A 72,089-nucleotide genomic window follows, 5' to 3' on the forward strand; every position below is an offset into this window, starting at 1 on the left:
ATGTTTGATTCTGTGCTAGCCAAGGTTTGCCATGTTTGATGGTATGCTAGCCAAGGGTTGCCATGTTTGATGGTATGCTAGCCAAGGTTTGCCATGTTTGATGGTATGCTAGCCAAGGTTTGCCATGTTTGATTCTGTGCTAGCCAAGGTTTGCCATGTTTGATGGTATGCTAGCCAAGGTTTGCCATGTTTGATGGTATGCTAGCCAAGGTTTGCCATGTTTGATGGTATGCTAGCCAAGGTTTGCTATGTTTGATGCTATGCTAGACAAGGTTTGCCATGTTTGATGCTATGCTAGATAAGGTTTGCCATGTTTGATGCCATGCTAGCCAAGGGTTGCAAACCTTGATCAACTAGATATCACTGTAAACTGAGAGGTTCACTGTCATCCATCCATGGAGTACAACTTGATCTATTAGTCTATACTACAACTCATTTCTTCCTTTTACACCTCAAAAAGAAAACACAAGTATTTCACATGTCTTTCAATTTATAATTCAGGTATATTTTCGTCAGTCGATTAATGCACATGACTTAAATATGACTTTGTCAACATTGCAACAACTTGGCCCTGTTCTTAAACTCTCTCTCTTGGAGATGGGGATATATCTGAGTGGTTTTGTTTGCCATCATCTTTGCATAGAGATTGGGTAAAATAGCAAGGATCAAAGTTCAAATACAATACCAAAATTACTGAAGTACATAATGCAACCATCCAGGCCTAAAATGGATGAAAGCAAACTTTGCATAACATAATGTACAAGGTAAAGCCAAGTACATTATGGAGTGCAAAGTTTGCTTGAGACCATTATGGGCCGGGAGGGGGTACATTATTGTTATTATTTTATAGTTTTGGCGATGCCAGTGAATTTGTAGATGTAGAAAACATGGGTAACAATGCTGGATAATCGGATACATTATCAGTAATAATCTGAGGGTATGACATCACAAAATTCACTGGTATTGACGAAGCTATAATATAATTTACAAGAAGGAAATGCTTCAAATTGACTGAAATGTTTTGAAGGATGGTAAGTCTATCACCCGTTTTCATGAAGTACTCACAGGTACCCAATCATTACTTTCTCAAATGTTGAATTTTCAACAGGTTTTATTGACGCTAATTCCTGTACAAGTATGGTGCATTGTGACAATATATTGAAAAGTTATTATTATGGTAACTTGTGAATATGTGAAACAGTCCAGGCAACAAATCTGTAGGACACTACAACTGTTGTGGTCAAAATTAATATTGCTGTCATGGGCAAAGTACAATATAAATTCCATAAATTATTTATTCTGAAGAAAAAATTGATTGACATACTTATTGTTGATATACAGCATGATAATTATTTGAAAATTTTCATGTTAAGATATGTCAGATTTCAGACAATGATGATGTTATGGCTTAATTACACAGGTAACGTTCTTACTGTTCCCTAATAAGACTTCATTGATGAACATAGAGGAATCCTAGTACAATTTACTGACAAAAATAAAACAAATAAACAAAACAAAACTTTAAAAAAAATGCTAGTAAACTGAAACAGCAATAACTTGGAAGAATGGAAGTGATGCTGCTTATATTGATTATGTTAAAAGAACAATTGAAAATGTCTGTCTCTATTACTTGATGCCTATGTATTGAACTTGAAGTATCTAATTGTCATCAACAATGTCAAGTTGGTTGACAACAATCCTATCAACATTTCTATGACGTCTTTTGTACTGAGATGGTTTGGCCAATCTAACCTAACTCCTGGTTGTGTACATATCTTGATCTTCAGGTGTAGACTGTCCTAGGTCTTTCTTTGGTTCTGCAATCTTTGATTTGACTTGACTGGGTTTTACATCATCTGTAGATTCTTCAGTCTATCACAAAAAAGAGATAGTGACTGGTATAGTGATTTTGAAAAAAAAATTACGTTGAGTGGAAAGCAGTATTAAAGTAAACCATTGAAAATACATGTAGAGTCATGAATGCTGGTATTACTGTGTACAGAAGATGCTAAATTCAGTCAGCTATAGATCTCCTATACAACCCTACCTTTATTTCAGCTGCAGGCCTTTTTTCTGGTACCTTTGTTTGTGGCTTGGCTCTCATCTTGTCATAGAGATCAGCTGCTTTTAATTTGGATTTTTCATAAGATGTTTGGGCGATATCGACTGCTTGGTAGGGATAGCATAGTGATGCTGTAGCTGTCATCAATCCTCCGGAATAAATTAATTTTCTTGTAAAACCACCTAAAATTATGATAAAACAAGTCTGATTTATGACAACAATATACCACCTGACCCATGTAACTCTACAGTTATTATTCATCCTAAATGATGGCAGCAAGATTCACACAACCAAATCAATTATACAATTTTTATTTCTGCCATTGAGGTAGCTCCATGGTTCTATGATACTGGTCTCTACGAGATATAACTCCTTTATATTCACACACAGTAAATGTCAAGCTAACACCTAATTTCATTGTTCTAGCCATACACATCACACAAAGTGGTCCCTTAAATATTACGCATCACAAATTTATTATATCATGTCCAGTTATAAGCTAGCTAACAGCTCACTCAAAACAGCTAATAGGGGCTAAAATGTCATCCTATGGAACTTACAAACCAAATTTGATTGCTATTTGATCATCAAATTGAAGGAAATTGTGTGAAAGATGAGGAAAAAATTGTGAAAAAGTTAAATATGCAAAAGTTCAGTTATTAACGAAGGCATTCCTACAAAGGTACATATCAAATTTGAAAGCTGTCCAATCAACAGTGTCAGAGGAGATTACATTTGACTTTAATATGAGAAAATCAGTGAAGAAAAGTTTGTAAATTCAAATTTCCTTATTACAGGAACCAATAAAAGTTGAGTCACCCCCAGTGACTTGCACATCAACTATGACAGGTTTCTGAGTAATGATTTCAGTGAGGAGAGCAAAGTTGATGGAGGATAACGGATGACATATACCAGATGCCATGATCAATCTACCTATCTCTATAGCTATGCTTCTCTGACAGTGGAGCTAACAAACACGGTCTTCACTCTGTATATGGCCTTGTTCAAAATATGAACCAATGTTGTTAAGGCACATATAAGACTGTTTCATGGTTATATTACAAGGTGGCATTTATCAACATACTGTGAATCCTACATACAAGTTTTTACAGAAAAGGATATAGGGGTGGACCATTTGATATCCTGGGGGGGGGCTTGGAAGATTGGTGGAGAGCCATTATTTTTTTTCCCACGTGCTTCACCATGAATTATTTTTTTTCTACAGGGCATATGCTGGCAACTTTTTTTTTCACTTTCCTTCTTCGAGATATATTTTTTTTTACCAAATTTCGGTGCAATGTTTGTTTGCTTGGTTTTTCACACCCAGTAACAAGATGCTGTTCTATCGCACACAGACTATATTCAAGAAACTAAATAAAGATATGTAAATACATGTACATTTTTGATTCACTTTACAAAAACATATTTGTAAAATCATGTACATTTAAGCATTTACTTGTCAGTGTTGTCCTTACATTGAAAGTAGCTGGGTAATTTAAGAAAGTAGACGGGTGGACTGCAAGGGAGCGAAGCGACTAAGGGGCGAGTGAGCGTAGCGAACGAGGGGGAGAGCGCGCGAGAGGGGGTGTCCCCCCTCTCGCAAGGCGAAAAATGAAATTTTGGAGTGGAAATGGTTTTCTCTGGTGGCATTTGAGGTGACATTTACAGACTGAAACAGTACTTTTGTTGTGTGTCTTAGACGTGGCTCACATACAACAAAACAAACAAACATGATTTTGTTTTGTTTGTATTATTTATGACACACTTATGGTTTTATTTGCAGTGAAGATGTAACATTTAATCTTAAATCACCCGCTGTCTGCTCATTTTATTGCCCATTTCCCATTCTTCATTACCACATAGTAGTTTCCCCAAAACCATCAAACTCATTTTTGTTAAGAAAAAACATGGTAAGATAATTCACTATAACAGTGTTCGCATTTACGAATAAAACATGAGTATATCGAAAACTCATAACAATGAAAAAATGTGTAGAGAGTCGATCCAATGCGTAATAATATTACGCATTGGATTGAGTCTCTACGCATTTTTTCATTGTTATGAGTTTTCTATACGCAAACGATAATAGTAAAATGTTTGCAGGCTGTCTCTCTTCTTGTGGTATTTTGACAAAATCCATACATTCAGATTTACACATTTCTGGAAAACACTGGTGAGCAATTTCAATTTCAGCATACTTCCTCTAATCAGAAGGTCATGTATACTGTACAATTGTTCATATTCAGTTATTGTTCCTCAAGCTTGAAATGGTTTATGCTTTATAAAACTCCAGAGCTACTGCTTGATTTTTATTGATGCTGCAGTGTGCATCGAACAATTGCCAAGATTTTTTTTTCTGAGTCGCAATGGTCCATAATTGTTTTTCCATCAGCCACTTAAAGCCAGATTTTTTTTTCCGAGCAACTCCACCTGGCATCTTTTTTTTCCCCCCAAATCTTCCAAGCCCCCCAGGATATCAAATGGTCCACCCCTAAAAGCTTTCACAAGGTATAACTGGTTAGAATTCGTGCCCATTCCATAATACATTTTCTAGGTAATCCTTATGAGGATAAAACAAATTTCCAAGAATCCCTAATGAGAATAAATTACATTCCTGGGGAATGAAGCGTAAATAGTACGTGAATCTTTTATGACATTATAACCAGTGGTATGCTTAAACTCTCTCTTGAAAAACAATTCATTCAAAAACAAGCCATTTTAAATGAAACATTTTATAATTTATTACTACAGTCCATGTAATTGTGAACTGTACTCCCACAAAGTTATTAGCACTGACCTTTTGCACCTAAAACAATGCCAACAAGACCAGCCATGGATATTGCAACAAGACGAGGATAGAAGCCTTCTTCCGTCTGAGCATATTCAATGACATCTGTGAAGAAACACAACAACTTGGTTATATTTGGCATTGTAAATGAAACACATGGTAAAACTCTTTTTAATCATAAATCCAGACTAGACATGTTCAAACAAGGTCTTCTCACAAAATAAGAAGAAATCTGAATGAAATTCTTGATGCATGGGTTGTGTCAGAGTAATTTTTACTGGTCTCCTCAAACTAAGATATTTTATGTTTTCAATATCAAAGGTCTATCATGTTTCTAAAATTTATCTTATTTATGTTAGAACATGGCTAGTAACACGACCTCAGCATTATTGTAACCACTTCAAGACAGTTATGGCAAGCTCTGGTATTACTGAGATAACCTTGGATGGTAATATTACAGTTCCACATAATTTGCATCAGACAAACATCAGATACACGTATATTCCATCATTGGTGTGGAAACTATTGATTCCTATTTGGATTTTAACATTTCTTTCCTATCATTAGTACAATAATTGTCAAGTTGGTTTGTTCTTGTATATTAATTTTTGTATGGGCTGAGTTTGTGAGAAATTTCACAGAGCTGAAACTTCTCATTCTGTTAAGGATTGGTTGATAGTTTTGTGTTTTGTCATCTGTGGTATTTTGTGCCGTCAATGTCAATGTCACTTTATTCATCTTGGGGTTGGTAGGGTTTGGTATGTCATTGAAGTGATCAATTTTGCATTGTGATGTTTTGCTTTGTGTAGAGTATGTAACAAGAAACTCATAAATTTATTCACCAATGTAGATTTATTGCAACAATGTCCATATGTATATGTAAGTACAGAAAAAAAATACAAAAAAGTATTTGTGCACTCTGGGGACAGATATTTCATGGTAAGATTGTACTCTGTGAGCATATTGTAAAGCTTGTAAATCTGACTGGGTGAACTTTGCTATTATTTTTTTTACAAAATGGCTCCAGAAAGTAAAAAAATTACAGAACGGCCATCCAGTCGCCATGTTGAATCATATTGTAACACAAGTTGATGTACATGTAAACTGTATACTGGGTGTGCGCTTTGACTCAAATTGTTTCCTATATTGTGAGGATGCTACAATTTTTAAATCAATTGATAATATTGCTTTAAGCTACTTGGTGATTTAGACAAAGAGGCATCTTGGTGTGGTACATATACTTGAAAAATTTTAGATTTAAACTTGCAAGTATATTTTATGGTTATTTTTATGTATAACCAAGGTCCTGTTATTTTAATAGGTAATTGTATATCGGGTTTTAAATTCATAGAGCTCACAAAAGCAAGGATTAGGTGTAATTTTAATTTTTAGCTAAAATTTCTGCTGTTGTATGGCAGGATTTTAGGATGTCGAGTTTAGTTATTACTCTAAATTAACATCATATTTACTGTGACATGATTATTACAAATCAGCAAATGATCTCTATCAAGGACCTCCAAAGAAATATACATGTATTATCAAAATTACCTTTTAATGTGTCAAGTACACTCTTAATTACCTGCTTGGTTTCTAGGCCTCACTTTTAACGTTTTATTATTTTTAAATTCTCCCCAATTCATTCATAAATGAATACTTTTCTTGATGTTGCATGTTGTTTTCCTGGAATTGACCTTTTCCAGTGATTTTAACAATTTCAATGTGGACATTTGCTATGCAATATTTGCTCTGCATTAAGTTTAACTTTTTCCTATAAAGCTAGTTTTTGTATTTTCACTTGTGTATATTTTGTTTCTTAGTCATCTTTTAATTCAATTCATGTACTGAGACTTTAATCCTTTGAGTGCCAAAGTCAATTTTTGTCACGTTTATAAAATACAATGCATAGGATTGTTTTCAGACCCAGACAATTTGTTTTCAGATTTTTCCCAAAATTTTGATATGAAATTGCAGCCAATTAAAAGTTTTATTCCTTTGGTCCAAAATTATCAAAACAATAACAGAAAAAGTCATAAAAATTGGTAAAATGTTGCACTAAAATTTAGTGGGAAAAAGTACAGCACTCGAAGGGTTAAAGGAGCCAGTAAATGGGTTATCCTGGATATATGTAAATAAATGAATAAATAAATAAATAAATAAATAAATAGATAAATAAATAAATACACTAATATGAAGTGAACTAAACACAACACATCTTTTGACAATGATTGAAAGGTAATAACTTACCTTTTGTGATAGTTTCTCCCTTATGGTATACGTCTTTCACTGTATCTATAGTTCCCTAGAATTACAGAGAGACAATGATTTTACAATACCAGTAGATACTAGTAAGGTTTATAACAGTGTTGTGCAAGGGATGGTTGTATGGAACACAAAATTAGCTCTTCAGAAAGTATTGAAATGATGAAAAAAATGAATAAAAGGCTTTTAATATATTAATATAAATATTTGACACTGTCAATATCACCATTGTTTTGCAATCTCCATGTCCATGTAGTTTGAAAAAAGTGCGGAAACTTTAAAGATTTCTGTGTTGCTTATTACCTAAATAATATCACAAGTTTTCTATTACAGTAAGCAATCAGTACTAACCTGCATTGATTTAGTACACTGCCAAACATATTTCCTAGCTGTTGTGATACCATCTTGAACTGCATTTGTTTTATCTATCACATATTCATATTGGATCATTGGTCTTGGATTACCGTACACTGGTAAACTTCTTGGTTTTAAAAGATTAGATTTTTCAATTTCAGCATCATTTGTATCATCTGCTTTTAATATCGGTATAAGTAGAGCTGCAGATGGTACCGTCATGTATCTAACTACTCTTCCCACCTGTAATCAACAATATAATAGTTATAAAGGTTAACAATATAATAAATACAATATAATTAATAGTATATATCTAAAGCAAAGCTTGTTAAGGCTAACTTTCATGTATCACCTCTACATTTGGTAATTTCATGCATCAATGCAGCTACCATTCTACCATCTGCATGGTTGCTCTGAAGATGATCAGTTTTCATTATAGGAATTTGCCACAGCAGTATTCATGCTGAGGATATGATATCATCACAGATTTTAATTTTAAAACGATGAGTATCACGTTAACTTTAGACTATCTGACATGTTGTCGTTCCTTGAGAAACAGCATATTATGAAGGAGCATCATTTCATTTTCTGTGAGAAAGAACAGTTATGGAGGCTACGGTACAGCAAAATAATGGATGTGAATATGAATCTGATGCTAAAATTGACATGATTCTCAGCTGATTCTCTGATTCTCAAATAGGGCTAGTTTGTCAGAGATCATGAATAAATCTTTTGAGTTCTTTTTCAGACTTGTAGAATGTATGTAAACGACCAATTTGGCCAATAACGAACCAATGCTACAAATGTTTTTGAAACAAGAATGAGCATTCACCAGAGACCTTCAACAGAGTGAAGGCTTGGACCCAATGACAAACCAGGTTTCTGATTCAGAAATCTAAAATTACAGTTAATTGTCAGTTTGGAGATGACAGTTAACTCGCACCTTTTCCAACCCACCCACCCAGAACCAACTCGCCCAGAACCAACTCACCCGATACCAACTCGCCTGATACTAACTCGCCCGATACTAACTCACCCATTGTTTGAGATGTACATGTAGTGATTAAATATATCTTGTCAGGCGCTTGTCATTAGGGAAAGACTGCATTAACTTGCATGGTACCTGAAACCCGGTTCCTTGCCTGACCAACTCGGGTGACAAACAGAAGACTTTTAATCCCGTAAGGTGTGAATGTTCCATTGTTATGTTTATCTTATCTAGCTGGTGCCATTGTAGGAAAGGCAGGTAAGTGAAATCGATCCTCTGATAACTAAGTAGGGAAGTAGGGTATTCCTAAGATAATGGAGCTTTCCTGTAATGTCAAAAATTGGCTATGGACACGCGGGATGTTTTTCACCAAATTCACAACATTTTAGTGAAATAAACTGGTCTTCTTCCACTTAAATGAAGAACACATTGTTCTTCCATGTAAAAATTACAAAATAAGTTCAAATACGTCATATATTCAACATTTTGTACACAGTAGCGAAAGTCGTCATACCCACTACTGTATCACCTGAGCCATGTTCTGCACCTGTATTTTGGCCAATTGTCGTTGTTGATTTCAAGTCTCTTGCGTCGTGAATATTAGTGTTTGACAGACCACATACGCACATGGAGACTGTGGTTAGACGTTGTTTGGAGTCAATAATTTGTCATAATTTGTCAAGATGAGGTAGTTATAAAAATCACAAATTGGTTCCTGGTTAGTTGGAATCGGGCAAGTTGGTTTCGTGTGAGTTGGAAAAGGTGCGAGTTAACTGGTCTCTGTCAGTTTGGTATTTGGTCTTGACTGATCAAAGGTTCAAAGAAGAAGGTCAATATCAAGTTCAGCTAGAAATAGATCATGATTGTGATTCTAAGGCAATATATTTAATTTCAAAATTATATTTCAAGAGACCAGCAATACACTACAATGCAGTGATAGAACTCATAGAGTTCCATTTGTAGTACTATCTCCCTTGGACTATATCAAAGTCCCTGAGTCTCTGGCTACACATTTGTTTGGCCTGCTTTAGCGAAAGCCAGTGTAGCCAGCTCAGTGACCACCAGGGGACTGTAACACTTGTATTTTTCAGCATTTTTTTCTGGGAATTTTTGATCAGTTCATGATTCTCCATCCTCCACTATTTTACTTTGAAAGCCATTGGTTCATGCTTCCAAGATCTAATGAACTCAAAGAAGACCTGTTAGCAGAGTTATCCCACTGCTCTCAAAATAGGTAACACTTCACATTGCATAATCACAGTTCACCTATACTATACTCAGTTCACCATACCCTGCACTCCAATGTCTCCAATGTTGTAATGTGTGTGCAGTATTCATGAAAAATGTATAAAATCAAGAAACAGCAAACCCCTATAAGAAGATATGATCATCTGTCATCAAAAGGCAGCATATTGGGCAGAGATCTTGCAGCTGGGAAGCAACTGATGTTGATGTGGTTTTTCATCGTTTGTTCTCCTTTTAAAATTGTGTTATATTCAACTTGTTAAAACTGTCCTTTAACATAAACCGTGAAAATATTTGATTGAAGATCCATGGAGGTCATTTGCTTATGGAGTGATATACAGCTTGATTTGCTGTTGTTTATTCTTCATGAGATCATAGACAAGCAGAAACCTCCTTGTCTGTGATGAGATCCAGTATTGATATCTTACTCACACAATCATCCTATCCGTAGTTTCATGTTTTAACCAATCTGTGTTACACTCACACATTACAGGAAATTCAACTGGCACTCTACAATGCCATTATCTCCCCTAAAACAGGAAGTTCGTGAGACCCAACAGCCAGTGGGGAAAATTGAGAAAAATTCAATACATGCAAGTGTTACAGTAGGGTGACCGGACGATTTTTAAAACTGGAATTTTTTGCCAAAATCTTGATGGCACCTGTTGAAAGTTGGTACAAAGTCCAAATCTGAAAAAATAATTTGGCTAATTAGCATGATCACAATTTGGCAGCCTCTGGAAAATGAGTTTCCAAATTCTTTCCTTGAGAATATTGTAATGAGGAATAATGAGACTGTGACCAAAAATTGGATCAAATATTGTTAAAATGGCTCGAAGATGACTGACTGTACAATAATGAGTCAGGTGAAAGGTGCATTGATATTTCAAAATCATTTCTGTGAAAATATTGTATAGGTTGATAAGTCCAGTGAAAGACAATGGAAGATTGTCCTCACGCTGACCTTTGTGTTTCCAGTATCATGGATACAAGCCATTATTTCTGGTCAGAGACAGGTGCGCACGGGTGAAAAAGCATGTTGTTCAAGTACGGCACTATTGCAAACCTTACTTCCTGCTTTGGGAAAACTGTGGGCGCTAATTTGCGCTGCATGGCTTAGCCTTTTTAGAGCACAAAACAAGTAGAAAATGATCTAAGGTACAATTTGTCCGCGTGGCCATTCCTTCCCTTCTTGGAAAATGATGCCAAAAGTCATAGCTGTTTCAAAGTAAAAATTTCATCAGCAGTTTCTCGGAAGAAAAAAGATCTTTTTAGGAAATTTTTGCACTCATCTTGACTTCCTAGTTTTCACAACATTCACTGTGAAATGCAACTGTTTCTGTTCACGCGATCTCTCATAGCGAGTGGACGACTTCCAAGATGGCGTCCCCTCTGACGTTTGTTGACAAAATGTGTTCCAAGATTTTCACGTCATTACCTTGTTCACAGACATAAATGTGCACGACTGCTGCATACTTAAGGTTAGCTGCAAAATTGTAGCGCTACGGTGAGGCAGTCAGTGATTTTTGGTTTTTGCGACTTCGCTCACCAGTAGCACTACAATGCCGCTGGTCCTGGGGAGTATAAAATAAGCGCATCCCACTGGACTAGGCGTGTTGATGTGAAATGCTACATATTTACTGCATTTGGTCGTACCGATTTATCACTACTGAAGACTAAACACTATACTACACAAACCTTGTTGTTTATGGGGTTTTTAATTTGTTTAAACACGTCGATCGCGTTCCATAAACATCGAGCGTGGGGCATCCGTGTTTCTGGGAGCCACCATTATCGGAAGTTAGTAATGGCTGCTCCCAGAAATGTTTTCGGAAAGCAATCGACGTGTTTGAACAAATTCAAAACCCCATAAACGACAGAGTTAGTGTAGTATAGTGTTTAGTCTTCAGTAGTGATAAATCGGTATGACCAAATGCAGTAACTATGTAGCATTTCACATAAACACGCAGAGTCTAGTGGGATACGCTTATTTTATACTCCCCAGGGCCATCGGCATTGTAGCGCTACTGGTGAGCGAAGTCGTAAAACCCAAAAATCACCGACCGCCTCACCGTAGCACTACAATTTTGCAGTTAACATAAAGGTGAATTTGTACAATTTATCACTACCTGTGTCCCCCTTTAAAGCCGCACTTTTCAATCCCAGGTTCTCGCATTAGTGGAATTCTCCTCCCAGTCAAACACATGGCCAGTATGATGTTTGATTTCTATAACATTAATTACACAAACTGATCTCAACCTTTTGTCACATTTTGCTAATCCTGCAAACAGAGTTTATGCAAGCTTTTGATTGACGGTCGGTTCAAATCGCCAACAGTCATTGATTCCCCACCACAAACGCTCGAATTTCCTAAAAATTGTCTTCCAGTCGCGTTAGACTTTGAATATAACCACGGAGTTCGATCGGCAGCAACTTCACGCTGACCGCTTGGCAGTCTGTCTGTGTTTTTGCAGCCGGGGAAAACTAAAAAGTGGCATTTCCTGGAGCGTGTCCCCGCGTGTTGCCTGTTTGGTGTCCACTTACACGATGAACGCCGCCATACCTTGGCGTCCTTTTAAAGGGAGGCTCCACCTTTAAGCCTTCGATATCGAGCAGTCACTCTCAGAAAACTCGTGTCAGCCCTAGCTGCAAAATTGTAGCTCTACGGTGAGGCGGTCGGTGAGTTTTGGTTTTTGCGACCTCGCTCACCAGTAGAGCTACGATGCCGAAGGCCCTGTAGCATACAAAATAAGCGCGCCACACATGGCGCGGCATTTTCATGTAAAATCCCACATATTTACGGCATTTGGTTGTACCGATTTATCACTGCTGAAGACTAAACACTTTACTACACTAACCTTGTCGTTTATGGGGTTTGGTATTTGCACAGACACGTCGATCGCGTTCCATAAACATTGAGCGTGTTTCTGGGAGCGCCATTACCGGAAGGGTTCCCAGACACTTCGCACCAAAACCAGTTCGCACCTCTCCATCTCGTCCCATACCATTTCGCACCAAAACCACTTCGCACCAAACCCACCTCGTACCAAAACCATTTCGTCCCAAGAGTCACTTCGCCCCAAAACCACCTTGTCCCAAGAGTCACTTCGCCCAAAAACCACTTCGTCCAAAAATCACTTCGTCCCTTATACCATTTCATCCAAATTACGATTCACTGCTTTCCTTACTCTACCGCTGGGCACCAACCTGTAGAGCTGCATAAATAATGCTCACGAATATTTTCCCCGATAAGTGTGATAGTCTACTCTACACAAGTGATCATCAATTTGGTTTTAAAGAAAGTCACTCAACTGATATGTGTGTATTTTTAGTAAAAGAAATAATTGATTTTTATAAGCGTCTTAATACCCCTGTTTTCCTTTGTTTTCTTGATGCGACAAAAGCCTTCGATAAAGTGAACCATTGGACACTATTTCGCAAATTGATTGATAGAAACATTCCGAATTTTGTAGTTCGTATGTTGGTTTATTGGTATAGGCATCAAGAATTTGCTGTAAGATGGGGTTCAGTTTTATCTAAACAGTTTAAAACATGTAATGGTGTGAGACAAGGAGGTATACTTTCTCCACGTCTTTTTTAGTCCCCAAGGACACCGTCCGGGGGGACTTATAGGTTTGGTCATGTCCGTGCGTCCGTCCGTGCGTCCGTGCGTCCGTCCGTTCACGCAGATATCTCAGAGACGCCTGGAGCGATTTCGTTCAAACTTGGTACAAGGATAGTACCATACCTCATACAGATGCACGTCGATTTGTTTTACAATGCGATCAAATTTGGCCGTGGTAGAGGACTTTTTAATTTTCACCTCCATAGACTCCCATGTATAAGGCAGACCATAGACTCCCATGTATAAGGCAGTCCATAGACTCCCATGTATAAGGAAGTCCATAGACTCCCATGTATAAGGCTGTCCATAGACTCCCATGTATAAGGCAGTACATAGACTCCCATGTATAAGGCCAAGAAAAATAAAAATTTAGTTTCTCATCGTATTCATATTGCAAAAAGGATGCAGTGACACAGTTTTTAGTCCCCACAGATAAAGTCCAGGGGGCTCATAGATTGGGTCATGTCAGTCCGTGAGTCCATCCACGTGGGTCCATCCGTTCACGCAGATATCTCAGACACTTTGACAAAATGTCATGTGACCTTAGTGACCTTTGACCTCAAATATACATATTTGTGCATAACTCAGTAACCACAAGTGCTACACTCTTCATATTTGGTATGATGGGACACCTTATGACGCCACATATTGTTACTCATTAATTATGCACATATCTAATTTTGAGTGAGCGAATAGAGCTAGAGGTCTGATTTTTGGTATATAGGGATAACTTAGCAATACAATTATTTTGAAAAAATGTAATGTGACCTCAATGACCTTTGACCTCAAATATACATATTTGTCCAAAACTCAGTAACCACTAGTGCTACACCCTTCATATTTGGTATGATGGGACACCTTATGACGCCACATATTGTACCTCATTAATTATGCACATATCTAATTTTGAGTGAGCGAATAGAGCTAGAGGTCTGATTTTTGGTATATAGGGATAACTTAGCAATACAAATTTTTTGACAAAATGTCACGTGACCTTGGTGACCTTTGACCTCAAATATACATATTTGTCCATAACTCAGTAACCACAAGTGCTACACCCTTCATATATGGTATGATGGGACACCTTATGACGCCACATATTGTTCCTCATTAATTATGTGCATATCTAATTTTGAGCGAGCCAATAGAGCTAGAGGTCTGATTTTTGGTATGTAGGGATAACTTAGCAATACCATTTTTTTGACAAAATGTCACGTGACCTCGGTGACCTTTGACCCCTTTTCCCGATTTAGAACCATAACTTAGACATGCCTCTTGTTTCAAATTGGGAACATGACATAGACCTGTGTGTACATAGATCTGAACATATACACTTTAGTGATACTTCTAATGACCTCATTTCCCTGCCCCTCAAGACTAATACTCCTATTACAAGTGGGGACTATGTCATTGTCAATGACTTGTTCAGTTTATGTTGATAAACTTAGTCAGTTACTTGTAAAGAAAAATATCGGCCGCTTCCTTAGTGGAAAGTGCATGAATCACCTGTTATATGCTGATGATATAGTACTGATTTGTCCAAGTGTAAAGGGTATCAACAACCTCTTGAATATTTGTACTCAATATGCACATGACCATGATATCGTCTTTAATACTTTGAAATCTAAGTGTCTTGCCATTTTGCCTAATATGTTAAATATTTGTAAGATTCCGCATATGTACTTGTATGACAAGGAGCTTTCTTTTGTAGATAAGCATTCTTATCTTGGTGTTATTTTCAACTGCAACGGCGATGATAATGATGATATTAAGCGTCAAATGAGGTTGTTTTATGCCAGAGCTAACATGTTAATTCGTGAGTTTTGGAACTGTTCGTACTCTGTCAAAACGAGACTTTTTATAACATATTGTACTTCTATGTATTGCTCACATCTTTGGAGTAAGTTCACAAATCAGTGTATCAGTAATGTTCGCGTTGCTTATAACAACGGTTTTAGAATTTTGTTTGGTATTGACAGAAGATTAAGTATCTCGAACACTTTTGTTCAGAGCAACATTTTGACTTTTGAAAGTAAACAGCGCACTTTACGCTCGAAATTTTTTATGAGGTTGATGAATAGTGAAAATTATCTTATTAGTGCTGCTATAGCTTATTATGCGTGGTAGCCTATTCTGGAAAAGACTGTTTTCTGATTGCTTTTAAATTTTTCTGTGTCTTATTATTAATTTCCATCATGAATTAGTTTTTTAATAGTTTGTGTCCCATCTTTTTTCTGTACATTTTTGGTGTATGAGCTGGCTCTCGAAATAAATAAATAAATAAATAAATAATCGAGCTGGCGGCCATATTTGAGAAACCGACGCGCTGTGGCTCTGTTGTGTTGCGTTGATATCTGAGTTTAGCGAACGAATTGAAAAACGATAGGTTAAGACCATGGAAACTACAAATGTCAACAAGGACTAATCAGCTTAAGAGAACCAGGGATTGAGGACTGTCCCTTTATTTAAGTTATTCACGTAACACAAATTCACACATACCCGTACACAATACATATTCTTTCTACGTGGAATGAAAATCTAGTAAAACATTCGTTTTCTCCACTATTTGCATATTTACAATATATTTGTCGTTTTCTCTTCAAATCCATATTCCGTCGAAACTAGCATAAACGAGTTTCAAACCATTGATGGGAAAACATGGAAAAATATATCTATGATACAAAGGTGACAACTAATTCCTTCGTTTATCGAGCATAGATGTAAAAAGGAAAAGGATACAGGACAGCTCGATTAGCCCTTTCACACATGCATTGTTCTTTTCGTCTACATACACTGGACTTTCCAGTTGTAGCACGGTTGCTGCGATCAGGAAACACCTTTAACACTCACAAATTTGTATACATCGAAATAGTAGCAAAATTCATATATAAACTTTCAAATTTGTGAAATTACTTGTGTTGAATGCCCTGACAGAGCAAAAGGAAATCGAGGCATAACCGATCAAATTATGACTATTCTCTTGAAGTGATTCGTACATAGTCCCCTGGTTCTAAAAAAACTCTCACTTACAAAGTATCTGGCTGAGGAATCTGGTTTCTTTTTCTTTATTAGGAGGTTAAAGGTGTGAACTCTAAAAAAATATTTGCCCTAAGTGCTGATTGCCTCGCCATTTATATTATCGTAATTTCAAGTTGGGCTCTATTTGCGGGAAGTCGATAATTTGTTTCCGTAGGATTGTGTGCATATACGTTCGTGCTTCATGCCGAGGTTCTTTTTGTACATCCATGTTTACTGTGAGGAGCCAGTTATTGGTTTCTACCTCTATGCTTCAGAAAACTTAGAATAGATCGATCAGTGACATGCGTCTGTGTTACCAGTAAATACTATAGGTGTTAATGATGTCACATTATCGGTTTGTCCATGGCTACTTTTTTTATTGATTAATTGTGGTTAATTGTGGTTTCTCTCATCAGAATACCAGGTTTGACAAGTACAACCAATAGCTTATTCACATGGGACTGGGGTCTCATTAATAGTGTTACTCGTGAGTCCACTCGGCAGCCCGTCTTTTAATCACCGCCATCGGGTCGGTAGGTGCACTTTCGCCTCTCCCAAGAGATATACCTATTCAACTACATAATCGATTGGGTCATTTTGATTAATCGTATGTTGGAGAAATATCACGACGAACGAAATAAAAAAACGGGAACATTTAAGATAGGATCCGGAAGAGAACTCGAATCCTTTAGAAGAAACAGGACACTATAACTGTACACCAAAGAATCGTCTCTTTAGGGTGTCGGCAACAAAGTTATCAATTCTTGTCGCATTCCGAGGATAAGCCTTATTTTTCATAACTGTTTTATCTCCATTATTCATTACATCTTACCTAGAAGCCTGCCACGAGAACAAATGATATCATTATCAGCATGATGAAAGAAGAAGCGACTCTTTCAGTCTTTTACAGCTAGTTGGTTATTGTCCATGACAAACAGTATCGAGCGTATCAAATATGAACAGTAGATACAAAATAAGAGATTGCAAAATTAGAGAAAGTGAGGGTCGATGAAAGCTCACAAGTGCATAAGATGTGTAAGTTTATAACGTCGGATATTCAGATTCCTGGTAGCCTTTTCGTGGTGTAGAAAGATAATAAGCTTGCAATCTCTACCGATTAACATCGACGAATTACGGTGTCTACGTTTACATTTCTTTTTGTATTCTGCGTAGCCGATATTTTTCCAGTTCGAAACTATCGTCTTCTGACCTCGACAAATTGCGGGCATGTTTTTCAGCTATAATACACAAGACACAAATATAACCTCTGAATAATCGAAACTAGTTGTGGAGGGACTGTGCTAGTTTCTGAGTTCGTTCCCCGATTTAACTATCGTCGATCCCGGCATATTTTCCTCAAGCATGCACATTTAATTTTTTATCTGTCATTACCCCATAAATTATATTTTCAATAAGCCAGATGTCGACTAATTACGTTTTTATGAGCATGCATACTATAACTGCTTGGTTTCCTGATATCAGTTGATTCAGAGAAATGCCATCCGACTTCTTCATATTACATTTATTCTGTTATATTATTGTTCATCCGACATTTCTTTGGAAAAATATATTTTAAGTCTGTCATACTGCACCCATGTCACAAATTTCATGACCCAGTATAGTATGCAGAATATCATTTTAGTTGTGTCATTTGTTTGTCACCTTCGCTTGCCAAGTCGTGCTGTTCGGGCAGCCGGACGCTTCCCGAAATCAGGAAGTGGGAGACTACTGCTAATGAGCCGTGCTGGCGGACGATGTTTGTTTGTTCGTCTGTTCAGAGTCAGATGCCCCAGATAAAACACGCTGCCATGATCACATTCTAAGATGTCGGACTAAGCTTATTTCTGATCTTTATCTTATCTCGTTCGTTCTTATATCATATAAATTAAGCATAAACGTTTTCAGAGTCAGTTTATGCGCGTGAATAGTACGTAACGGAAATGCGAAGAATGACAATGAAAAGGTATATAAAGTCATGCAATTCAAAATTATAGAGATACTAGAAGAGGCTTTCTGATCCTTGATACATGTTTTATTGCCCAAGTTACCTTCTCATACAAATACAAAGCCAGTATAAGTTGTGCTCTGTCTGTGTATACGGATGTCAGAAGGTTACCCACGCACGAAAGAACTCTGCGAAAATCAAAGCTATAGACGTAACTGACTGATCAGCACCATGGCTAACTTGGGAGAAGTGGTTTGGGGACGGGTGGTAAATTGGGGCGAAGTGTAGCCCTCCGTACAGGTCTGTGTGTTCCCGACGTTGGCGGCCGTATAACGCCGGGAAGTGGTATTTGGGGCGAAGTGGTTTTGGGACGAGGTGGTATTTGGGACGAAGTGGTTTTGGGACGAGGTGGTCTTTGGGGCGAAGTGTCATGGGACGAAGTGGTGCTTGGGACGAGGTGGTTTTGGTGCGAAGTGGTTTTGGTACGAGGTGGCGTGGGGCGAAGTGGTTTTGGTGCGAAGTGTCTGGACCCCTACCGGAAGTTGGTAATGGCGGCTCCAAGAATTGTATGTACCGGAATGTGTCAGCCCCATTTTGTATGCTACAGAGCCTTCGGCATTGTAGCTCTACTGGTGAGCGATGTCGCAAAAACCAAAACTCACCGACCGCCTCACCGTAGAGTTACAATTTTGCAGCTAGGAGGGCCTCTCGTCCGGTCACCCTATTCTAACAGTCTCTCGCTGGCTACACCAGCCACTCTGTCTCTGTGTACCTTCGCGAGAGGCTGTGTGAGGGAGTCTGTATCTCCCCACAGGTGCTCAAATCAACCAGTGATCGCGAAGCCCCCTGTAAACGTACCCTGTAAACGTACGTTTACAGGGGGCTTCGCGATCACTGGTTGATTTGAGCACCTGTGTATCTCCCCGGTCGCGGTCTGGGAAGAAGACAGTGAGCTGATATCCTATAAAGCGACTATGATTTAAAGTCATGGTCGAGTAAGGAACGTGCAAGTGTTATGTGTGAGCGGAGATAGGAAAGATATTTTTTACAACTTATTGGAGAATAGCTGTGTATTTCAATATTTTGACCCGGCAAACATGTAAACTTACCTGGGCGGCCATCTTGGTCGGAGTTCATACTAAGGTCACGATGACGATCGAAGAGCGCAGACTCGCTTGCTCTCATCCGGGATATCTGAAAATAAAAAAAGATGGCGGAGGACTTGGTTGGCAATCTACAGACGTACACAGCACAGTTACAACAGGTACCGTATAAATTAAGTTTCACTTGCGTTGAGCTATTTTCGAATGTGAGAAATAAATAACTGGTTTGTGATGTACGTAGGAACAGATGAGTTTTGTGGAGGACAGTACAAGTAAATACAATACTTGCCAAGTAAAGCGTTCGGACTCATCATTGAGACCGTCGACCAGAATGACGTGACGATGTTGCATTGTCTTTTAGTTTCATAAACATTATACTCTTGCTGAAACATCGTAGCACGTGACTGTACGTGAGGAATATAATATCTGTTATTTAGGTGTAATCATAGCTTCGTAAGTTCGTCCTTATCTAGCGAAGTAAGACGTATGCAGCGGAACTTGCAGCAACCCAGTGGTTCTGGACTTCTTGTATGTACCGGAAAAGTTCCAAATACAAGCTAGTCCATAGTAGCAATGCCAACCAATTATTATGCAAATGAGATACCCGAATGAAGTCAGTTAAATTTGGGTCACTTACACCTGAAAAGTGAAAAAATGACAACTATCAAACATAGATTATGCACGACTTTATTTTTTCACTGTATTTTGGGTCCACATGCAACGTTTACAAATTGCACCATTACACCCAAAAATGACATATTTGTTTTTCATGTGTAAAAGAAGCTATTTCATTGCATTTGTAGCATTTCTATGTCTAATCCCATTTTGAGTATGAATCCACTTGGATTATACGCAAAATTACGCTATAAAAATATGATAAAGGTCAAAGGTCAAAATTAGCCAATCACATCCTGTTTTTAAAAAGTCCTTTCATTGAATTTCACAATTAATTATGCATGCCGCTGTGCATAACTTTCACAACTAATTATAATTTGTTAGTACAACAGACGTAACCATAGAGGATGTATGTCGCAATGGCACCACTATGACAGGTTTGCACCCACATGACATGCTCCGTGTGCGCGTACTTGCGATGTGATTTTCCAGCCTATGTATATGTTGTACACGGTAGTTTCTACGCGGCAACTATTAGTTATTTAATAATTCACTCAAATTTACCACTTATTGAATGTTTCACTGCAACTTTGGCAGGTAGCCTTTTTTCATGAATTTTACGGAATGACACGGTGGAATTTGGGATCGGAAATTAGGTTCAGCCTGTTCGAGTAATGGTGATGCCACGTGTAATTTCAAAACACGCGTACTCATGGCGTGTGAACTATAATAACATTATGAACATTTCAACTGCTAATCTCATTGGAAGAACTTTCCTTACCTAGTCAATATACAATTGGTACATGAAATTGATAATCAAAACTAGCACTTGAGTCGCCAACGATGGCAGTACACCTTCTCAGTTTCGCACTAACAGCCGTTCTGGTAATCTGATACGAGAGGTCAGTTTTATGTCAGCTTTAATACCTCAACCCTGCAGCGCCCCCAACGTCAGTTAGCATTGCTATCCATAGTTTGAAAATTCGTTTTCCTGGTTGTATAGGCTCTTTCTCTTAGTCTAGAGCTTTACGGGTAAAGATCAGTGGATACAGAAATCGTTTAACATTACTCACTAGTGACCTAGGGAGTCATTAAGGTTAGGGTAGTGAAAGCGTACAAGCCAAGGCTTTCAGCTTCAGGAATGTGTGTCCATGCTTTCTACCTTCATGGTGTGTCCAAGGCAAGGTTTGTTGGCTGTCCTGGGACGAGAAACTACCATTAATTTGGAGCTCTGAAATGGTTTGGGGCGAAGGGGTTTTAAACTTTTAGAATTACAAGGTTGTTTAAGTACGAGGTGATTTTGGTGCGAAGTAGTAAGGGAAGAGTTGGTGTGGTGTGACCAAGGCCAAAGACAGAGTCTGGAGTTTTAGACTAACTACAAAGCTACAAAGAAAGTGGTTTCCAGACACTCTGCATCACAACCAAGTCACACCACACCAACTCTTCCCTTACTATTTCACATCAAAATCACCTTGTACTAAAACAACCTCATGCAGGTCATTTTCAAATTTTAAAAAATTTGCAAATGCACAGTTTTTGAGATAATTTAGCATTGGCTTTCAAAGTGGGTACATACTGTACTAACATCAATGTAATCAAATAGAGGCATAAATTATGACTTTGATGCTATTACAATGATTAATGTTAAATTTGTCGACATCATGATTAATGTAAGTATGTTGAAATTCTCATGATTGTGAATAAAACGAGAATAAGTTGTCTGTTGTAATAGATCATGTCTGCTCTGTCAAATGTTGTTGTCATTATGAATAAGTGAAGTGAACTACCTAGACTTGGTTCAAGTTGGTGAATTAAAAAAAAAATCATTTATAATAGTTTCTCTTGTGTCTCTCCTATTTCGTACAAACATATTCGGAATTTGGCAGCCCATGCGAGGTTTTCCATGCCATTAAATGTGTTACCTTTGAGTCTGTGCAGTGTAGTGAGTTAGTTTCTGCTAGATTCACCGAATTGGACTTCTTGCAAAGTACCGGCGGTGAGACGGACTGTGTACACAGTGACATCAAGCAAATACAAAATGATTGACAGCTCCAGCCATTATTATGGTAAATAAGGAGAACGCATGCTAATACACCTCTGCATATATTAAAAACTTTGCTGTCATCTCCATGTTGTGCAAAGCACAGTTACGAGAGGTTCGATACATAGCGGCCGCTGCGTGGTATGCATACTACGCGGCAGCCGCTGTGTATCGAACCACATGTAACCCTGTTGCAAAGCCAGCGGCACTTTGACATCGAGTACGTTGAGCGCTGGGCGAATAATGGCATCAAGTTTGTACATCGACCGCATTTTACAACTGATAGGTCGACCGTTGCTAATCATGCGAGATTACCAAAGAAAGGTTGTTGAGAATTACATTGTGGGAAAATTTTGTTTGTCTGCGCACCAACCGGCAGCGGAAAATCACTGACATACGAGTGAGTGAGTCAATAGATAACTCCTCCCAATATCATAATATGTAAAATTCAATGATGTCATAATAAACACGTTTATAAAAACGTTATCTCATAAATAATTAATAGCAACGCAAACCCTGCAAGAAAGCCAAGTCTGTGATTCCGGTTGAAACTCCCCTGTATAGTTTTCACCCTACTCATAGCGTCCACTCCACTCACGCGTTTCACATGAAAGCAAAATACAAATCATTGCGTTCACTCCACTCAAACATTCACAAATTACAGACTTGAACCAAGTCTATGAACTACCATGACAACAAGGTTAATCGCTATGGTGGGTATGAAGATGATCAACACTATGTGCTTTTATTTTATCAACTGTAGGTGGAAGCAGCCCTGACAAATGACCCTGAAAATGAAGAACTACTAAAATTGAAGACAGATTTACAGGTTTGTAAACAAGTACAAAGCACTGCACTGCAGGTTTTTGGATGGGTGGGCCTCTCTTCTAATTTTTGTGGCTGCCAACCTTGGAGCTCTGAGAATTTTAAATGTACTAGTATATTTGCATGTAACCTTCACTTTCAATATTCACACATACTAAATAAATGTGGAAATAAGTTGATTCAGTTTGTGTAAATGTGCATTAATCATTGCAACCTTGTGAAAACATTGTAGTTTTCAACAACATCCATTGCTTAATCTTTCTTGATAAAGCCATACTTTTTCTGGTTTTTCATTTACTACACTTTCTTTCTTAGGGGATTGATATCAGAAATGATGGTGAAGTTTATATGATTTCTGTTTCAGGAAGTGATCCAGTTGACTGAAGACTTACTGGCAGCAAAACCAAGTGTATCAGAAGTTAATGATGATGAAAGCACTACAAGTAGACCAGCATGGCATGTTGGTGATACATGCCAGGCAGTATATAGTATAGATGGCTTGTGAGTACACATTTATTTTTCACAGGTTTTGAAAGATTCTTCTACGGCTTTGCTGAATTTGTCAGCCTCTAATGCTATCGTCATGGTATGAATGCTATTCATGCTATTGTAAAACATCAGATGTACAGTGTTTTTGAGAACTTCAGGACTGTCCATGGCATGCAGGGTTCGCGGTAGAGGTCGCCACAGTCGCAAAATGCGACTAAAACTTGTTTGTGGCGAACAAAACCCATCGGCAATCGCCACGATCTCAAAAGCGTGGCGACAGCTGATTTCTACAGTCGGAATTGATAAAAAACTAAACAGTCCAAATCTTAATGCTTTTCCACTGATATGCTAACGACAACATAATAAAACTCTTCATTTAAACATAGACCCTCGAGAAAAACCTCTCGAGGGTCTATGATTTAAAGCACTTACTTGAAATTGTAAAGGAAGACAAAATACAGAAAACAGTTGCATTCTCGCGATCTCGATCTCCATGAACTGGCATTCCATCACTGATACTAAGATAGACAATCATAGCCAAAAGCAGCAAAACTCAGCAACGATTCCGAGCTTTATTGACACAGTATTTCATATCTGAGTATCAAATCAAACTGATTACACAATCCCTGGATCAGCGACATTTTAGTGAAATTTCCACATTAATCGTAACTTGTAAAAAGTAAACGTGAAACAAAGACGTCGTGTATGCTTTCGATCAACAGCATAGTGCGTGTAACTGGCATGGTATGTGCATTGACTGCACATAAAAGCAAGTCGACATTGCAATATCAAACGTTCTACATCTTGTGAAAACAACGACATAGCAGTGAAAGTTGTAATAGTCACAGTAAAACTGTTCACTGATGAAAGGATAATAGTGTCAAATAAATGAAATTGCATATTTAGAGAAGGAAAACCAACGTCGCATCGTGGCCTTGAGTGAGAATAACAATGGCGGATGTGCGGAGTGGGACTATTCTATTTAGGTAACGGGGGTACGGAGGACACAGATTCATGAAGGTACTGGCAAAACGTGCCATTTTCCTAACGATGCTGTCGCGGGAACTTCAATGTCTCATTGTTGTAACACCTTTTAATTTTACTAACTGTAATGATCTATTATACGCTCATCACCTTTCTGTATCGGGGTTTAACTAAGGTAGGCATGTAAAGTAAAGTGAAGTACATGTAAGCCTTTATTGAAATCCTATCCCAATTGGGGATCTTGATCATAAAGTTCAATACAGGGTTTGCAAAATCAACAACAAAAGAGTATATATAGATGAGGATGTAACATGTTCATCAATATTTTACTCTTTTTCATTTTTATTTTGGTCTGAGTTCAAACAATTTTCCCAAATCACATAATGATGATTTGTCTGTTCTTGAAAAATGTTTATAAGGTCTTGTGTGTCTCTGAATGTGTTTTTACAAATGTTTAGTTTACTTAAACATCATGTCTACTGTCTGTGTAGCCTTTGCAGTGAAAAAAGAAATGTATAATCTCATGTATCTCATATATATATATATATATATATATATATATATATATATATATATATATATATATATATATATATATATGTATATGTATGCATTTATGAATGTATCACATCAAAAACTTGAAGACTGAAGCATGTTTCTACCAGCATTTAGTATGTGTGGCTAATGAAAGTTGCGTGTGGCTAATAAAATTAGGACCAAATTAGCCACACTGAGTAAGTGTGGCTACTAACTTGAAAATCCTACCGCTAACCCTGGCATGGTACAGAGAGACCAATGGCAGTATGCTTTCCTTGTGTGTTGTATCTGTGAAATGGTACTATACCAAATATCTTGCTGCCAATTTTCCATACACCAGTTCACAGTGAGTGGGTCATTGCTACAGTGTCATGAAATGTAAACTTGTTTCTGGTCATTGATCGTGTCAACACACCCTGGTAAACAAACTGTTCAGTGAAGTTTGGTTTCAAAATAACCAGTACATGTGTGTAGGATAGTTGAATTTACCCACAAACAAATGAGGTGCAATGAAGTAGTATACAGCTATTGAGCTGCCTCTATAAATTTAGTCCAATTTCTCTGTTGTTAAGAAAATGAACACTTTTTTGGAGCACCGTTCTTTATTATGTGTATCTCTTCATGTCAGAGAATTTAAATCTCTATAATATTTTTACTGAACTTGTATTCATTGAATATTTTTCATAGAAAAGTTAATGCAATTTGGTCCACTTAAATGTGTGGAATTGTGAATTCATTTGAACTTTTTTGTGTGAAGGAAACTGGCCTGATGATGAGGCCATTTTTTATACACATTTACTATTATGAAATTTTATGAAAATTGGCTGATATGTTGTGAAAATTATATTTGAAGACCACTGCCCTGAAATGGCAATCTTTGTCAAATGAGTACAATTGAAAACAAAGGCATATAGACAAGATTAGGGATTAATCACCAAATTGCAATGGTTATTAATGTAGTCTTTCAGTTAATTGTATGACAGTGTTTCAATATTTTGATGATTACAGATATTACAATGCAATTATAGATGACATCAATGATAATGGAGAAGTTACAGTGACATTTGATGAATATGGAAATACAGAAGTTGTCCAGGTAAGTCACAATGTTATCATCACTTCATTGACTCAACATCAGCAACAATGTATCAAACCAGTAAGACAGATTTGAACTTGTCGTTGATATATTAGCTTAAATATTAAAGGAAACCTTTTTACCTTTAAAAATATTCCCTTTTGTTCTATTCTGATCCTCAAAGATGCAAATTCTTTTTGAAATTGTATTTCATCACAATTACAATACGTTATTGCCTGAGCCATGTCCAGTTGGGAAGGAACAACCCTGAATTAGTAAGTGCAAAGACAGTGATTGATATTTCCTGGATATTTCTTTGAGATGATTATTTCCAAACATCTCTTCCGTCATCTTGAATTCATTGGATATGAGCAGAGTTTATGTTTGTATTTTGTTGCTTGTTTCCTTTGTCAGCTGACATTGACTCAGGGGCTTATGCTGTGGCCATCAATTCCAATGTAAGTGATCACTACAGCTTCACTTTAAAGAAACTTTCTTGACACACTGAAGACAAACTTGATGGATGCCATTTTCTTACTACAGCTCTTCAGTGTAAATATTGAGGGCGGTAAGCAAGTACAGTCTACCTAGGTTTCCCTTGGTATCTCAAAAGGATTTTCATGACAAGCATGTTCTTTATTGTGAAATCTTCATCAGATTTTGTGTTCTTTAGTTTTTCTTATTCCATATCAATTTTCAAAATGTGAAATGCTTTGTAACTTTTGACATCTTTAGCAAGGAGCATTACAAAAATCTGCACAACCGCTAAACTGGTACTAGTTTCTTTGATGTTTGTTATTCCATTCATGTCTTTTTTCCAAGAACATGAATTTTTGACTACTGTCCAGATGTCACAGTCTATAAATCCTATATTTTTGGATTGTAGTTTACCATTATTCAGTCAAATTTTGTTTGAAGTATGCCAACTTTTGATGAACTTTTACTCCAGATTATCACTACAAGTTTTGTTTGATTTTCTGAGTTACTTTAAGTCCATCAATGATCTTAATATGGATGTCTATTTTTTTGAAATATTGAAATTACTCTTACACAATGGCTAATCGTAAACCCTGTTTTAACCTTTTCATCACAATGGTTTGATCCAAACCCATTGTTGTCAATGGTAATTATGGACTGGTTTACAGGGAATGAGGAGTGAACAGGTTAAAATTAGCAGTCACACACGTCATACTTTTTGAGGGACATTCTAAATGTGCAGATTTTAGAAGCTGTTAAATTTGAACAGAAAGGACATTACTTCATTGCTGCAACTTGCTTAACCATTATAGTGTAAGGTTTAAAGTGATTGTCACACCCTGACCTTTGACCTACTAGTAGTCTAATTATATACAGATTACTACTACTACTAGGTTTTGAAATTATATGCTCTTCAGTGTTTGTTTGATCATCTAGATTCTATGAATTAAAGCTCGTGTTTGTGATTCACATGAAAAAAATAAAAAAATAAGGGTGTTTGACATCTTTACAAGAGTTTCTTTCCTTCAAAAATTTAAAATCAGTTTTCCTTTCAAAGTATTCTTTATCTTATAACTTGACTTGGAGAGATATTGATGAACAAGAGAATGCATTACAACTTTGTGTGTGTTGTTGACATTGCCTGAATCATTAAAGGTGGTGGTCCAAAGATAAAAGGTTTTCTATCAATTTTCATAAATTCATGTCAGTTTTTGTCTAAAAGTCTTTCTGGCAGTTGTTAAAGTTAAATCAATCTTGATTTACACAGATAAACTTTGTGACAGGAAAAAAGAGGTATTTTAGCAAAATTAATCTGTCTGTCAAAAGTCTGTGGCACCATTTTATTGTCAGTAATTCACTTAATTTTCAGGTTGCAATGTGAATATGGAGGTTGTTAAAACCATTTAAGAGATGGGAAAGGTTATGACAATAATTTGAAAGTGTTCAATTTTTTGGACTAACATTGCATGAAATTGTGATGAGAACTAGATTCTACCAGCATTTCTGTGATAGGGTTGAAGTGAATTACATAAAGCCCTATACTTTCAAAGTGGTAGTCCATTGTTTATCCATTCAGTCTATTTTTGCATGGTTACTCTACCCCAAGTAAAGTAACTGTGATTCTCGGAGATATAAATACAAATTCAGGTTGATGTCATGATGGCAGTAATTTAATATGAATGTATTACTTGAGTACGAGGGTCCTTGCTTGTATTGTCCTTGACATACACAATTGTCATTTTTCTTCATCTCCTTTCATATTCTGTTTGGACTGTAAGTGATATTAAAAGGTGTTTTGTCTCACTTTAAAGTCCAACCAAACAATGGCTGGCGTTATCAATGACATGTTATGTTCAGTGATTGACTTTGAAATAACCTTAACCCTTATGCTACCAAGTCCATCTCACTATCAGGTCAAATTAGTAAAAATCTGTGAGGCATAACATGTCACAAATGTATGTTGCATTTTAACAAAGACCTAAACATTTGAAGGCCCCTGACAACATGGAATCTGTAAACATGACTTTGACTGACTCACTCTGCTATGACATACAAGCAAGTAGGTGAAAATACACGTAGGTTTTGGCTAAATATGACTTTTCACTGATTTGACAGATTGCAAGTGACAGGCCTGTTGGGATAAGGGTTAATGGTAAGGTATGGTACACACATCAGGGCAATACCTGACTGTGACAGTTGAAAAGATGATGACAGAGATTTTAAATCTTGGATTTTGTTCTGGGCAGCAGAAATTCAAATAACAATCCTAATGTAGACTTTGCCATATTATATATATGGTGAAAATGAAAGAACAAAGTTGTTTGTGGATTGTTTGATTCATGAAAGATGGCTAGAAATGGATTCGAAGTGTGAGTAGGAAGTCAAAACAAGTTTACAGTAATCAAGGCAAAAAGGATGATTTCTTTGTCAATTTGCATTAGCATGTTTAAAGCTAAACATATATATGGTAGTTTGTGTATGTACAAATTGCAAAGATTCAGTGGGTTTATCACAAGTTGAACTTATTCCTCAAAGTATTTACAACAGTGACTAAGACTGATCTGCTTTGCTTTACAGCTATCAACTCTGAAAGTAGCCGATGTGAAAGATACAGATGCTACTAAACGGACGTCAACTGAAGCACATTTAGATAAACCCAAGTCAAAGTAAGTTGATAAATGAAATCACCCAATGTCTCTTTGAACCCTTACCTGCCAAGTTCAAATGTCATCATCAGGTCAAGTTGATTAATATAGCGAGATATATCGTGTCCCCTTGTGTTGCATTTCAAAAAAAGACTTGAACAGTTGAAGGCCCCTGAAAATCAAGATACCGTAAACATGATTTTTACTGACAAAACCTATAACATGCTATGCCCATACTATCTCCAAAACCTGTACATAGCTGCATGAATTCTTGTTGAACATTTCATCACTGACAGAATCAAACTCAAATTTATAGTGTGAAAAAGGGCAAGTAGCTGTAACTTTTTGATAATGTTTATCACTATTTTTGTTCTATGTCAATTGCAAGCACTTGTTCTGCTCTCCAAAGCATGTTGAAACAGTGACTTTGTAGCTGGTCAACACAGCATCTATACTTGTAAAATGCACTGTTATTTCTGACATTTCAATTTTGATCTTGACTAAAAGTCATTTTTCAACAATAATAATGCAGTGTACACATGTACAAGCTGAGTGGACAAGCTGAATACGGTGTATCTCAACACGCTTTGGAGAGTAGAACGAGAAACTGTAGTTGACGTTGAAAACAAAAGATGGTGGAAAAATAATCAAAAGTTCCAGCTACTGGCCCTTTCAGGTTAAGAGGGGAGGGAAACTTAAATTTTGAAATTGTTGGTATCCCTGTTCTGGCAATCATTGTATACAGTCTTGAAACCTGGCAGTTGGAAATCCTTGTGAATGTGCTATTTTGATAGATTTTATTTCATGATTCACTGATACCATTTAGTTATAAACTGAGGGAAAATCAAACTGTGGAATGAAAACTCATCTTATGGAATTAGTGCAAACTACATTGAAGAGAATTTAATTCCACTATATTTCAATGACAATGGCCTATCAAACATTGAAGTATTACATCAACAAGTCAGTTTAAGGTGGAGCTGCATGTTGCCAACAGTTTTTTTCAAAGCAATATTTCTCATCAAAGATGACAAGGAAACCCCCTCATACTATATGTTTTCAAAAAGCAGAGACTCTAAAGTTTAGTATGGAAGCAGTAGTTTACTCAAAGATTGAAGTGGGTGTATATTTGGGGTAAAAAACCTCAATATTGGTATTAATGATAACAATTAATTTAAGTCAAAAACTTGACACTATTTTCTAAAATGTAACATTTCACTTGAAAGAAGAGTATATGTAGAAAAAATGACTATTTTATTTGGCATTATCTATCCTCATTCTAAAATGGTAGGGGTTAAAGACTGACACTCTAAAAATTGATTAAAATCATGATAAGCATTATTAAAATGCCTCTTATTCAAAAAGTAAGAACTTTATTACCAAACAAATTAGTCGTTTGGTTAATTAGCGTTTAAAGAACATAATGTGAAAATTTCAGAAAATTTGACCCAGCCAGAGTGGAGTTAAATTCTTTTGAAATTTTGAAATTGGGAGGAAAAAGAAGCCAGGAAATCGGGTGATTTGCATACATTTGCATAAATTGACACTTCTTTATCATGCAACGTTTGGCTGCTTGACAAGCTACAAGGTGAACCCAACCAATATTTTAATCTTGGGTTAACAAATTAATTGAAATTGAATAAATATTTGCAAAAAAGTGATTTTTGAGCAAAATATGCTGTGTTGGGTGAAGCGCCCACTTAAAAGTAATTGCAGTGGTATCGTGGCTACACACTGTTACAAGATTGTATGGTTTGTAGTGAGACAGTAGTGTGGGATAATGGTTTAGAGAGTACGGTGTATGATGATGACACAGCTGTAAATGGGTGTTTGTTATTGATATTGACAGAAAAGAATTAATAGCTGCACAGAGAGAGTACAAAAGGAGGAAAGCTGCCAAGAAAGCACAGAGAGTTAAAGATTTAGAAACACAGAGAGAAGATGAAAAATCCAAATGGCAACAGTTTAACAATAAAGTAAGTGTAACTGTATCACTGAATTGGTCTGTCTACTGTATCACCAGTTTCTCACTTTTTGCTTTCTATTCGATAGACTGCAAGTTTTTATCATTCTTTTATAAAATTAGACTGATCTCTTTTGATACACTGTATCTGTCCTTGATCTTTTTATGTGGTATGAAGTTTGTAGATAGATTGAATAAATAAGTATATATCTAAATAAATAAATTTGCCCTATTCAGAAAATATATACATAAAAAGCCCATAACACCTTGTTATGATAAAAATCTAAAATACTGCAAAATACCTGAACAAATAGTATTTTATGTGAGTAACTCACCGTGTTGTAAGGATATGGATGCAAATTGTCTTACAAAATACACTTCTCTTGTTTTATCTTTGCAGACTTTTTCAAAAACCAAAAAAGGACTGGTTAAGAGGAGTATATTTGCATCACCAGACTCAGTGTCTGGTAGAGTAGGTGTTGGAACCTGTGGTACTGGTGGTAGACCAATGACACAATTTGAACAGCCCAAACATGTTGTTGTAAGGAAGTGATTGTGTAATATAACAGTGATCTTAGAAAAAAATGGCTCAGGGTTTGGGCAGTTTTATCCCAGTGTATTTTTTCATGCATGTTTCAACCAAGTTATGTGAAATTATCATTTTTCATTTCTTACATGTTGTTTTTCATCAGCTATACCAGTACAATATATTGGGTGTTGACTACTTTTATGCCAAAGCTAAACTGTCATTTTGTTAGAGACTCATGGACAGTCATGACTTCAGATTCTTCAGAAAGCTCCCATCTTGTCTCTATGAACTTTGCACAGCAAGAACAGTACCTGTATGTGGACAAACACTTCTTATCAAACAATGTAAAGATAGAAATTTCACTGAAGTTGTAGGCATGATTGTCTTCCATTCTCTTAACTGTTCAGTCTTTATGGATTGAATTCAATTATCTCTTTATCTATAGGACCTTGTTTCTGAACAGACCGTAACAATATGTTCTTCAATAATTTGAACGACATAGAGGTCCAAATATGCTCTCAAATAGTCTTCTGCAAGATCTGCATTGAGATATTTCAGTTTTAGCTGCTATAGACAATAGTTTATAGAAGCTATTGGGTTGGGTATCTGTCCGGCGTCCGTCGTCAGTCTGTATGTATGTATGTATGTATGTATGTATGTATGTATGTCCGTTTGTGAGGCGTCCGTCCACTCAAATATCTTGAGAACCGCAGTACTCACTGATTTGATATTTGTTGTGCAGATGAAAAATATGACTATGAGAAATGTTTTTTTTTTAATTTGTTGATATTGTTGAAAATATGCAAATTAGCGCAAAAAAGGCATTTTTGGTTAAAAATCTTCTTCACAACCGCTGGTCAGACAGCTTTGATATTTGGTATACAGGTTCCTAGGCTTTATCTTAATGTAATGTATTGAAATTATGATGAAATCTTCAATTTTGTATTTTTGCAGCTAAATTTGCCATTTTTCGTCAGACCATCCTGAAATGAGCTATCAAAGATATCCACCTTCTTCATCATTACATGTGTCACAAAAAGTTATTCTCTACATAGCACAGCAGAGCTCTGTTGACTGTTGGGTGGCTTGTTTTTTCAAAACCGCTGGTCAGACAGCTTTAATATTTGGTTTACAGGTCCCTAGGATGACTTTAGTGAGATAATTTCATACAGGCAGGAAATACTTAGTTTTGTATCCATGTCTATAGTAGCTTCAGGGACTTTGGCCCTATGTTTTAGACATTAAGGTAGAATGCGCCTTCGGGACAGATATTTTGACCCTCAAACTTTTACAATGCTCTTTTCGACAAGCATGCATTTGTCGAAGAAAATAAATTTTTCGCCGTCTTATTTTTGTAAAAATCAGAAAGTTAACACAAGGATGGCGGTCATGTTGAATTTCGTTATTTGACAAATTTATGGCAATTTGTTTTCTGGTACCAAAATTTGCATGGTGAGCCCCTGATTTTTATGCTGGATATTGAAAGAGAATGGTTGAAAGTTTCATCGAGGAAACTTTGGGCAACAGTTTGTCTTTCATTTTAGAGGCGCATACTACCTTAATGTGAAGTCTAAAAAAGGTCAAAGTGCAAATTCCCTCAAGGCATAAGAATAGTGTAGCTATGGCTTTGTTTTACACAAATCAATAATGGTAGAATGTATTTTGATGTCTTTGTCAGTCAACAGGGAATACACATATTATGGAAATCCATTAATCAACAGGAATGTCATATCATTGAGTTATGTGTCAGTGAAAGGTAGAGCATACACCGTTTGATATCCTGGGGATGGATTTTCCTGCCATGCTAGCCTTCATTATGGAAAGTTGTGATCACACATCTTGTTGTTTTAATATCCATTTGCTACATTTATCAAATTTGGAATGAGAACAGAGCACAATTTTGTTTTGAAAATCATCATACCGGTATTGAGATGACAAATGTATGATATAGAGACTTGTGAAGTTGATATTGAAGTTTTTATTGTAATAAGTAGATTAATAATGTCTTGTCTTTACAAAACCTGATTCAATAATTTGTGAAATTTCTTAACACAGACTTATTTGAATAAAGAGTTTCATTCTGTGAATCAGTTTGTCCTACTGTTACTGTTGGTTGATACAATTTGGAATTTGAGTGTGAGTAACCTCCACAAATGTTAAATTGTTCGTAAATGTAAATACCAGGCATATAAGTCAATAATTCCATGTAGAATATAATAAGATCATCACTGGGGAGAATAGTGTAAAGTGTGTTAACGTCCATGTGGAAATACATTTGTCCTTTTCCAGGTGTTCATCACACCTAGCTTTACATTTAAAATTTTGAAGAAATTAATGATTGTTTGTCTAGAATTTCTTTTTAAAGATGCAACATGTGAAACAGGCCAAAGATTAGTGTAAATGTGTTTGATACAATATTACTAAGTGGTTTATTACTACAATGAGACATACTGTGGATTATGTCTGCTGCATTGTAGGTTACATATAATGGTAACTGATACTGTGGATTATGTCTGCTGCATTGTAGGTTACATATAATGGTAACTGTTGATAATGATCATGCACTGTTAGACAAAACCTAATTCACTCGGCATCTATTGAGAATGACTTACTGAATGTGTTTTTTAATTATTACACATGTCCCCGCGGACGAAGTCCGGCGGGGACTTATAGATTGGGTCCCGTCTGTGCGTCCGTCCGTCCGTCCGTCCGTCCGTCCGTCCGTCATCAACAGTTTCTCAGACACTGCTGAACCAATTTCGTTCAAACTTGGCACAAAGGCATAGCACTATGACCTACAGATGCACGTCGATTTATTTTGTGATACGATCGAATTTGGCCGCGAGGCGGCCATTTTGTTGCGATTTTTCATGTCTTTTGACCATAACTCAGACATCCTTGAGCAGATTCTGTTCAAACTTGGCACAAAGGCATAACACTACGGCTTTCATATCCATGTCAAATAATTTTGCGATATGATTCAATATGGGCGCGAGGCGGCCATTTTGTTGCGATTTTTCATGTGTTTGGACCATAACTCAGACATCCTTGAACAGATTCTGTTCAAACTAGGCACAAAGGCAAAACACTATTGCCTACATGTGCATGTCAAATAAGTTCACGATACGATCCAATATGGCCGTGAGGCGGCCATTTTGTTTGCGATTTTTCGTGTCTTTGAACCATAACTCAAACATCCTCGAACCGATTCTGTTCAAACTAGGCACAAAGGCAAAACACTATGGCCTACATATGCATGTAAAATATATTGCGATATGATCCGATATGGGCGTGAGGCGGCCATTTTGTTGCGATTTTTCATGTCTTTAAACCATAACTCAGACATCCTTGAACCGATTCTGTTCAAATTTGGCACAAAGCAAAACAGTATGCCCTTCATATGAACACCGATTTATTTTGTGAAATGATCCAATATGGCTGACAGGCGGCCATTTTTTTGCGATTATTTCATGTCTTTGAACTGTAACTCAAACATCCTTGAACCGATTTTGTTCAAACTTGGCACAAATTCAAAGCACGTACTATGGCATGCATATGCATGTATCAATTAATTTTGTGATAGGATCCAATATGGCTGCAGAACTGCCATTTTGTTGGAATTTTGCATGTCTTTGAAGCGTAATTCAAAGGTCATTACACCCATTTTGTCCAAACTTGGCACAAAGATCAAGCACTATGGCATACAATATGTCATTTACTTCGTGACATGTTCCAATATGGCTGCCAGATTGTCATTTTTTTCGAATATCGCTGCCCGATGGTCATTTTTGGATTTTTTCATGTCTTTGAGGCTTAATCATATGCAAATATTCCTTAACCAATGTTGTTGAGACATGGTACAAAGATAAAGTACTATGGCATACATATGCATGTCTACTAATTTTGTGCTATGATCCATATGGTCAATAGACAGCCATTTGATTTCAATTTCGGTTTGATTTTTTTATGTCTTTGAAACATAAACATAGGTCACTGTCTCTCGATAGACTGACTTTGTTCAAACGTGGATACGAAGATAAATACTATGGCTGCATTCTTGTGCACATTAATTTGTTTCATTATATGATTCGAAATGGCTGATGGCTGATTACAACAACATACCCGATCCCATAGCATTTCGAAAATTCCACCAAACCATGTGTATAGTATGTGCCGTCATGACACTAGAGGCAGTGAGGGCATCGTTATGTGTGATGTAATCAAAAGTTCCTTCAGTGGTCATTACCGGCAGAGATGAGTCATTTATTGAACGTTCCTTAGATTACTTTATTATGCAAGTCACAGCCTGATGCACCCCTTGCATCAATGTCATTCCACAGCGACCTAGACCACAGCTACCTAGACACCAAAGATTATAACAAAATGGACAAGCGGGGACTGTGTCATCAACGATGACTTGTTAATTATTACACATGTCTCAGTCTCAGTGAACACTTTCTGCATAAAATCTCTTGTCTAGGCCAGGAAGAAGAATTAAATTGTTCCTCAGAATGGCTGCTTCTACTTCAGCCAATAGGAAATATATTTTTATTGTTGAAATCGCAGCAAATATATACTTCAGTATGCAATTATTTTAGTGCTGTCAGTATGGTGCCTGATGGTCTCTTGAGTTTTTTCACTAGTTGGACGTGAAATACTGCAGTGTATAAATTTTAGGGCAGTTTTGTTGTGTGTAGTCTGACAATTTTTTGTTTTCATCTGGGAGCATGTGCAAATGCTCTCAATTGGTTCTGTCAACACTGCCTGTGTATGTAATGCCTCTACTATTGTGGACATGTGGAAAATCTAGACTCAGTAACAAAATAACTAGTGGCAGATTTTGCTGACTCCTAAAGAAATAGTCTTAAAAATCCACTTGCTGCATCTTTAGCTTGGCCAAAAAATATTAAGAACAACGTATTTTTTCCCTGGCCCTATAGATATTGGAATGTACTTCTAGTATAGTTCTTCCTAGTTCCTGGGGACCTGAGATCTCTTTGAGCATAGATTTTGTTTTCTATGGAACTCTGACGTGCCATAGTTTCTTTATTTTGAGTTCATCTCCTCCAGTATTTCATTTTTCCAATTCATAAATGTCTTGGTCAAGCTTGTACGTCATGATCAAAGAAACCGGTCACCAAAGCTTCCATTGACAAAGTTATCATTTATCCCTTTTGTCATAAGTGTCCTCAACTTGCTGCCATTTACTATTGAAAGCCTTGGGATGAAGTGATATGACTCCACTATATGGAACTTACTGATGAATATTCATGAGGCAATTATATGTATAAGAACATAGACAGTAATAACTGCAGTGTCATCCCTTGGCCATACCGCAAGAAGGCAGGACTGCTGCAGTTTGACATCTCTTCCCCCTCATTACCAGAGATAGCATTACAGCTTCAAATCCTTGTGATGTCCACGACAGCCACATCTCAAGGCAGTGGTGGTCAAGGTTTCCCATTGCTCATGATACTTTTGTCCATCTCCAGTTGCCACTGTGCTACTACCAGTAATGCCCTGCATTAACAAGGGAGATGCACAATATAATGGATGGCCAAGTATCTAAGAGTGTACTCAAACAGGTATTGTATTTTTCTGTAAATTCTCTTTTAATGTTTCTGCTCAATGGTGGTCAGCAAGTCACCATTGTTGCCAGCTGAGGAAAAGATGGGCTGTCACAAGAAGTTACATGAACTTGAAGCCCATCAATTTTGCCTGCAGGTAGTAGTGGCAACACCAAACGGTGGTTGTGTGTTTCAATGCTGTAGGGGCATCTGCTGTGGTAGTACGCGTCTGAGTATCAGTATGGGTTGGGGCACCTGCAATGTGACTGAGACACACTGATAAGATGGTATGCGTCAGAGTGCCAAGGTATGGGTTAAAAATGTGGACACTTGTAGTGACAGAGATGCATGATAAGGTAGTATGCGTCAGTGTGCCAACATGAGTACATTGAGCTTCTTCAGTGACTGAGACCCATTATAGGGTGGTAAGCAGGCATACATCAGAATGCCAGAGTATGGGTTTTGATACTCGTAGAAACTGAGATGTATTATGGAGTTGTGTGGGCCATCAGAATGCAAGAGTATGGGTTTGGGCACCTACAGTAACTGATACACATAATAATGAGTGGAGAGTCAATTCTAGTCTGTTTTGAAGGTGTGTGTCCACAAAGCTGAGTGCTCAGTGTTTTGCTGTTGTAGTACGTAAGCCAGCGTATTTTTCTTGTTTACCAAGGGCACCATTTTGTTCATGTAAAGGTGCTGCTGTATACTTATAACATGTTTGCTGTTATTTTCAGATGTGGTTTGGATTTAGCAGTTGTATCATGCTTAGTTGGTAAATGAAAGATGGTAAAACAATTTGTATTTAGTAAAGCACCAATGCATTGCATGCATATGATTATTTGCTTACAAAATTCCTTGTTGGTGTCTGAAAAATTGGAGCAAGTGTCTGCTGGGGCAACAGGTGTCGATGATGCTTTACAGAAAGTGATGGGAATGGCTCACTCACCAGCCCTGACATCCAGACAACAGTTGATCAAGTCATGTGCTAGTTAACAGAGGCACCTTGGTAACACATCCTGAATTGTAGAGATTCTGTGTTGTATATCAAAGTTCAAGGCAAATGATTTTGGTTGCTATGGTGATACTGGTCAACTGAATGTATCACTAGTATTTCTTGGAAATAAGAAAGAGGAGGAAATAGCATTAAATGTTTCAATTGTTTAAAGAACTGAAGTTCTAATAGATATTCACCATTTTCCATTTGTGGAAGAATATGGAAAATGAATAAAAAAGAAGGCTTGAAGGGCAATGCTTTTGAATGAACAATCTCTAGCATCTATTATGTGCAACAATTACTCCTTTTGATTGCTGTCAGCTTTCAGATGAAATGTGTCAGATTCTCTGTATCACAGAATAGTCATAATAAATGTTGAAAAGTATGTTACAAATATCCTATATCATCAGATTTGTGGAAATGTTTTGAAACAAAAATCTTACACCAATCTTGGCATATGATTTCTCTATACAGCTGGGAATCCTTTTCCTGTCAGCTTTCCAAGATAATGCTGATACTACTGTAGCCAGCAAACACATCTGTAACAGTGATTTCAGTACATTGGTAAATATTGCTGTCATCAAAAATGATTTTCCTGAATTTGAAAGAAATTATTGTGAAAGATATGATGTTCTTGTCCCTTTTTCATACAGAAAACAGGTTAAAGACACAATGGGTTAAACAGAAGATATTGATCAATTGTTCTTGCCACGGAAAACCTGATATAACTTAAAGCGGCCATTGTTGATGTCTGATGCTGGTAGCTCACTTAGCTGTATATTCTAATTGTGGATTAGCTATGCCATCTCCATCGCTTTCATTGTCAGCTTGTTGATAACTTGGCTTTTGAAATTCACCCAGACACAGTAAATACATTGTGAAATGTACTGCAGACACATAATAATGACATTTGAATGGCTGTGATGTCTATCACATGAGATTCTTCAAAATTCCAATCTTTATGACAAGGCTTTTTGGGTCAAGACTGAACAGTAGAGCATTTCATTGGCTAGGACTTACCAATGTAAAGTCAGGTATGTGCTTGGACACCTGGTATGTGTGACTACTTTCTAAGCGATTCTTATTCACTTCAGAGATAGAATTGTGAATATTTCACTCCCTGGGGCATTGCATACAGCAGTGCATCATGTAACTAAGTTGCTTGAAGCAATACTTTTGATATCAAAAAAGTAACATACTTGTTTGTTTTCATTGAGCAAATTTTATTAATGTAATACTCTTCAATGCATTAAGAAGAAAGATACATATAGCTTCTATATATAGGTAAATAATATATGCAACATGCTTTGAACATGCAGATCAGCTCAATATATAAATCATTTGCGTTTGACTTCAAGCATTCAACAAACGGAGAACAAAATAATCTATAAGACAGCTTACTACAGGAAGTTCCTTCTAGACTTGCTTCCCTTGACAATATCATTTTCAGCTGGACTCAAAGCATTAAATGCTTCATGAAACTCAGCTGTTGAAATTTTCAATTAAAAATTTATCAGTATTCCCTAGCATAAAGTATTACCCTAGTGTAGTTTGTGTCAAATACTGATCAAGTTGTGCATACAATACTAATTAACTTATACAGAGAAAGGTTAAAATGTAGGCTTACAATTGCTTTGTAAAATGTAAAGAAACAGTAGCAGTATTATTGACTTCAATGATTGAGATTGGCATCTTCAGATAATGCTATCTATGGAATATTGAGTTCATCTATTGGTGATACACTTCATACAGGTAGACCTACAACACATCAGACATGACTTTCTGATGTAAATCCTTCCAGAGTCTTCCAAGACATATGTGTAACCTTTCCTTTGTTAATTGGAAAGTTTGAAAGAATGTAAAATTGTATACATCTCCAAGGCATTGATTGTCATGTCTTAACCTGTGTCAATTCCATGTGCAAAGTCTTTTAAATTGTTGAACATTGGCGAGGAAATTCATTCATGTAAAAAGTTTTATTGATAACGTTCCTATCAATGCATGCATGATGATCATATATGGGTTTGTACCACTCTATATTGATTGGTAAATTTAACTGAAGCTAGTAATTGCTACATTACTGGATTTACCATGATTCCTATGACAGCAAATTATGCAATTACAAAATTCAAATTTGTTTTATATAATACTAAGTGTGTGTGTATTTCTCTCCAGTCTGCTGTCTACCTGGCTAACTTGGAATGCAGGGCTGTAGACACATAAATTACAATCAATATTGTTTAAGAACTGGTCAATCAATCTAGTTGAATTAGCAACCATATTTAAATTTGCTTGAAGTTTTTAGAAAACGCTAAATATCTGCTAAGTACTGTTGGTCAGAAAAAGAAATATTGTCACCATAAAAAACAGGACTACTTATCCAATGGACACTAATGATATTACTGAAATTTTAGAAATTTTCATATATGAACATTCAAGAGAAACACTGCATAGGTAGAGATTGAGCCAGAACAATCTAGAAATCACTCTTCACTCCTGACAACATTCCACTCACATAACTAGATTATATTCTTCTCTGTTGAACCATAGACAAATGGCTCCCTATAGGATCTATGCTTGTGATAGTACTATTTACAATGTATGTCATGTCAGTCACTCAAACAATGTAACAGAATTGGTCAGAGAAAACGTTCATTTCCACAAGTGCATGTTTTCTACTAGTCACTTTGCTAATTTCATAACTTAAAATAAATTCTCCTCAAAATGCCACTTGTTTAGTTTGGCTGCAATCATAAGCTAAGTTATTAGTGTGTGAATAGCATTGAATTTATAATGAAGTGATTAATATATGCGCCTCTGCATCATTTACTGCTTCACAAGGAATCACATACATGCTGATAACTGTATCCATCTTTTTTGGAATAAAAACTAGTGTAGTACATAGAAACTTATTTGAAATCAATAAGATTACCTAGGTTTCAAAAAAGTCAGGTGTACAGACACTCACTTTCTATCAAAGATAACAATCAAATACTTACATTTGCAACACACCAATGCAGAGTTGAAAAAATGCCAATTTTGTAATCACAGACATGGCAGATAACATGAGACATGGAGAAATCTGTATATCTATGGTGTAATCTGATTGGCTGTTACTTTAGAGTTTCACATACAATGTATCCATTTCACTTTCTACTCTGTTCATCATGTAAACAAGCAATGTTGACTTATCATACATGTTTGTCAATTTTGTAGGATTATTCTGGTAGTACTTGACGAATGCTAACATTTGCAAATTGTTATGTGATTTTTCACACCATTGAATATGAGTCTTGACTTTGAATTATTCTTTAGAAGTAGGTTGTGTGAATACCAGTATATACATAAGCCACCTTTAATAAAATTCTTTGTTTGCCCTCTGCTTGCAGGTAGGTTTTCACTCAAAATGACCAAGATAAACACTATGTGTAAGGTATAACAAATCATAAATAGCTATTTTCTTTACCCTTCCAAAGAAATACATTGGAAAATTAGAGTACGTATTTGCATTGTGTATTATTTTTGAGTTTGTTTTTTTATCTGAAGGTGGGTGGGTAGGTTTGAGGAAAATCTGAGGATGGCAAACAAATAATTTAATTATAAGCACCTAATTACCAAACAACACAGCCATTTATGATTGTAACAATGGACTTCAAAACATGGCTTTCACTGGACATCTGATTCAGTGTTTGTGTCATTCATATTGGTGAACAAGAACTAAAAGTCTCCATTGCTAGAGGACCCCAGAGGCCTGTCTCTGCTCTGTTAGATGGTGGGAGAACAGCTTCCTTATGATAGACTGTGTCACAGATCAATTGAACTAAACACACAACTTCAAGCTCATATACAGACTAGTTCATATGGATGAACAAATAAGTATTACGCAAATGTACCAAGTAACAATGAACTTGCTGGGTAGATTTAGAAACTTACCATTGCCAATGTTTATGATTTCTGGTTGTTTCAAATAAGGAATATCTCTAGCTCACTGTGTAACTACATGTACCAGTACTATCCTCATTAAAACAGGATTGTCATTTTATCAACTATGATCCTGGCAACCATAGTTGTCAATTAAAAGTTTTAAGTTTGTTTCTACTTAAAATTATTTGGTCCATTACAATGGTGGCAAATAAGAATACACAGCTCGTACCTGTATTCTAACAATTATCAACTAATTCTATTGCAAAGGCATTTGATCATCAGTAGGGTAGATAGACATGGTTTGACTCAATCGCCTCATTTCAAGCGCTTTCATAATTTTCATTCAGGTAACAGCTGTTTTTGTACATACGTAACGTAGAAAAGGTTGATTTTTCATTTGTCCTCAATGACTTTGTGAATCCTTAGAGGTGCCAGTGGTTGCTGGGTAATGTCTTCCTTTTGAAAAAAAATAATGTCAGATATTTCTCAATTTTAGACATTGGAAACAAAACCAAATCTAATAACATAGATCACCTGCCACTTTTAAGTCACAATTCAACTTGATAAAAGTTACAAAACAAAGTTGGCAGGCCAGATTCTGCTAAAATATTAGTTGGTGTGTATGTATGATCAGAAATTTTGTTGGATAAATTGTTGAGAAATATAAAACAACAAGGGTAAGCATAGAGAGTAAAGTTGTATTGATATTTGTATCAATTCAAGGAGACAATGTTCCTATACTGAATTATATGTCTTAAACAGTGCATTGTACATCAAAGTGGCTAGTCCATTGTGACTTTAGATATGATATACTATCAGGATTTCATTAGATGTAAGAACAATGCAGTTTTTACAAATTGTCTTCATTTCTTTATCTATTTCAATTACCGCTATAAAAATTTACTGGTCACTTTTGTTTCCTCTCTAAACACTGAGTCATAACACTGTAATAATTCTGCTGTAGTGTCAGGTTTTGTTTTCAACTGAAGATATAAATCTATGACAACTAAAGTCCGGATGAAGGAGAAAGATAAAGATGAAATAAATTGAAAACATAACATTATACAATTGCAATGAATTGTATTAATACACTATAGGGTTTTGATGTTGATGATGTGGTACAGAAGAAATTGTGAATACAGTGTATATTACAGCACAGTTTTAACAGCATGATCCTTTTCCCTCTGTTTCTTCACTGACTCCTGATCCGTCCAATGTGATTTTATCTTTGTCTTGTGGCTCATCATGATTCATGGCTTTATCATTGGCTAATATCTGAAACAGAATAAAAGGTTTTTCAATTACACTTGATCAGCATTTATGACTAGATAGCATATTTGTAAGACTTTGACTTGAAAGCTTTGTTAATGAAACATTATACATACTGTCGCTATAATCACTTCCTTTTCTCAATACTGCGTATCACTTTTGTAGCAGAGTTCATGTTGAAAATTTGGAATTCTTTGACTGATATGTATGTCAAAGCAACATCGGGTATATGGAGTGATATACTAGATATCAAATGGGAAAGTATGACTTACTGCTGTGACAAGAAATCTAGCTGCTTCATCAATGTTAATGTTCTCTTTTGCTGATGTTTCAAACCATCCAATGAAACCTTTTTCTTTACAATATTCATCCATTTGAGTTGCATTGTTGACAAGGCCTTCCTTTGCTTGGTCACACTGTAACACACATAGCATTGCAAGATTACTGACTGTCAAGATACCTCTGTAACACACATAGCATTGTAAGATTACTGACTGTCAAGATACCTCTGTAACACACACAGCATTGTAAGATTACTGACTGTCAAGATACCTCTGTAACACACACAGCATTGTAAGATTACTGACTGTCAAGATACCTCTGTAACACACACAGCATTGTAAGATTACTGACTGTCAAGATACCTCTGTAACACACACAGCCTGTAAGATTACTGACTGTCAAGATACCTCTGTAACACACACAGCATTGTAAGATTACTGACTGTCAAGATACCTCTGTAACACACACAGCATTGTAAGATTACTGACTGTCAAGATACCTCTGTAACACACATAGCATTGTAAGATTACTGACTGTCAAGATACCACTGTAACACACACAGCATTGTAAGATTACTGACTGTCAAGATACCTCTGTAACACACATAGCATTGTAAGATGACTGACTGTCAAGATACCTCTGTAACACACATAGCATTGTAAGATTACTGACTGTCAAGATACCTCTGTAACACACATAGCATTGTAAGATTACTGACTGTCAAGATACCTCTGTAACACACCACAGCATTATAAGATTACTGACTGTCAAGATACCTCTGTAACACACATAGCATTGTAAGATTACTGACTGTCAAGATACCTCTGTAACACACACAGCATTGTAAGATTACTGACTGTCAAGATACTTCTGTAACACACATAGGATTGTAAGATTACTGACTGTCAAGATACCTGTGTAACACACATAGCATTGTAAGATTACTGAATGTCAAGGTACCTCTGTAACACACATAGGATTGTATGATTACTGACTGTCTAGATACCTCTGTAACACACATAGGATTGTAAGATTACTGACTGTCAAGATACCTCTGTAACACACATAGCATTGAAAGATTACTGACTGTCAAGATACCTCTGTAATACACACGTGGTGCGAAGCACCACAAGCGACCGCGTCAGCGGTCGCGGGGTGGGGGTGGGTCGGGGGGTGAGGTCAGGAGGGGGGTGTCCCCCTCCTGCCATTGGAGCTTTTGAAAAACAGAGATTAAAATAGTGTTATTTGGTGGCACTTGGGGAGTATTTTTCAGATTTTTTTCATATAAAAAAGCTCAAAGGAAAAGAAATCTGAGACAGTGTTCCATAACTTTTATTCCAGTTCACTGATTTCAATGAAGATTATATTTTTTGAAAACGAAAACATAGCGACAGACATACATTTATTCATCGATGTCAAAATTATCACCATAACACTTACGCTTATGTGTTCTCAGCCTGATACATGTACACGTCCGACCGAGTCTAACAATAGGTCGTTTTGCTTTGGGAAGGAATACACAAGCTAAATTCTAACCTCCTATAAAAAGCTTCAGAGTACGCTGCTGTCCTTGGTTACCCTCAAGTTCCTAGGCCTGTTTATACAGCTAAGTCGGTTACCTAATGCACGGCCCCTATGGAAGGACTGACCGTGGCTAACGTTACGGCCTGTGCCATGCAAATATGGCTGCCATCAATCACCGTCCCTCCACCCACGAGGGAGGAAGGATGGTGCATCGATGAATGAGTTGCACATGGGCTTATGATCTCAGATGACATCACAAACTCGCGAGATTTGCAAGATCGATGAGAATTACGTTAGCAGCATGCAGGATCGACGCTCAAGCTTGCACTTTGCTTGTAAATCACTGTCAACTTTTTTTCCCCTGTACATTTATTGTTTTATTTTTCAAAAAAAATAAATATTTTTCATTTCTGGCAAGGGGGCGCTCAGAATTTACAAGAGGGCGCCACGCCCCTGTTACCTTATTCAGGGAGAACACTGAGATACCTCTATTCAGTAACTTACAGAGTCATACACACATGTGAAAGTACATTGTTGAATTTAAATAACATCAATATTTTTTGAAGATAAATAGTCAGTATACACACAAATACAATAGTGGCAACACATTCTTGGTGGCAAACACTGTAACTGGTGGTTATCAATGATAAGTGGCATGACGTATAACTTAGATAGCAGCGTGTTCTTTTGAAACTGTTCATCTTTCAGGCATTGACAAAAATTCCAGGCATACGGATTGTCTTTGACATTGCCAAATGGAAACAGGGCATGGAAACAGTGGTGAACAGACATTTGACAACTACGTGTAATGTAGATACAAGTTAGTCAGCTGACTTTATAGATAAATACTGCTAACTGATGCTGATATTGTCCAACAGAACCTTCACCTCACAGCCCTGTTGAGGTCAGAGGTCAAACTTTGCACAAGAAAACAATACAGTAGTATGCTGTAATGCATGGTAGTGAAAAAAATATGTGTATTGTAATGTTTGCTATGACGTCTTGGGAACAAGTTGTAATGTTTGTTATGACATGTTCAGAACATTGTCATGTTTGCTATGATGTGTTGAGGACATTGTAATGTTTGCTACAATATGTTCAGAACATTGTAATGTTTGCTATGATGTGTTGAGGACATTGTAATGTTTGCTACAATATGTTCAGAACATTGTCATGTTTGCTATGATGTGTTGAGGACATTGTAATGTTTGCTACAATATGTTCAGAACATTGTCATGTTTGCTATGATGTGTTGAGGACATTGTAATGTTTGCTACAATATGTTCAGAACATTGTAATGTTTGCTATGATGTATTGAGGACATTGTAATGTTTGCTACAATATGTTCAGAGCATTGTAATGTTTGCTATGATGTATTGAGGACATTGTAATGTTTGCTACAATATGTTCAGAACATTGTCATGTTTGCTATGATGTGTTGAGGACATTGTAATGTTTGTTATGACATGTTCAGAACATTGTCATGTTTGCTATGATGTGTTGAGGACATTGTAATGTTTGCTACAATATGTTCAGAACATTGTAATGTTTGCTATTGTTCAAAACATCAATATCAGCTTTGGCCTTCAACTATTAAAGGGCAGTGGTCATCGCGCTGCGCATGCTCATGAGGGAGTCCCCTGTTGAAAACATATCCAAGAATGCCACACAAAGTTACAGGTTGATTACAATGTTTGCGATATTGCCACCTGTTAAAACGGCGTACGATATGTCACAAGCATTCCAACTCACCAAAGTTAACATGCAATAACAGGTCAATTAATCTAAATTAAATATCTGCTGAATATTGAACAGGAATTACATGCTGTATTGAGATCACATTTGATCATGAGTTTCTTGAATTGGGCTCGGCTATTGTTATTGCTCGAGGGTACTTGAGAACACTTGCCCGTTAATATGCCCACACACTATCAAATGACCTGGCTCTAGTCCATGACATCGCGGGCAAAGATGAGAGCTTTCATTTCCAGAGGCCCAACACGAGTCCAGTTGACAATAACACAAGTGACAAAAATATACAGCTCACACAGCAATGCTTGCTGCAGCAACTGAGCAAGGAGAATCTGTTCCGTGGTCTGCGTGAACGTCGGTGTCAAGAGAATTGGGTATATGGCACTCCCCATTCGACTGTGGAGAATCCGACTCCCCCACGAAGTTTTCCCCACGTGGTGTGGTGCAACCGAGAATTCCGAGTACAAGTATCAAATCAAACGATGGACCTTTCATAGGTCTTTTTCGTGGGGTTATTACATTTGAACGAGCAACAATCAGGTGGTAAAGTTTGTGTAGCACCGGCCCAGGAGCACTGGCAGGCCAACACTTGGCCATTCAACCACTGTCATCACCGTTGTAGTCACAGGATCTCTTGACACGTCCCTATGCGTAGCCGTGCGATTTTCCTGTCAAATGCCGCAAAAGCCACTCATTTTGTCTTTTTCTTCCTGTCATTTTACTACTTCTTGCAACCTATTACTAGAAGAAGTTAGCAATGGTGATCAACAGTGGGTCATGGGTCAAGTCTGTCGAAGGGCCACATTTTCATATATCCATGTACGTCAATGCATAGACAGTAGAGAACTACTGTCTATGGTCAACGCGGTGACCGTTCTCCCTTATCGATGCAACAGCATCTCCCATGTCCAGCTCTTGCTTGCCTATCATGGTGTGTAATTTTTTGTGAGACATTCTGCTTGTTGTTGATCTAAATATATATCCTCTGTTGATCATTTTAGTGATGTTTTATGGCTGTACTGTACATAGCATTGTGTACAACCAACATGACCGCGCACGATCAAACCCCATTTGTTCACCGTGACTGCGTGCAGTAAATTCAGCATGTGCCGAGTGTATAGTCTCAATGTTCGTAGGGCTTACAAATACACCACTGATGTTCGTTTTCAATCTTAATATTTTACTGTTGCATGATCTTGAGTATTATAGAGGCGTTTACAAAATGAGGGGCCACTTCCATCTCACTCCGATTGAAGTTGAGAAGACTTATGTTTACCAAAAAACCATGTTTATCAAAAACAAGTCATCGTTGATGACACAGTCCCCACTTGTTAATGGGTATTTTGATTACAGGTCCTCAGAGAGGATAGAGTCCTCTTCATTAGGTCTGTGATAAAAAATACTTTGAATGAATTCGCTTGATACCTGTCTGAGTTATGGCTCAGGACATGAAAAAAATTGTAACAAAATGGTCGCACAGTGGCCATATTGGATCGCATCACAAAACAAATTGATGTGCATAGCTATGACATTGGTCGATGTCCTTGTACCAACGTTGAATAAAATTGGTCGAAACATGCGGATATGCCTGAGAAATGGCTCTGTACATGAAAAAATCGTAATAAAATGGCCGCCTGGCGGCCATATTGGATCGTATCACAAAACAGATTGACGTGCATATGTATGACATAGGTCAATGTCCTTGTACCAACTTTGAATAAAATCAGTTGAGATATGCCTGAGTTATGGCTCTGTACATGAAAAAATCGTAATAAAATGGCCGCACAACGGCCATTTTGGATCGTATCACAAAACAAATTGCCGTGCACAGCTATGACATTTGTCAATAAGCTTGTACCAACTTTGAATAAAATCGGTTGAAACGTGCCTGAGTAATAGCTCTGTACATGAAAAAATCTTAATAAAATGGCCGCCTGACGGCCATATTGGATCGTATCACAAAACAAATTGACGTGCATATCTATGACATTGGTCAATGTCCTTGTACCAACTTTGATAAAATCGGTCAAACATGCCTGAGTAATGGCTCTGTACATGAAAAAATCGTAATAAAATGGCCGCCTGGCGGCCATATTGGATCGTATCACAAAACAAATTGATGTGCATATACTATTGATCATTGTCAATGTCCTTGTACCAACTCTGAATAAAATCGGTCGAAACATGCCTGAGTTATGGCTCTGTACATGAAAAAATCAGAATAAAATGGCCGCCTGGCGGCCATATTGGATCGTATCACAAAACAAATTGACGTGCATATCTATGACATTGGTCAATGTCCTTGTACCAACTTTGAATAAAATCGGTTGGAACATGCCTGAGTTATGGCTCTGTACATGAAAAAATCGTAATAAAATGGCCGCCTGGCGGCCATATTGGATCGTATCACAAAACAAATTGACGTGCATCTGTATGACATATGAAGTATCCTTGTACCAAGTTTGAATGAAATCGCTCCAGGCATCTCAGAGATATCTGCGTGAACGGACGGACGCACGGACGGACGGACGGACGCACGCACGCACACACGCACGGACATGACCAAACCTATAAGTCCCCCCGGACGGTGTCCGTGGGGACTAAAAAGTTGTGCATGTGCAGCGCGACGACCACCGCCCTTTAAAGACATAATACATGTATAAATGAATGAAATTTCAAGCAAACTATCAATGATTTTTTTTACTTCAATATAAAAACACAGTCTAAACAATATTACAAGTCCTTTACCATGACATAGAGAGAACATATGTTTATGATAAATCTCATCTAACACCTACAGTTAATTTAATTCAAACAACATACCTTGTTTGCTAGTAACACGACAGGGATATTCTGTCCATTGGGGAGTTGAACTTTGCTATCCAAGTCATTCTTCCACTTTTGAACAGCTTCAAATGTGGATGCCCTTGTCACATCAAATACAATAAATGCACCTACTGCCTCCTTGTAGTACACACGAGTCATATTTCCAAAGCGTTCTTGTCCTTATCAGAAGCAAGACAAACATGCTGTTAATGTAAATCTTCAATGTGTCATTGCCTAGTTTAATCACAGACAGCTACTGTCTATGGTTTAATGTTTATCAATACTAGACACAGTAGTTCATCAATAGTTCATTCTTTCTTGATGGAAGAATCAATTAGCATTAGTGATGGAATGCTTATCTGATACACTAGTATACCGTAGTATGTACAAACATGAAAGCAATTGGATATTTAGTTTATAAGTGTTCTTTGTTTGGCACTGATTTGGGTAGCTCAACATTGCTGACAATGGAGTTAAGAATTAGTTGGTTACCTGCAATATCCCATAATTGTAACCTAATTAATGTATCTGCATCCCAGTTGATTACTTTTAATGCAAAATCAACACCAATCTGATTGGTATTTGTCAAGGATTAATCAGTTAGCTGATATAAAGATAACAAGTCACAAAAGATAACATAAATTTCACAATTTCACTTCAGAATTAAAATTAGAATGTTGATGGAACTAAGATTTGACACATTTCATAATCTGCAATCTATTTTACCAGTGTTCTAAGCATCGTTGTATTCACATTTCACTGTCAATACCATTCTGAATAGGTCACTGATAACATACACATGGGAAAGCAGAACTCATTTAGCAATAGTGGAAGATACAAAATGTATTACAGCTGTTCTTAGTACCCTTTCTGTCTTGCAATGTTAAGTCACTTTACGTGTGACAAGAGACTTATGGGCAATAAATTGCCACCAGGGAACTAGATCAACTCTGTGTTTCCCACACATATGCAGCAAAAGCCTGTTCAATGGTCTTCAAAGATCTTTTTACTTGCAAGCGAAGTTATTCACACACAACAAAGGATACGGTTGCTCTGTAGTGTTGAGAAAAGAACTGATGAACATATCTTTTGATGACGCTGGTCTTTCCAGTACCAAGGTCTCCTATCACCAGTACTTTGTACAAATGTTCACGTTTTTCACCTGATGACGACTGAAAACAAACAAAGATAACAGATAAAAACAAAGATATTTGTTATTTAATTTCTGATATTTGCCTCTGTACTGTGATGCTCATCATAAGTACAGGCAACAATAGGTAAACTACATGTATTACACCCATATCAAACAAATATGATGAACTAAATCATGTTGTGTCTGCAAAGTGTGGGGTGGTTTCAAAGCATCAGTTACTATAGACCAAATTGGGCCACTAGCTACTTTTTGATGTTCTGCTTGAAAAGAAGGAAAGCCCCCCTTTCCCCCTCATCCACTAAAGACTTGCAGTAAATTCTCTTCTCTGGATGTTAGGAAAATGCTTGTTTAGTGACCTTATTTATCTTTCAAACTACCTGTACAGTACAGTGACCTAATTCATCTTGTAAATTGTAGATTTGAATAAATATGTTGATAGCCAGCCAAACACCTGCATACATTAACACTTACTCTGTGAACATACATGTCTTCACTGTTCACAAAAATAGCCTACAAATGTACATCTTGAAAGAGTTTAAGAGTTTCCCAAAGTATCCACATGGTATTATTTATTAATGCATTGCCATAGTTTTAGGGAAATATAAACAATGTTTACGATTTCACCAAGTCAAAAATGACATTATTCTATTTCACTTTTATAGGCAACTAACAATGGAATCTTTTTACAATAATTTCAGTTGTCATCACTGCAGGAGAGACACGAGTTCTGGTTCTGTGAAACATTCATACTGCACATCCATCAAACTGTCACACTGTACATCCTATTTCAAGAATGATGTAACATTGTGAATGATACGAACTTGTACAGAAATTTCAAATTGTTTGGGCAAAACATCTACCGGTATACTTGGAAACACTATTCAGCAAACAATTTTGTATGCTTCTTTTTCAAAGGAGATGGAGGTGTTTGCACACTACAGTGTGATGGACTTCTACCAAACCTCTCTGAAATCTTGATAAAAACACTATAAGCAAAATGATAAATCACATGTAAATCGTTAAGTACATTGGATGATCTGACAGGTTTGAACTTTGTCTCAACAGGCAGTTAAACACCAACACAGAAAACTGCTGTTCAATGCACATTTAAGAAAAGATTATTATGAACATTATTGACAAAAAAAATGTTGCATCATACTTCATCATTGTCAGTTTCTTGGAGAAGATACATTCAAGCTTTCATGTGAAAGCATGTTTTTGCAATTTTTTCCTTTTCAAAGAATGACCTCAGACTTTTCAAACAAATCACTAGAAAAATGCTGTATATACATGTTGTAAAAGCTGTAATTTCTGATCAATTGTAAATCACTAGTGACCAGCATCCTTGAGTATTGTAAAAATGAAGGGTATAAATCAACGTAATTGAAGCTTCCTATGATAGACGAGACCAGACTTGTTAGTATGGCGTGTTCTCAAAATATTTGTATGAAGTAATGACCTCAATCAAGTGAATATCAATATATCTGTTATGACAAAGTCATTGTGTAAGACTTATTTCTATTTAAAATTGTGCTTTGTGAGTTTGATCACGATATGTTGCTGGACCTTGGCATGTAATGTTACCAGCGAAAGTTTCTCTCATCCACATGTCATGGTGACATGGGGAGAAACACTTTTCAGTCAATAGTTCACTTGCCATAGTCACCTATGTATTATAATTTGCCACTGACTTGAAAAAATTTTGAATATTCTATCTAGGTCCTCAAGACCATTTCTCAAAGCTGACATATATTCAATACAAACCAATTTGCTAGATACTTTGGAACAAATCAGTTGTCATCTAATTAAATTCCAAATCTTTACTCTGCATGTTGTTTTGTGACTTTGCTAGTTTGTATAGATTTTTACACTATCACTAGACAAGAAATATTTTGCCAGTGAGTTTGATAATGGTTCTTTTATAGACATACATGTATTATACAACAAAGTACAACAATTATGCTAATTGTTCCCTGACCATTTACAGACTAATAATGTAACCAGATATGAACTGAAAATGCTCACGTGTTTCATTATATATTGCAGTTATGTGTAAATTTGAACCTTTGCCACATGTTTGCAACTTCATTGAAAGTGTTATGATCAACATTACGAATAATATTCACCACAGATTAATTCTAAATCCAAGTATATATCCCCAATCAGGAAAATTCATTAAAATATGCAAAAATGTCTAAAAAAGTTTACAATCATTTATCAACTCATCTGGTAGCAAAATCGGTGAAGAGTAAGTAGCATGTCAGTCTAGTTTTTGTACTGTGACTCTACTCTGTGGGGATAAGTGTGCGTAGTGCAATAAAATGATGTTTTTCATGGCTCTTGCAACAAACATAGTTGATAGGCATCTGTTGCTTTGGTTGCCAAACTGACCTTTACTATATTAATTGTTTAAAAGACTTGATTGGTGGCAGTCCCTGTAGTAGGTTAAAGTAATCTGTAGAACTATATCTATGGAAGGGTTTGCTGGCTTGGGTAACTGCAACAAAATTCTCTGGTTTACAAAGCACATTAAATCTCAGCATCCTGACAGCTTTGAATTTTGTCATGTCTTTGGCAGCTACATATGTATGGTAACACTGATTTCATTTTGATTTCACATTATTCCAATAGTATTTGCTGGAATGGTTAATATTTCTGAATTTTTCATGTAAAAGTCACAGAGCACAGTATGTTGACAGTATGTTACAAGTACACTGTTGGCCTAACAACTTTCATGAAACTTATTGATTTGTTCTCACAGTACAAAGTGTTGTCCATGAAGACCTATGATCAAAACAATGACTGATAAAGTATGGGCCATAGAGTACTGGGTTGTACAAGATAAGAAGGACAAGAGCCTAGTTGCTCACATCTTTTTAATATAAGGCATTCAAAAGTTTACACAAACACAAATCTTCGGAATGTATTGGATAGAGTGACAATGACTTACAAATAGTTTGAAAAAGCATGATTTTTTAAATTTCATATTTCATTATTTGATGATATCACAAACTGATATGGTCGCTACTTTATACTTTCAGTTTGTGTAATTGTGACAGTAAACTCAATTAAGAATTCATACTTCTCAATCTGGTGAATTCACAGAAGATGATGAAATATATTGCATATGAAGGCATACGCATGGTCTTAGTGAATGTACGATAAAAACTTTCTGAACAAAAAATTTTAGACTGAAAATCTTTCCTGACTAAGCATAAAATTTTCTCTTTTAATCCTTGTTGGAATGTTGCAGAGATAATCGTCAAGCTATTACTAATTTGGGTACATACCTATTTTCTATATAAATAGAGTATTCAATGATGAAGTTTACATAATTGCCACATCATGGTAATATACATGGCATTCATTACAGTCTACAGATTGTTTCCCAATTTTTAAGATTCAAATAAAGTTATAATTTTTAAGATAAATTTGTATAGTGTACCAGCTCTATTTTGATAAAGAAGAGCAAATACATGTGATAACACTTTAGCTAAAATTGAAGAATCGATGATTCAGTGACTTCATTCTACATTTGAATGGCAAATTACAGAGACCATCATAATTCAGCATATGGTCCTGGCCACATACTTTCAAACATGATATATTGATAGCCATAACGATAATTTTACATTAAAATTCACTTTGTAGGGATGTAACAGGAGGAACACATTACAGGCTAAGTGCTATTTTTGTCTTTTAATTGAGGTATGATTCAGAGAATTGCTGCAAAAGGGGAACTTTTTGATCTATTGTCACTGAAACTGAAAGCATTCTTTGCCTTCTCTCTCTCATCCATACATCACAACAATGTAACTGTGCACTGTGCATATGAAAAATACAAGCTACTAACATTTTCACAGCCTCCAATTTGTTCATATCTATATTTCATTCATTTCAGAAAATATTTGTGATCCATTTAAGTGAAAAGTCAACAATAGCTTCTGTGGAGAGAAAGGTTGGCTTCTGAAAACATAACTATTTTGGGAAATACCCTGCCATCACAGAGACTGATTGTCATTTTCTATGTGATTGAAAGTAAATGACAAATGATCACATGATAGTTGCAAATAAAACTTGTCAGGAGGAATGAAACATTTATAGAAGCATGTGCAGATTATCACAAGACTATTTAATTATTTCCAGGTGGTTCTATTGTGTTAAATGCATTTTCTTGTTTACCTCTGAATGTTTTATCAAGTTAATAAGTTGTTTTGAATAGGTAGTTACAAGTTTGCTTCTTAAACAGCGTGTATCTGTATTGAGGGAAGGAAATGTGACAATCTAGAATTTGATAGTGAAAAGAATTTCACTGCATATTGACTTCACCTGATTTTTTATGTGTCTATGAAGACTTTCATTTTCAGGCACTAAAATTCAATTTTTCTTTGGATATGTAACTTGCAAAGTATGTCAATTAATCTGCAGTTTTGCTGTTTATTTAATAAAAGAATTGAAGGTGAACTGTCTTTTATTGATTCTTATTCAGTTTTTTGTTACTGGGATTTCATCACAACATGAACTGATGTTAAGACTATAAGTTTGATACTTTGGCTGCACATGCTTAGCAGACAATGTTTGAAAGACTTGTGCTGAGGTCCCTAAACTGTATGCTTCAGTAATACATTGTACTTGCGACCTTCACTCCAACTTATTCCTTCCAAATAGAAAACCTTGAAAACATTTGAAATACTTCATAGTTTATCCAAGGACCATTGGTGAAAAATTATGAAGGATATTAGATAACACAAACTCTAAACTATACCAACCATTGAGATAAAACTATGAAGTTCACATAACCATGGTTACTCTACCGAGTAATCATGACATCACTGTATACAGTTGACTATGATTATGAAAATTTATAGTTTTTAACTTGACAAGAAATTGGTCTCCATTGTGTGTAGGTGTCATCGAGGACCAGAACTGACTAATACAATTCAATATATACATATTATCGTCTAAATTTCATTTTATTTTTAATCTTCACCGCTCTTTCCGTCTGGGCCAAACCTGTCCATCTATTGCATAGCACTTCATGTAAACATTGGTTATTTTGAATTGGTCGAGACAAGAGTCGGCTAAAAAAGCCCCCGTAACAGGTAAAGACTGTAACTTCGTTATTGAGGAAGTAATGACTTTGTCGGAAGAAATGCAAGAATTTCATTTCATGAATCGCACTTGAATCAAAACTTTTGAATGTACCATGGTGCACAGATTTAAAGTGGAACAAACTGTATCGAAATCATATACAACCTGGCTGTAAGTGAACATGCGATTGACAAGACTGCGGGGTTACACTTTTATGGTCCAAAGTCAATTAGACCATGTCGTAGCATCGTCACCAACTGCAAATGCAATGTTAGCTAACTCCTTTTTGAATACACATGCAGTAGACTTACAAGTTGCTCGTATGTGAGTACTACGAGGCATGCCTACTTCAGTCAATCCTTCGAGCAAGCGAGACCGATTGGTAACTTACATAGTGTATGGGCGTACAATTGATAGGACATAGCCACAAATGATCGCATACGTGATCGCCAGTCACAGGTCAGTCACAAGTCTGTCGAGTTCAGTGGAGCTTTGGTAGTGCAGTACCACCAGTTTGTTTTATGCGATCGACAAATTGTTAAATCATTATGCATTTTGCTCAACACAACTAATTTGCTGGGAAGTCATTTCGAAGCCTGTCCATGTAATCCGTTACAAGAGATTAAAGTTGAGGAAAACAAACTTACCATGATTGTTTCGTGCTATCTTTGCATGTTCTATTCGTACACACTGGCGGCAGTCAACCTATATGACCTGAGCCAAATATAAGTCATGTGATTCGTTGGTATTTAAACCTCCTAAAACGGTGATAATATGTTCACAGGAGTACACAAATGTCAGTCCGAGAGGTAAATGATCATCGGAAAAATAGTACAGAGTTCCAAACATATACATTTCTATACGAAAAGAGGTTATTTTTTACTTTTTCCCTGATCTTCTCAAGATATATGAGGCATTAAAATGATACCAATTTATGGTATTTTTTACGTATTCACAAAGTTAAAGGGTATAGGTAGACCTGAGTTGACCTCGGGCCATACCATTAAATGTAGGTATTTATAAGCTAACAAGGCATTACACTTTAATTAAGTGATGGAAGGGGTGGATATGTCGTGAAATTTGGTAGTTTATGAATACTTTTAAACATTAAAATGATTCGAACAAATTATCTCGCTGAAGAATCAACAAACAAAAGAACGCGCGAAAATATCTGTCGAGATCAACGAACTGTGTCCCTACCTTTGAACGGTATAGCCCAAGATGCAACGCGCTAGGATAAATTCTTAAGATGGCTGCAGAAGAGCAAGGGGAGAAGAAACGACAAGTATCGCCGGCAGCTACCGCATACCTGGTGCTATACAACGTTGTCCTTTGTGCAGGGTATGTCGTCTACCACATCATATGAAAAACACATTTTTCAATAATGTCCTTTAGTACCCAAAATTTGATGGAAAGGGGCGTGTCTCGAAATGACATGTTGCATACGCACATGTCAGTGCACAAGTCGGACGGCGGGACGTTCATGATAACATGTCAGTATTGTCACTGTCACTCAAGGTTCAAAATATCACTGCCTAACACAGTGTACAACTTTGCATTTCGTCAATTGCGACTGTCACAATAATTATTATCTTTGAGTCACACCAAGAGATCACTCAAAATTACAGAAGGTTAATGTTAAACTTGGCCTACCAAATTTAAAGCCCCAATAACTGCAAATTTTATGCATTATTTTCATGATTTTCAAACCAAAGTTGTTTCGTGTAAATGTGCTAACTGAAGGACATGTATAGAATGCAGCAGTGCCGTGGCTTATAGATCGTGCTCGATAAGCCACAGCACTGCAGCGTAATCACAGCTAGTATAGAAGTATCACTGCTTGCTGATGCAGACCATGCCTATGCACTTTAACAGGTTAAAAATAAACTGGTGCTGCACTCATAAAATGGCGCCCACACAGAAAAGTACAAAAATATGCAATATTTCCTGCACATACACATCGTGATCATAAAAGAAACAAGCATGATGTCATTTACTTGAATGCACAACACACAATGAACAATATTTTGTTGTTGTAATACATGTATATATTTTCTCTGTCACATGATTAGTTTTTAGCTACTATAGACTATAGTCTATAGAAGCTATTGGGATGGGTATCCGTCCGGCGTCAGTCTTTATGTATGTCGGTTTGTGAGGCATCCGTCCACTCAAATATCTTGAGAACAGCAGTACTTACTGATTTGATATTTGTTGTGTAGATGAAAAATATGATTATGAGAAACTGTTTTTTTTTAATTTTTTGATATTGTTGAAAATATGCAAATTAGTGCCAAAAAAGGTGTTTTTGGTAAAAAATCTTCATAACCGCTGGTCAGACAGCTTTGTTATTTGGTATACAGGTCCCTAGGGATAATTCAACTTAGATTTTTTTCAAATTGTGATGAAGTATGCAAATTTGTACTTTTAAGGAATTTTTTTGTCATTTTTGGTCAAAACTTTATTTCATCAAAACCGCTTGTCTGACAGCTTTGATATTTGGTATACATGTTCCTACTGATGAACTAAATATGATATATTGAATATATTTTTGGTGCAATTTTTGCCATTTTTGGTCAAAAGATGTGTTTCTCAAAAACTACTTGTCTGATGCCTTTGATATTTGGTTTACAGGTTCCTAGGGGTTGTCTTAGTGTGATATATTGAAATTTGATGAAATCTTCAATTTTTGTAATTTTGGGTCAAGTTTTGCCATTTTTGGTCAAAATATTTGTTTCTCAAAAGTTACTCATCTGATAGCTTTGATATTGGTATACAGGTTCCCAGGCTTTATCTTAATGTAATATATTGAAATTATGATGAAATCTTCAATTTTGTATTTTTGCAGCTAATTTTGCCATTTTTGGTCAGGCCATGCTGAAATGAGCTATCAAAGATATCCACCTTCTTCATCAATACATATGTCTCAAAAAGTTATTCTCTACATAACGCAGCAGAGCTCTGTTGACTGTTGGGTTGCTTGTTTTTTCAAAACCGCTGGTCAGACAGCTTTAATATTTGGTTTACAAGTCCCTAGGATGACCTTAGTGAGATAATGTCATACAGTCAGGAAATACTTAATTTTGTATCCATGTTTATAGTAGCTTCAGGGACTTTGGCCCTATGTTTGAAAATGGCGGGAAATCTAAAATGATGTTAAAACATTTGAATTTACATGCCACTTTCGACACTTATGACAGTGATATACACTTTTTCAGTCTTTAATGGGCCTTATTCAAAGAAAACTCTTGGAAAACGGGGGATATTTTGAGATTGGTTTATTACACATTCATAGCTATTGACGCTTTAAATTGTGAACAATGCAGCAAGTTTTACTAGTATTAGCATCATTCAAAGTGTCGTAGGACCTTATGACATATTACTGTTCAAAGTCCTTTCCATGATAATCTTATGATAGTATTTTCCTTCATATGTAGGAGAATTTAGATACAAATGAAAACAGTGTGTTCTGCAATTGATCAGCACAATTTTTGAATTCCTTCGGGGAAGGGATCAAATAACAATCTTTTTTTACATTTTATTTATTCTTTAATATATACATTCTCTAATTTCACATTATGCCCTTGAATTATTGTTTCCTGGTTACTTTATGAAATAATTTGCAAAATTCTCCTTACCTCGTGTAGAGTTACGAGAGGTAAGTAGAATTTGGATTGATACTCTTCCTAATTTTCCCTGATGCCGGAATCAGGCTGATTCCAGTATGAGGCAAATATTTGCTCACACTCAAGGTAATCTACAGAATGAAATGCATACTTTTTCAAGTACCATGGTTGTGAGAGGGTTAAACAGTTTTGAAGACCCTCTGCAGTCTCTGAGAGTAACATTCTATCATCATCATATGTACTAGTAACTCAACACCATCAATTGACAATGATATCTGAACTTGTCGATTAGAATTCATATATTAAATGTGCCAAATTTCAACGCCAAACTTTTTATTAACCCTTAACCTGCCAGACAATATCACTTCCCATCAGCCAACTCAGTCAAGTATTGAGCCAAAACCATATGTATTTTTACCCATTTGGCTCGGTCTGTTCCAACAGCTTTTAACATTCCATAAAATCATGTTTACAATATCTGTTATTTCAGGAGCCTTCAAATGTTTTGTGGTAAAATGTACCAAATGGGACATAATGTGCTTCACTAGTTTTAATGAACTTGACCTGATGGTGAAATATGAACTTAGCAGGAAAAGGGTTAATAGTGAATTTTGTCAATGTATACTGTAAGGGCCTGCAAATCAATAAAGAATGAAGTAAACAATAAATTATGTCTATGTTGCTGATTGCAAGTTGATTATTGTTAGTGATGAACATAGTTGCTTGTATACTTTCAATTTGATCATTTTTTAGCTCATATTTGGTATGTATATAAATACCAAAAAGAGCTTATATGGTGAGTCGGTGGCGTCTGTATGTCTGTATGTATTATGTATGTATGTGCGGATGTATGTCCGTCACACGCAAAAGCTCCCAAACTGCCGCACCTACTATCACAGTATTTGGTGTACAGGTAGACCCAGGGGTTGAGATGTGACGTTGTTCAAATGAACACGTCAGTGTCAAAAATATGCAAATGAGGTGAGAAAAAGGGGAAATCCTGCAAATGTGCGGGAGTGGTGGCATTACTGAAACAGCCCACACATCTGAGTTGGAGATTCTGTAATCTCTAACCTATTTGTATGCAGTGTACCTATTATGTGTAGGAGTGGTGGCAGTGACTGAAACAGGCTACTCCACTGACCTTTAGTCATTTTCTGTCATTGTTCATGAACTGATACATACTGGCAGACCTGCTGAAACCATGAAGGACTGTGTTGAAACATTCCTCTGCTAAGCCTGTTCCTAAAGTTGACCTCTAGTACCTAAAGTTTCAGACCTTATTTACTTTTGTCTTGTTTTTTCGGTTTAAACAGGGAAAGACACTAAGGGTTGTCCGATTGCCCGGGGCAAGTGAAAGTCGCGTTCGGGCAAGTGAACCTCCGATGCCACTTGCCCGACGGGACAAGTGAAAAAAAATAATACCTAGAAATCGAATTCACGAGAGCGATTTTCTGGTGAGGGAACACGGACTTAAACAACAAAAAATTTTCATGTTATGTCATCGTGAACATTTCCATAAGATTTTTCATAAAATTGCATGAAGAGTTCAATAAAATGCAGTTCAAACAATACCACCGGTTAAATACCGTACGCTGATTTTGCATATGAAAAAGCTGTTCAGCTGGTGGAGCGTACGTTCACCAAAGTTCATTGCATTGACTGTGAGGTTACGGTGTCTCACAATATGTTGATACGGTAAAAAAAAGAAACACACAGCGGTTTTGTGCTTTGTATGAACGTTTATAATGATGTAAAAATAAAGTCCAGTGGTGAAAAATCACCACAAAAAAGAGAGTTTTACTAAAACGTACTCTTCAATGTTAACTTGTTAAGTGACAGTGAGTGGCATCGTGCAAGACCGCATGCAATGAAAGTCATGAGCAGGCTTTGGTGTCAACGGGTCCAGTCTTTGAACACTGACTTAATTTTCAGGTCAATAAGCTAAAAGTTACTTGTCCGTGGCGACCAACCTCTCTGTTTGTGAATTTTCCCATTCTAAAATGACTGTCAAGAAGCAATTGGAGCGAGTTTGACATCGAGAAATTCATCTTTCAAGACACACAGAAAACCACCGACGCCTTAGGTTGTTGGTTTAAATTATATTTAGTCTGCGCATGAGCATTAAAAGACCACCTAGGTTATTAGAAAAACATAGGATACTGGTATAGTGCAATGGTAATCCAAATTCATAGGGCTTGTGTATGATGTCAGCGCAGTAAAAACATGACAAAGAAGTACATTATTTTTCAGAAGCTTCAAACATTCCTTTATAGCTACAGATTTTTTTCTTTCTGTATATATAAGTTAAAACTTTTAACTGCAAAAATACTTTGAAGGTACAATTAAAATGGCTGTTATTATTTGTACATTAAGACCTAAGAAAGTAAACATACAAACATATGAACTGTTAGAATTTTTTCTATGAATATGAAAGCCCCACTAGCTGTAAATCTTGAAATTTGTTGACCTAAAAGGCTTCTTATTTTTCTGGTTTTCTTTAAATTCTACCCATTAATAGGATATAGTCTTTTGCAGCGTTACAAAACATTCTTTAGTGAAAAATTGGACAAGTAAATTTACATTTTAACCATTATTTTGATTTCCCACCATACTACAAAGAAAACAAAACATTTTTGTCCCAGTTGAAAACATTCAACACTATGCATTACATTGGACTACCCTGTTGTTTCCGTGAATATTCAAATGCATACCGGTATATGCACGGTGTACACTGTTTTTGCTATATTTGCATTGGGTGCCATTTTACGTTTGGGCACACATTATTTTTCTTGTTCAAAATTGCACATGCAGTCTCACTGGGCAGTTAACAATACTTGTATTCCAACCCCTCAAAGAGCACATTCCCAAAATCTTGTTTTAGTTCAGAAGTAAAATCACATAAAGAATGCTATATGATACTGCTAGTGGGGCTTTGATAATTAATTTAATATAAATGAGCCATCCAGCACTCTTAGAAGTGTGAGGAGAACCCTATGAGAATGTCTGACATTTTCTCATGATAACATGATAATTTTCAAAATAAAGTGTGTGAAATGAAAAACCAATGTTTTAGCTTTTTTCAAACACGTAAATTATACTGGGCAAGTGGTTTTCCAATTCGGGCAAGTGAACCGAACCCCCCACTTGCCCGAAGGGCAAGTGGATAAAAAAATAAGTGTCTTTCCCTGTTAAATATTTCTTGATGGACCAATTCAAACCAAATATGAGCACACTGTCCTTGACGGTATTTTTGACTCCTTACCCTTGACACTGAATGGTAGAAACATGGAAGAATCGATGTAGCTGCTGTTCTTATAAGTAGTTTCATGTTCTAAATTTTGCTAATTGTTGGAGGATATGAAATGTCTTTGCATGAACATTGGTAGTGACAAGGATTGTTAGCGATGTGAAATACATGCGCACAAAGAATTCCACATCATGAAAACCTATATTGATAATAGTGTTGTTGTTTTTACAGATGGACATCAATTGGTGTTATCATGGTCAAACACTTCATAGAGACAAAATCTCATGATGGAATGTATGAAGCTTTTGAAATACCACTGAAAGTGTTCCAAACTGCAGCTGTCTTTGAGGTGAGTTCACATACAAAGTGGTAAGTTCAAGAAATGTTACAGGTTATGGCCCATTATTTCCTTCAAATTAGAATACCAGTCATTTACAAAAGACATCACTTGCTCATGAGCATCTATATTTTGATCCTCAAACAATCACCAATCAACAACCAGAAGGCGATGAAGTTTGTTGATATAGTTAGCTTATTTTTAGCTGAAAAAGTTGAATGTCAGAAACATCACGTGCTGTAACATTTCTTGTACTTCTGTGGTACAGATGTGCTGTGACAGACTACATGTTCACCTTGTTTCAACATCAAGGAGTTCAAATGGAAATGTGTTTCTTTTGAGAAATTTTAATTTCCAGGTATTGTCATTTGGTATAATCAAAACAATGACATTAAAATTAGTGAACACTCATTTCAATAGTATTGTGTCAAAAGAATTCCAGAAGTGAACAATTTTGTCTCTGCTGTTATTTACATTTTTGGCTAATCATGATGGTTGTATAGTGTTGTATGCTTACCCGTTCCAGACAGCTAGAACTACCATAGCAGTGCTTTTATTTATATTGCAAACTTTGTAGTTTTTGTCTCAAGGACCAAACAATGCATTGCTTTGGTTGCAGGAAATGATCAGAATTGTTTTGTCATCATATTCATGATCACAGTATACTTTAATAACAGGGGACAGGAGCTACCAGACTATCTGCTGCAGCAGTTGTTAATTTATCTTTTTGTGTGAAGCACCAAAATTATGATGTTTATTTGGATACGCGATGTGATCCCAGACTCTATCAATAATGTACTAAGAAATCTTTAGCAGTGCATTAGATCAGTGTTTTGGATACATGACTTGGGGATTTGTTGTAGCCATTTTGTTTTATATCATTTGTAAATAGGGGTTACTCCAGCTTTTGCTGATAGAAGAATCATGAAAGTAAATAATGTTTTTGAGAAGATTAAACTGGGCTTCTGTCTCAATTTATTTCCGTAGTTTCTTGCTTCATACATGTAAGAGTAGCGCTTAATATTAGGGTTCCATGATTGTCAAGAAAATATGAATTCTATGTTCAATGGAACTCTACACTGAATGAGATCCACATTAAATGATTACTGCAAACAGTCAAATTGCTGCTATCCCTATACCTGTTCGTGGTTACCTAGGGTAGGCACACAGGTAATAGTGATAGTTGCACATAAGGTCAAGGATACCGCGACATTGGCACTATAGGCATTATCTGATAATATTATCTAAGTTATCTAAGTTAGAATCTAATATTAAAAGGATGGGGAAGAGGTAGATGCCGGACATGCTGTTTTGTCGGATAATATCGGGTAAAATCGATAATATCGTCTAACATCAGAGTCTAATATTAGATGACTGCGGAAGGGGCTGATGCCCGACATGCTGTTTGATCAGATAGTATCCGATAAAATCAATAATATCGTCTAACATCTAAGTTAGAGTCTAATATTAGAAGGGTGGGGAATAGAGTCTAATATTAGACAACTACGGAAGGGGCTGATGCCCGACATGCTGTTTGATTGGATAGTATCCGATAAAATCAATAATATCGTCTAACATCTATGTTAGTGTCTAATATAAGAAGGAAAGGGAATAGTGTCTAATATTAGAAGGATGGGGAAGTGGCAGATGCCCGACATGCAGTTTTATCGGATAATATCTGATAAAATCGATAATATCGTCTAACATTTAAGTTAGAGTCTAATATTAGGATGTGGAAATGGCAGATGCCCGACATGCTGTTTGATTGGATAGTATCCGATAAAGTCGATAATATTGACTAACATCTAAGTTGGAGTCTAATATTAGAAGGATGGGGAAGAGACAGATGCTGGACATGCAGTTTTGTCGGATAATATCGGGTAAAATCGATAATATCGTCTAACATCAGAGTCTAATATTAGATGACTGCGGAAGGGGCTGATGCTGGACATGCTATTTGATCGGATAGTATCCGATAAAATCGATAATATCGTCTAACATCTAAGTTAGAGTCTAATATTAGAAGGATGGGGAATAGAGTCTAATATTAGAAGGATGGGGAAGTGGCAGATGCCCGACATGCTGTTTTATCGGATAATATCTGATAAAATCGATAATATCGTCTAACATCTAAGTTAGAGTCTAATATTAGAAGGATGTGGAAATGGCAGATGCCCAACATGCTGTTTTATCGGATAATATCCGATAAAATCGATAATATCGTCTAACATCTAAGTTAGAGTCTAATATTAGAAGGATGGGAAAGAGGCAGATGCCCGACATGCTGTTTTATCGGATAATATCCGATAAAATCGATAATATCGTCTAACATCTAAGTTAGAGTCTAATATTAGAAGGATGGGGAAGAGGCTGATGTACAAGTTGACTGCGTTCACTTCTATGTCTTCAATTATAATGATTACAATAACCCTCAAAACAGAGTGTCGGGAATCGTCCATTTACCAACCCTTCTAATATTAGACTCTAACTTAGAAGTTAGACGATATTATCGATTTTATCCAATATTATCCGATAAAACAGCATGTCAGGCATTGGCCACTTCCTCACCTGTCTAATATTAGACTCTAACTTAGAAGTTAGACGATATTATCAATTTTTTCCGATATTATCCAATAAAACTGCATGTCGGGCATCAGCCATATCTCACTCGTCTAATATTAGACACTAACATCTAAGTTAGAGTCTAATATTAGATGAATGGGGAAGTGGCTGTCGCCCGACATGCAGTTTATCGGTCTAATTTCAAAGTTAGAGTCTAATATTAGACAGGTGGGGAAGTAGCTGATGCCCGACATGCTGTTTTATCGGATAATATCGGATAAAATCGATAATATCGTCTAACTTCTAAGTTAGAGTCTAATATTAGAAGCGGATGGGTGGAAAATTCTAAAAACGCTGTTTTATCGGATAATGTTGATAATATTATCCATGTTAGACCACTTTGGTCTCATGTTCCTGGAACTCTCTAACTTAGACATTTTAGACCGTATTATCCGATAATAAAGAAAAAGCCTATGTTGCGCCTTCATGATAAGGTCTGTTGATGTGTAGTAGTACCTTACAGTAGTTATGTAATGTATCAAACAGTTTCGTGGAGAGAATTTGTATACCAAGAGAATAATATTTGTCTTCATCCTCATTTCAGATTATCCATGCTGCCATTGGTATTGTTCCTTCATCTGTTATGCTAACTGCTTTTCAAGTATTTTCAAGGGTCTTCCTTCTGTGGGGTATCGTACACAGTGTACCACAGGTATGTCTCTACATTTGTTGACAAAGAACTTGACCTCTGACCCTTATCATGATAATGAATTACTTTCTGCAAGCAACAAGATGAGAAAATACACTGAAAAATTCATGGACTCTAAGGGACCGTCTCAGATTGTCGCAGAAGTTCAAAAAGCGAAATTCATTTGTTTAGGGGGGAGGGGGTTTGACTTCCATTCATTAGTGAACTTCACTTTCGCACTTTTATTTTGTGATCACAAGTTTTCGTGTGTTTATTTTAAATTAAAGAAAAACTGCACACTCGTGCCAACAACTTTGTAACTGTTTCCATCTCGTTTGTGCCACAAACACAATTTACCGATAGTAAAATTGTATCCTAACCTTTCATTCATCAAATTATACAAAGACAAAAGTATCATTTTTTTAAATGTGCTATTTATAAGCATCTGCTCTAACCACTAGATGTCTTTATTCTCACTTGTAATGCACCTGATCATAGTCGTTTTAATATGATTGAACCATGCCTGGCTCCCTGTCAAAGGTTCTCGCTTATTTCCCGCCCCTACAAGTACAAATTGCGTGCCTCACAAAAGACAAAGACAGCACAAGAGATTCAAAAAGGGAAAATAAAATGCCCTGTTAGTACTCAAATCTGATCGCTTACTTTTAATTGTAATGTGGCAAGGGGCATACGTCTTAGTAGCTATTATTAGGCGAGCGGCGAATCCACAAAAAGGGCCTTATTTTAGGAGTTTAATGTACCCACCTTACATACGGCCACATCATACGTCATTTGAAAGTTTATTATCTCTACTTTAAGAAAATTGACGATGTGGAGCTGCCAAGCAGGGCCATAACCTCCTAATTTGCATAATTAACAAGGGTACCCAATTTGCATAATGCGATATAATATTTGAAATTTATTGTTAACTTCTCTAACGATACGTTTAAACTATCGAGTGATATATAAAATGAAAGGTCTTTTCATGTAAAATACAAAATGGATATTCAAAGAGATATTGAAATTGATTATACTGAAATATTTTCATGTTTATGTGGAAAACAATATTTTCCCCTTTTGAATAACAATATTTTAAAAATTTGAACACATACAGCAACAACACACAGCCACACCATACGTCATTTGAAAGCTTATTATCTCTACTTCACGAAAATTAACAATTTGGAGCTACGAAATCTGGCCATAACCCCCTAATTTGCATAATAAACACGCATACCCAATTTGCATAAATGCGATATAGTATTATAAATTTATAGTTAACTTTCTAAACATACGTTTAAACTATCGAGTGATATATCAAATGAAAGGTAGTTACCATGTAGAATACAAAATGAATATTCAAAGAGATATTGAAATGGATTTCACTGAAATATTTTCATATTTATATGGAAAAAATATTTTCCCCTTTAGAATAACAATATTTTGAAAATGTTAACACATAGAGTCCTATCATACAGCCACATCATAAGTCATTTGAAAGCTTATTATCTCTACTTGAAGAAAATTGACAATGTGGAGCTATCAAGGAAGGCCGTACCCCTTTATGTCCATAAATTACACTGGTAAGCAATGTGCAGAAATGAGATATGAAATTAGAAAATTCATTGTTAACTATTCTAAACACACTTTTACACTATCGAGTGATATATGGTCTGTGGTGATGGTAATTGCATGTAAAACACAAAATTTATATCAAAAGTGATATTTGAATTAATTTACGGAAATATTTTCATATTTCTGTCGAAATAAATATTTCCTCTTTTAATAATGGTATTTAAAAAAATTAATTTAAGTATCAATGCAACAAAAAGATCCACACGAAAGACACTATTGTAGTTGTTGAAATGTAGCTTTGTAGCTGAAACAATGTGTCAGAGTAAGCTACAGTCAAAGTAATGGCATGATTTATGATCCAAATCATTCATGTCATTTCCAGTAAATCTAGTAATTGTAGGAATTCATCATCCTCTTCTTCACCAGCATTGTCATGAAACTCCGTTGTAACCGTATGGCCCAAATTTACAGAGCAACTCACAATCTAACCCCCGACTACATAACCAGTTTGTTCAATAATTACATCCCTTCTAGATCATTTCGTTCTTCCAATCAGAATCTCCTTAAAGTTCCCAAGGCCCGTACACTTCTCTATCAGAACACCTTGCCAGTTGCGGGTGTGGATGAATATAACAATCTCCCCAAATCAATAAGGGACTCTGAGTCACTGACTAGTTTTAAGAAATCTTGTAACAACTTTTTGTATAATACTTACTTGTCTGATGCCTTTTCGTAGTTTTTTATTTCTATTTGTTCTTGTGTGTTTTTGTGTTTTCATGTTTGTGCTGTAAAGTGTTTTTATGACTTTTTTTTGTCTATTCGACCTCCACGAAAAGAGGGTTTCACCTATGGAGTTATCGAGTTTAAATAAAGATTAATAATAATAATAATAATAATATATAATAAAAGGGTTGCCACAGTTATCGCTGCCTTGGCAGGAACAAAGGTCTGTGCAGGGAAGATTAATTCGACAGCAGACACAATTGGTGACATGTAATAGAGAAAGCAGCTCCGCAAATCGTTCATATCTTAGTTGTTTGAATTTTGTGTAGGTACATGTGTATATTATAGTGTATATTATGTTATGTTTGGCCGTTTTATGTATAGTGTTGATTTGCCATGGCGAGACGCAACCCTAATCTACGTGTTCTGCCCTATGGGATAGCATGACTAATGTGACACTGCGATATCCTTTGATGCTACCTTTCGAGAGTACTGAGTTGTCTTCATCAGTCCTTCATTTTCTTTTGGTGAAACATGTGCACTGATTGAATGATTGTAGGTGTTACCAATCGAGTTGTTCCAATGAAAGTTCAGTTTGTTCAAGTACGGAAGCTAGGATGTCTACTGTTCGTTCAGGCTGTATTTGTGTAAGCTCATTTGAATCGGAGATCGGACTGTTGTAGGTTTTGTGAAGTTTGGCATCATCGTAACGCTTATATTACCGTTTCTTATGTATGTGATTAGGCTACGCTCACAAATAACGGTGAGAGGCAGAGGAATTCGGGTTGGAATCGAAAATTTTGGGAGATTGTAGAGGGGTACTTGGAGATTTTGATCAGCATATAGGGGACCTGAAAATGTTTTGGTTCCCTTTTACTATTTACGATTCCAAGGAAATTTGAAATTAATTTAATGAAAATTTAATAACATTTAAATGTCATCCGATTGTCCAAAGTAAGTAATAATTTAACAAGATTTAGAATCGTTTGGTCGCATTTCATTACTTTTATCTCGAAAATATCTTGTATTCTCTATTGCCTTGTTGTTGCATGATTGTTCTAATGTATCGTAATGTTTTGCGTTTAACAAGGCCCTTGAATGTTGCCGTTTGGTTTCGTGAACCGCAATGTATCTGTTGGTTTTGTGTGTGTTTTGCAGTCGAGAATGTCCTCTTTGTTCCACCGATGACCTTTATAGATAATGAGGTCTAACGATATGATTTCTTGAGAAGAGCTTTCGAAAATTTGAAAGTATGATGCATTTTTCATGTTTGATATGAATTCATTAAGCTCGTGTTGAGTTCCAATGAGAATCATACATCGTTTCTGAATCTCAGTCAGAGCGATATTTGTTCAGTGTGTTGCTGAATTATTCTCATTTTGTCTTGTGAAATGTAATGTCGGGAATTTCTGGTAAAACTGGAGATCTCGTACCGCACCCAAATACATGACGGTAAAATTCACTGTTGACTTGAAAGTGTTGTTTTTCAAGATTATTTTCAGCATAGCTATCATGTATTTTGTTGTTGGTTGTTTGATTATGCAATCATTTGATGATCTTTCCTGATTTAATGCTCTGTCGACTGATTCCATTGGTTCATTGTGCGTTGTTGAAACAATGTCTAGTGTTACCAATGTCGCATTGGCCGGAACTTTTATTGTCTCAATTTTCCGTGTAAAATCAGTCGTATCTTTGATGTATGTTGTTTATTTCTTCACGATTTATTTGAGAAAATAGTCAATGAATTTTGATCTGTGAAAGGTTGGACTGCATCATCCACTTATAATTGGGCGGCCCACGAACTTTCCTCGTGTGGCGTCATTTTGTTCACTTGTATTTTTAGCATAAGGTACCAACTTGTAAGTGGTGCTAGTGTTTTACTCTCGACTAGAATAATCGCCATGGCTAATTAACACTTTATATAAAACAGCCAAACATAATATACACTGACAATATACACAATATCATACACAAAACGCAAACAACGAAGATATGAACGGTGTGTTGAGTTGCTTTTCCTTCATTATATGACAATAAATACGATAAACGAAATATGGTGCCTTCCGTCTACATATTCCACAGAACTGAACTGAAAATACAGATGTAACACAGATGTAGTAACCAATGATGTCTCCATATCAAACAAGATTTCTAGAGAAATTGAAACAAAAATGACATCAATAATACAAAAGGGTCATTCAACACACAGCTATTTATAACAAGATTGGAACTAATTTGGGATAATTGGATGGTGAAGTAATGTCGGTTTAATTTGCAAATTTAAGCTCATCTGCTTTTTCTTTTTACTTGTAATGTTTTTAAGAGTAACTTGTTATATTTCAACACTCAACTAAAGAGCACAAAACACGCTTTAGAAAATTTGCAAAATATGAAGACCCAATTATCGCAAAATAGTTCCAATTGGTTTCATGTATTCTTGTTGTTCAGCTATATGGGAATTAGACAGGAAAATGTTCCAGTTTTCGTATCCTTAATAAACAAAAAATCAATTGCAAAACAAATTCAGATATTTATCCCAAAACTTTAGCATTATTCGTTATTAGTACACAATATTTTGAATATTATAAACTAGTCAAAACGTTTACGATTTAATTGAAAATATTCAATAAGAATATTTTGAATACACGTTTGGAGTTCATGATTCTATTCTACATGCAAATACCTATCATTTGATATATCACTTGATAGTTGAAAAGTAAGTTTAGAGTACTTTACAATTGATTTTTGTAATTTTATATTGTATTCATGAAAATTAGGTACCCGTTTGCATTATGCAAATTAAATCATTACAGCCCTATTTGTCAGCTGCATATCGTCTTTTTTCATGAGGCAAAGATAATAGGCTTTCAAATAACGTTTGATGTTGTTGTGTGATGCGGTTCTATGTGTTAAAATTATTATAATATCGTTATTAAAAAGGGGAAAGTATATTGTTCTACATTAGTACGAAAAAATTTTAGTAAAATCATTTTAATATCTCTTTGGATATCCATTTTGTATTCTCCGTGCAAATACCTTTCATTTGATATATCACTCGATAGTTTAAAGTATGTTTATAGTAGTTAATAAATTTCTAATTTTATATCGCATTTATGCAAATAGGGTACCCATGTAAATTATCCAAATTAAGGGCCACGTCCGTACCTGACAGCTCCACATTGTCAATTTTCTTGAAGTAGAGATAGTAAGCTTTTAAATAACGTATGATGATGCTGTAAGATGTGGCTTTTTGTATTAATTTTTTTTAAATATTGTTATTGAAAAGGGGAAATATCTTTTCAATATAAATTGACAATATTTCAGTAAAATGAATTTAAATATATTTTTTTGATGTCTTTTTAGTATTCTACATGCA

General features: G+C 36.3%; 4 protein-coding genes across 4 annotated transcripts in view; 2 read left to right on the top strand and 2 right to left on the bottom strand.

The window, feature by feature from the left end:
* Positions 1–472: 472 nt before the first annotated feature.
* Positions 473–19,493, bottom strand: LOC139116269 (MICOS complex subunit MIC27-like). The gene is made up of 6 exons (XM_070678862.1): positions 19,394–19,493; positions 7,461–7,706; positions 7,095–7,149; positions 4,860–4,955; positions 2,048–2,244; positions 473–1,872 (listed from the first exon to the last, which is right to left on the bottom strand). Exons 1-6 carry the CDS (start codon positions 19,403–19,405, stop codon positions 1,753–1,755), a joined length of 726 nt encoding a protein of 241 aa, XP_070534963.1. The 5' UTR covers positions 19,406–19,493; the 3' UTR covers positions 473–1,752.
* LOC139116270 (survival of motor neuron-related-splicing factor 30-like) lies at positions 19,409–33,654 on the top strand. Its single transcript, XM_070678863.1, has 7 exons — positions 19,409–19,548; positions 22,807–22,872; positions 23,233–23,369; positions 25,887–25,974; positions 29,008–29,096; positions 30,925–31,051; positions 31,439–33,654. The coding sequence occupies exons 1-7, from the start codon at positions 19,495–19,497 to the stop codon at positions 31,589–31,591; spliced, it is 714 nt and encodes a 237-aa protein (XP_070534964.1). The 5' UTR covers positions 19,409–19,494; the 3' UTR covers positions 31,592–33,654.
* Positions 33,655–39,330: 5,676 nt separating this feature from the next.
* On the bottom strand, positions 39,331–56,904 carry LOC139116251 (ras-related protein Rab-32-like). Its single transcript, XM_070678840.1, has 6 exons — positions 56,600–56,904; positions 50,755–50,880; positions 50,201–50,279; positions 49,706–49,887; positions 43,597–43,740; positions 39,331–43,330 (listed from the first exon to the last, which is right to left on the bottom strand). The coding sequence occupies exons 1-6, from the start codon at positions 56,600–56,602 to the stop codon at positions 43,217–43,219; spliced, it is 648 nt and encodes a 215-aa protein (XP_070534941.1). The 5' UTR covers positions 56,603–56,904; the 3' UTR covers positions 39,331–43,216.
* A 244-nt stretch (positions 56,905–57,148) lies between these two features.
* LOC139116253 (very-long-chain (3R)-3-hydroxyacyl-CoA dehydratase 2-like) overlaps positions 57,149–72,089 on the top strand; it is a 19,277-nt gene continuing 4,336 nt past the window's right edge. Inside the window, exons 1-3 of the mRNA XM_070678841.1 lie at positions 57,149–57,293; positions 63,060–63,177; positions 66,332–66,439. Of these exons, the coding sequence (XP_070534942.1) occupies positions 57,202–57,293; positions 63,060–63,177; positions 66,332–66,439 (318 nt within the window). The 5' untranslated portion in view covers positions 57,149–57,201. The remainder of the gene's footprint in view (positions 57,294–63,059; positions 63,178–66,331; positions 66,440–72,089) is intronic.

The sequence above is a fragment of the Ptychodera flava genome, chromosome 17, assembly GCF_041260155.1.
Source record: "Ptychodera flava strain L36383 chromosome 17, AS_Pfla_20210202, whole genome shotgun sequence".
NCBI classification, from domain to species: domain Eukaryota; kingdom Metazoa; phylum Hemichordata; class Enteropneusta; family Ptychoderidae; genus Ptychodera; species Ptychodera flava.

What these genes read in the sequence shown, in the direction of transcription:
- LOC139116269 (XM_070678862.1), bottom strand. An exon ending in AGTGTACTAAATCAATGCAG is followed by an intron (nt 7,150 to 7,460) that starts GTTAGTACTGAT and finishes CTGTAATTCTAG; the next exon opens with GGAACTATAGATACAGTGAA. An exon ending in GGGAGAAACTATCACAAAAG is followed by an intron (nt 4,956 to 7,094) that starts GTAAGTTATTAC and finishes GTTTCTTCACAG; the next exon opens with ATGTCATTGAATATGCTCAG.
- LOC139116270 (XM_070678863.1), top strand. Translation starts at nt 19,495, where the DNA reads ATGGCGGAGGACTTGGTTGGCAATCTACAGACGTACACAGCACAGTTA. An exon ending in AATTGAAGACAGATTTACAG is followed by an intron (nt 22,873 to 23,232) that starts GTTTGTAAACAA and finishes TTTCTGTTTCAG; the next exon opens with GAAGTGATCCAGTTGACTGA. An exon ending in GTATATAGTATAGATGGCTT is followed by an intron (nt 23,370 to 25,886) that starts GTGAGTACACAT and finishes TGATGATTACAG; the next exon opens with ATATTACAATGCAATTATAG.
- LOC139116251 (XM_070678840.1), bottom strand. An exon ending in ACAATTATGGGATATTGCAG is followed by an intron (nt 49,888 to 50,200) that starts GTAACCAACTAA and finishes GCTTCTGATAAG; the next exon opens with GACAAGAACGCTTTGGAAAT. An exon ending in TCGTGTTACTAGCAAACAAG is followed by an intron (nt 43,741 to 49,705) that starts GTATGTTGTTTG and finishes TGTGTGTTACAG; the next exon opens with TGTGACCAAGCAAAGGAAGG.